A 72,089-nucleotide genomic window follows, 5' to 3' on the forward strand; every position below is an offset into this window, starting at 1 on the left:
AATCACGCTACTCTGTACATTAGCTAGTCCTTTTAGAGCAAAGGCTCTACTCCTGGGGGTTCAACTTCCGATTTCGATGTGGATGAGACAATTAACTTCAATCCCTTGCAAGGTCAAACCGAACTGAACTGCGTGGTGGTATGGCCCAAGCTATGGTAGTATGAACACGTGATAATATGACGATAACCATTGGGTAACTCACCTTGACCTCTGACCTTAACCTTGGCGTTTTATTTGAGACAGTGGATTAACAGAGCTTTCGTTCGTATAACTAGATTCATGGCACGCTGGACCCCAGCCATTTTTTCTCCAGGAGGAGCCTAGTCGGAGAATTCGTAACGGTGACTTCTGTACTCATCCCTACCTGGCCTTCGGTATGGTATCCTGGTGTTTATTTGCATTTGCCTTGACTTACGACGGCCACCGCCTGATCTTCCTGGCTTGAATAAAACGTGGCAAGCTACTCCACCTAATCAACGAGTGGATCCTCGTGCCCTACCTTGTGCACTACTTGGGAACACGAATTGCAAACGCAGCAACCGTCGTGCTCCATTTGCCGGAATTCTGCGATGTCATGTAGAAGATGAAATCCATCGAATCAATGCTCGGTCCACCGATGCAGCACCGGTTGCCGGCTAAGCTTATCGTCTCGCAGAACGTCGTGTTTTGGGTCATGGAACTCTTTTTGAAATGCAACATCTCTGAGATCCACGGCTGCATGAAAACGCCCTACGCGGAATTTCTTCATGGTGCATTCAGTCTTGTATTTATCGAGCTGGTCTGCTTAATATCTTTCAGATTTATTATGTATTTTAGCAAAACCCTTCACTCTATTGTGCAATTCATCAATTAAGACATCGAAAGTTTGGTAGTCAGGCAGCCGCTGCCTCGTTTTTTTTTTTTTAATTCCGACCCCGCATCATTGGTTTTGTGAAGCACGCTTCCACGCAGCGCAACAAAATGTTCAGGTTTTCCTCTTATGGGTTTCCCATTCATTGTTCACATCGTGTGTGTCAAGGAACCATCTGTCTGCTCTCTCTGCTATAGCATGTAGTTGTGACATTGTAACGAAATTTACTGGAATCACATGTAACCAACTCTGCCGCATATCTACATTCCGCTCGCAACTTGAAGCTTTCATGTTAAAAATACGCTTCCAAGATGCTTTAATTCTTCTTGACGTCATTCTAGTAGAACAAGCCGACAACTGAGGGGCGCGCTCCTTGCAATGGCCGGTCTTGACACGTCAGCAGCTTTGAGCTGTAGCCACTCTTTTGCTTTAACCTAGAATGTCGAACTTCATCAAGGTCGGAACCCCGCCTACGTTTCCACTCGTCTTCAAGAACTGCGCTGCTTTAGTGTACTTTCTCTCATGATTTCAGGAAACTTGGCTAGCAAAGCTTGCAACTTATCTCAACAGATCTCCTATTTTAGAATTTATGGTTATTCATGTAAACCATCGCTCGATTCCTGAAAAGTAGCTATGATGTGTCATTAGACAAAATTTTTCAGACTTCAGGCCTTTTTTGCACCGAACCTCTACAATACAGGCTCGTTCGGTTTCTATTCTCGTTCCTCTGTGTAGCACTCCAACGCTATCAGTCTACTTTTACTGGGTATTGCGCATTACAGCCAAGTTTTGTAAGGTCGGAATGTTTCTTTTTTTGCTCTTCGCCTAGAGTTTCACTGCGCAATCAATATTTACATCTCACGGCAAGTATGTATTCAAGAATCCTTAATGTCAAGGTCAGCGCTTGAGCCAAGCTCAGGGAATGAGTAATGCGGGAAATAAAATGTCTTACATTTATTTAGTTTTAGTTTGACTAGCTCTTCATTATTACCGGTTATTAACTGCGTCTAGTGAAATACTTAGTAAAGTATCGAGCAGGAACATTCATGTCCCCAGAAACAAGGCATTTCCTTGTTGCCGCTCTTCTGTTCGCACTGTCAGAAAAGGGGCTTACTATGGTGTTCCTCTCTAGGTAAATCCCGTTCCTTCAAAATAAGCATCTCGATCTGGGTTCTAATCTATACATATGCTTTCGACAGCGCCCTTGTATATACTGCTCTACGCAATATAATAAAACAAAAAGAATGCACCAAAGAATTATCAACCTGCTAAAAGCGCAGTTTTTTGATACCTAAGCCGCGCTTACACTGCAGCCTATGTTCAATGTTACCAAGCATGAATATTTTCAAACGGCTCCAATATCAATTACTTCGCTAACGCGCCAAATACAAGGTGCAGTGTCTAGGGTTTGTAGCTGTTTTTGAACAACGTTAGCAGTTATCACACCACAAGGTCGTAAAACTAATGATTAGAGAAAGGCAAAAATCACCAAAATCTCTCTGCAGAGGCGTTCCGCAGTGAGAGCGGGGTCTGCCGCTGGCTGGACAGATCTGTCCAGACATGTGGAAACCGTTTGATGACTTGCATGCGGATCTTGATACGCACTGTGGGAACTGAGCAAGAACTCTTTCGAGGTGAAAACTTTGGATGAAAACAATTATTTGGTAAATTAACTTTTGCGGAGGTGTAATAACGACTTTCCAGACATAAATACCGAAAGTAATCTTAACCTTACACTCATTTCATGCAGTGATGCTGAGATCAACGCCTAACATGGAAGAGGGTCATTATCTCGCCGGCAATCGTTCGCATGCGAATACGAAAATAAAGTCTGAAACCACTGAATAGATGAGCCACCGTGCTAACGGCTTCGCCACATGGCCGGAAACGAGGTTCCTGCGCACAGCGGATATGGGGCAGAGTGGCGCCGCACCGCAATCATCGATTACATTGTATTAATTTGAGGAAAGCATGCGATGCCTAATAAACAAAGTCTGAGTATGATGGCAACGCTTGTTTTCCTGGAATTCTTGATTACAGAAATGTCGATCAGAATATACTTCGCCGCACTTACCCGGCCCTGAGAATGTAGACATCACTCAACATAACTGTTTTGCTGTCTCGGACAAGTATCTTCTTCTTGCTTGCTTCAACTCCTTTCGCGTAATCAACACTTGTCATCTCGGCTCGGGCCGTCTGCGCAAGTTAAGCCGAACACAGCTTCGTTCGAAAACTTCGATGACCTTGAAGCGTGCATGCTGCGGCTAGCAGGGTTGTTTTACAACTAATGTAAAGACTTCAAGAAGTTGAACGATTCTGAATAAAAAAAAAATTATGGGAACGCTTGAGTCGTCGTAAGAAGAGAAAGCGACAGCAATTGAAGCCACGTCGCTCCAACATGTTTGTGTGTCTGTGTCAGTTCTTTCACCGCATACACAATGTTGTCTCTGTCATCGCATCTTTCTGTACTAATCTTCTTGTCTTACCCATTCCCGCTTGCGCTCCCCATGTGTTTTTTTTTTCAGTTTTAAACATTCGCGCCGTGTTCAGGTAACCTTGTGACGTCGTCGCCTTCCCAATAATAATAATAATTGGTTTTCTGTGGAAAGGAAATGGCGCAGTATCTGTCTCATATATCGTTGGACACCTGAACCGCGCCGTAAGGGAAGGGATGAGGGAGGGAGTGAAGGAAGAAAGAGAAATAGGTGCCGTAGTGGAGGGCTCCGGCATAATTTCGACCACCTGGGGATCTTTAACGTGCACTGACATCGCACAGCACACGGGCGACTTAGCGTTTTTCCTCCACAAAAACGCAGCCGCCGCGGTCGGGTTCGAACCCGGGAACTCCGGATCAGTAGTCGAGCGCCCTAACCACTGAGCCACCGCGGCGGGTTCGCCTTCCCAACCAGTAAGCGAATTTTGTTAATAACGCAGGACGCGAAATCGCACGACGTGAAATGGCCCGGGGGGGGGGGGGGGGGGGGGGGGGGGGGGGGGGGGGGGGGGGGGGGGGTGGGGGGGGGGGGGGGGGGCAGGTGGCATCTGAGTTGATTTTATTGGCACCTGCTATGATGGGCAAGTTTTAATGACGGCACAAGGTCACATGACCGTGTGCCGTCATCGCGCCCCTACCAGGAAATTTTGTGACAGACGGCGCCATATGTTTCCGCTGATGCGATCTCTAATGCAATCGCATTTAAAGCAAAAAACGGGGTCAGACTTCCCAGTTCGACCTAGACGCTACACATACAGGTCTTCAGCCTCTGCGCCATAACCGTATGTGCTCAATTGTTTGCCCGTTCAGCCGACTGCTTCAGTGAGCTTGAGCATCGGCTTGTGGCTTCAATGATTCTGATGACGCGCACATGCCAATCGTGGTTTTCAATATTGCTTTAACTCGACGCCTTTTCTCCATGATGTGACCACTATTTTTGTTTACTAACCACATGAAGGACATGGGGGTTAGGGACATTTTCATTGGTGTGGTTGGCCGCTTCCGCGGTGAAGACGCGTGTGTGATCTCTTCCACTTGGCTGATGTTTTGTGGAAAGGCTCTGAACATTTACTCACTGAGACAGAAGACTTTATTCATGGTCTAATTCAGGCCTAGATCTTCGGAGCAATGGGAGGCTCTGCCGTCCAGCGACTGCTGTGAAGATCAACAAGGTCTGGTACAGCGAGCTCAACGGGCGGCAGTGGCCAGCGGAGCCCTGGACTGAGGGCAACCGACCATGATTAAAAGTGGATGAGCGCCACAGAGAAGACTCCTGGGAATACAACCAAGGAGAGAACATATATGAAGATGCCCCAAAACCGCAGAGTAGAACAAAGTTTTCTCCTCCTCCTCCATGCCATTCACTCAGAGCCAATGAACAGCCAGATGCAAAGAATCCAAGCAGCTATCTGAGCGGAATCGTGGCAGTCTTGAGAATGGTCATAGTGAGAGTTCAGCAGTTTGCATCTAGCATGAATGGGCGCATAATGATAAACTACGGTTTGAAAAGTAACCAGAACTCTTGTCCTGACCTTTGGAGACCTTTATGTTTTTTATGGCTGCCGTAAGGGCTGCACTATATGACTGAGCAGCAAACCCCATTCCCTGGTTGCTTCTCGCACAGCTGTACGTCACTAGCATCTGAACAATATCTTCATGGCAAAAAGTTCTGTTCGCCTCTTCTGAAATCATACTGCGGGAACCGTACAACCTTCGTTGAAATGACACACCCACGCTGTAGACTGTTCAGGGTTCTAGGATGAGCGCCAAAGAAAAACTATTGCGGAGAGTAAATGATAAAGAGAGACTCTAAGCATATAAGAACAAGATTAAATTAAAAGGTTTAAGGTTTACGGAGGTTTCCCGTCCCAAAGCAACTCAGGCTATGAGGGACGCCGTTGTGAAGGGCTCCGGAAGTTGCAACCACCTGGGATTCTTTAACCTGCACTGACATCGCACAGTACACGGGCCTGTAGAATTTCTCCTTCACCGAAATTCGACTGTAGCAGCCATGATCAAACCCGCGTCTTTCGGCTCAGCAGCCGAGCGCCACAACCACTGGGCTACTGCGGCGGCCCTGAAAATAAAAAGAATAAAAATAGCTGAAGACGAAAACAATCTAAAAAATTGCGGAGAAGATTCGAGGAAGACTTAATGCTTAGAGAGCACTTCTTCCTCCTCAGAAGTGTAGATGAAATTTACCAGTTATTCTGCATGTCCTGGATTTCTTTGTTCTTCAGATTCTGAGCTTAATGTATTTTATAGACGCTGCGAAAATTGTCGTCAGGCTATAGTCCCCAACAATAACTCTCAGTCTTTTTACCACGCGAAATATCTAATAACCACGTCTCTGGTTCTTAGATATACCTAACAATGTCCTGATCACGCGCCACTTTGACATTCCAAGAAGAAGAAAATCAGCCATGGCAGCCAACCTGCAACGCCTCGCAGCTCCCGACGCATCCCAGGAATCTGCAGCACATCCCGTCGCACCCAGAAAAGTGCTGCATTCGCTACCCAACATCCAGCTTCAACACCTTTTGGCCACCACGTCAAGGAAGACCGCGTCAGATCCTGTCAACAGCCTGCAACCACCTGCCGCACCTGTAAGTCTGGCCTCGCTGGTCCGACTGAAGGCCCAGGCGTCTCCCATCACTGCACAAAACGCCGCGCTCTCAAGCGCTATCCCTGCCCAAATTCCCCCGGCCTCCTTCCAAGTGCGCCGCCCTTCTCTGCCAGCGGCGAAGTCGTCGTGGTGGAAGGCACCTTGGAAGCGACCACTACTGCCACCATCGTTACGGCGGTTCGCAGCAGCACCGTTCAAAGCGGCTGCAGGAGAAGCGACCACCTGGTCCCGAGCAAGCATCTCCGGGACTGCCGGCAGCTCACCAGGAGCGACTTCTCGAACGCTCAGTTCGACTAACTTTGACAGCGAGCGACTGACACAGGAAAAATTAGACACAGACCGAGACGCAAGTAGGCGTTCAGAAGCGTGTTCAACCAAGTCGATTCGCCGATTTCAAGCAGGCGGAGAGTATCTTGCCGGACTGCAGCAGAAACGTGGTGACTCACTTGTGCAGCGCATTTTGCGGTTGATCCACGGCGTGCTTCGATCGGGACGTTCGGCGGCTTTCCAGCGATCGTCCCAGCTCCGTGATTCGGACACGGAGGCCGGAACGTCTTCGTACCTCGTGTCACAAGGCTGCGGTACGTCGATCCAGGAGGCTGAAGTCACCTCCAAGCAGGAGCGGAAGTCGTTCCTTGTGAAGGCCCTCTTCCTCAGCCTCTTCGCGTTCGCGGCGGCAGTCCTGTGTACGACGGCTTTTCTTACATTCAGCGATGCCGTCCATGCTGACAACGGAGTCCTTGTAGAGGCTGGTCTTGAAACAGTGGTGCCCCCTGAAGGACTCGTAGACAGCGCCTCCCCGCCTGGACCGGCACCTTCAGCCACTGAGGAGTACCTTCGTCTCCCCGCAAGCGGTGCAAGGGTCACAGGTAGTTACGTGACTTTGACCGCGGCTCCAGCCATGGACGTTGGGGGTGACGCTACAGCGGAGGTGGACTAATCCAGTTTGTAAGAGGAGGAGTCAGTTGAAAATTGTTTCTCGTTATGAAACCCGCCAGCGAATAAAGTTCCTAACATTCATCGAAAATTGAGCAACCATCTTATTAAGCCACCTGAAGCATCGTGTGAAACGTAAGAAGCGCACTTTGTTTCTCTGCCTGCTGGAGAGGAAAGCCAAAGGCATGGAGTGCCTAGATGAGACCTTATTGAACGAAATAATTGATAATGCTTTTTCGGGTGCACGTAATGAAAGTTGTTACAAATAGTTTCGACTAATGACGATAGGATAGTTAGTGGCACAATTCTGAAGTGCGAATTCAAATAAGTCGCGAAGAAAAGAAATAATCACGCATGACGCACTGTTAAATCGTTTAAACAATGTGTGTTCGCTAAAACCTCGCCTTCAACTATTAACGTGTTTGAGCAAAGGGCCTATTAAACAACACTTTGCCACCTCATAACTTGTGTGTAATGGGGTGGGAGGGGGAGGGATGTATATTGTGGTTAAAAGAACGAAGGGGGCAGTTAAACAGGGGTGCTGAAAGTTGTAGCTGGTCACAGCAGCAGCGCAATTTGTCCGAACAAATATCCAGAATTTCGAGCCCGCAATGAAAGGTTTCCTGCAAGAAGATTACTCGTGACATTTCACTCGTCTTGTTTTTAGCCGCCAATCAGTTAACCTTCGCCTGGCTATTTCTACCCGCTTAGAATCTATTTTTCCTTCACTGCCCTCAAACCCCATTGGTTCGAATAAATCAGCCCCGCTGCTTTCAACTGGAGAGTGCAGCCCTTTACAGAAAAGTATGAAGTGCTCAGCCGGCAACTAGGGCCACCTGTTGGCCCTTAGTAGCGAGCAATGCGTAACTCAGTAAGAATATTTTAAACTTATAATTTTGTGAAAACATGAAAATCTCAAGAAATTGCGATCGATTATCACATCCGACTCTTCCTACTATCTGCAAAACGTGATCTGTAAATTCCTTCGTACGCTCACCTTAACTCTGCCGGCTACAGAAAATCAACGGCGTCTGCCGAAAATTTCAAATTAACCCAGTGATTGAGTGTTCTGCGCCAAGCGGCACGCGATGGCAGCCATGTAAATTAGAAAGCGTTAGTCCAGATTTCCTGGGCTTCCTTCATCTTGAGGTCAATGAAAAACAGTTTTCTTAAAAACACAGCGTCATGCAGTAAAAAAAAAAGCGTATTTTCTCTGCCACTGCAGTGGTTACATCCTTCTGACATACCTCGGAGGGCTGATAACCTGAATGAAAACCAAGTTTGCCCCTGGTCGCTTAACAGGACGTTGGCCTCTTCGGAACGCTAAAATGTTAACCCCCGCAGACCGGCATCGACGCGTGCACTTGCCTTTTCATGTTTCCTTCTTTTTGTTTTTTTCTGCCCAATATAGACTCTTTAGGACCTGGGGCGACACAGATGTAGAGCAGGCGACCCGCCTACTTTCCCCGTCGCTGATGTCCAAGAACGTTTTCTTACTTTACCTTGTAGCGACGTGCGCGCCCCCTGGTGACGTGGACTGGTGCAGGCCTCGTAGTTCAGCAGCGTGCCTTGCGGGACTTTCAGGCCGCGCATGCATTTAAAAGCTTCTTACCTGCCAAGAAGAAAAGAACTTTTTTTTTCTACGTGCGCTGATCAAGAGTAAACATATATACACCCACACTTTCCACCAAATCATGGAATGAGCCAATGAAGGAAAACAAACAGATTAGAAGAATGTGGATGAAGCAAATGTGCATGAATTTAGATGAAAATGTAAAAATGTCCAAACCCGATACATATGACAAACACGCAGCTAATTATTGCGCTACATCCTGCAGTGTGAAATGTCATACCGATCTGCGTTAAAGGATCCAGCTCACTGCGCCTTTTTAAAATATTGTGCGCTCTCTTCTTCAATAACTTTATTAATAAACAGGTATTTTGTGGTGCATGTCTATTTGTATACATTTTATGCAAAATAATTCAAGAAAACTCTTCACTTTCCGTGATTCTTTAGCTGCTCTCTGGGCTGTTCTATTTTGTTTATTTGTATTTTCAATCTTTTTAGTACTTACAAGAAGTTCCTTCATAAGACTTTGAATACTGGATCTTTTTATGAATTTTCAGTGGGCGTTGCACTGGCTTTATCAAAATGAAAGCTTTCAGCATTTGAAAAAAAAATTAGATCGATATCTAGATTCCTAGGGCCCTACCTCCTCTGTGTATAACAAGCGACAAAGCATCTGCACGATTGATTGATTGATTGATTGATTGATTGATTGATTGATTGATTGATTGATTGATTGATTGATTGATTGATTGATTGATTTATTTATTTATTTATTTATTTATTGATTGATTGATTGATTGCAAAACGTTCCCCCGGTAAAGCAATTTTGCCGCGGCGACTATCCTGATAAAGAAATTGGCAGAGAGTGAGTGAGTTTCCTTACTCACATGCCAAATAAACACCATGGGCCACACACAGCCCATGAGGTACGCCAGGTGGCTGCGAAACGTCTTGACGTCCCAGATAACACCACAAAAAAAACACTTGCCTAATCTCCTAACTCGGGCAAGGTGACTTCACTTTTACTCCGTTCCACGCAATTGTAGAATTACGTCGATTTCATCATTCCGGCCTCCACACTCTTAAAAAGAGCGTAGCAACGTCTAAGAACCAGCTGGCACTTGGGCCTGGCTCCGCACACAATGGACTAACCGCCTACCCCCAAAGCCACTATCACCGCCACTGCTAACTACCCTCGTCAACCACACGGAAAAGGCGACGCGAGAAACAAGCACCACGCCACCTCCACCAGCGGTTTCGGCAACGTAGCCCTCTTCGTCGGCCAAGGAGAGAAAGTGCGCCAGACTGTCCCGTCACGCTCTGTTAATCCCGTAGATCGCCGTTCACCTTTCACACCGCGCCGTTCCGAAACAGCGGCGGCTGGTTTTGGAACGCGTATAATGCGCCCTCTAAGTGTATAACGGCAACAGTGCGCGCCGACAGGAAGTGTATATATATGTATGACAAAAGAAACGTAACTTCGAAGCCAGAAGAAAAGACAGCGCACAACCAACTTCGGCTTGGCTGGGCCTGTGTGTACATTCTCAGAACCTCCTGGCTGCGGGACCTCTCGGAGCGTGTGCAGCCAGCCACGCTGGGTTACTGTTGTTTTTGTCGTTCTTTATCTGCACGCTATTGTTGTTGTTTTTTCTTTTATCTACACAGCCCCGCTTCCGCCAGTAGAGCAGTGTGGTCCGCGTTCAACGCCTAACGAGATAACGTCGGCCGGCGCCGAGAATGTCGTAAAAAGAACGACGGCGCCATAAGTTCCGCCGTCCATAGCAGAGCGGAAAGCGGAACTAAATAGGGGCACCAAAATGCTTCGGGCGGAACAGATTCCTCAGGAAACGAGGAACCTCCGAACACAGACCCGTCCATGCTCTCAGCACGCGACGCGCACTAACGTTGTCTTCTTTCCTTTCCTTCCTTCATTTCTCTTCCTCCTTTTTTTCTAGATGCTGCTTTCTCTCTATGGAGAGGAACGACAGACAAGGAAGCTGATAGATGAGTAGTGTCTGGTATTGGTCGACAAGAATACGCCTCGTTCATGGCGTTCGTGCCGGAGCCAGCTGCTGTCTCGATAGTCATCTATTTCTGGCTTGTCTGATTTGATGTTACGGCACAGCACTTTCTGAATCGCTCTTGCCAGCAACTGTTATTGAGCGCCGATATCCCGGCCTCATAGTCGTGTTTCGACATTTGAAGCATGGAAAACGGTCACGAAAGACGTGCCTGATTTCGGCGTGAATAACTGCCAGTTATGACTCTACCACGCTCCCTCTGAATGCCTCCTCCATGAGAAACCCTCTTCCCCCAACGGCCCACATCGGCCATGTTTACCTTGGCCATGTGAATTAGTCACTCTACATTAATGATGCGCAAGGTTCGCTCACGACAGTGGCTCATACACCGTCCCCCTGGGTTGCGTTCTCAGTGGACAGCAGTAATGCACAGTAGTTGTGGATTTCAACGAGCTGCGCACCAGGCGAATAAGTTTGACCCAAGGAAGACATCTTATATTTCTCTAACTCTGAATAAAGAGTATGCATGGATAAACATATCAGAGTACTATTACTAGGTGCCTCGCTAGCGAAAAAGCCGTTATGTGTTTTCGTGGACCCTGGAGGTGTTCTGGTAAATTAGAAAAATCGGCTTCGCTACAGCTGCAGCCATGCGGAAAGACGAGTGGTAGTAGTAGTAGTTGTTGTTGTAGTAGTAGTTGTACTAGCAGTAGTTTCAGTAATAGCAGAAATTTGATTTACCATGAAGCAAATTCAACTCGCCAAACTTTCCACCTTAGTAGTAGTAGTAGTGCTAGTAGTAGTAGTAGTAGTAGTAAACATTATTATAGAAAGGACAAAACCCACGCGCGCCAGCTGCATCCAAGTGGAATGGAGGGTAGCGTGCCTCCTGCTGTTTAGCGGAAGGGAGGAAAACCGGTTTCGCGGCAGGTGCAGCCATATTCGAAGTGCCCCCTTCATATTGTGCTAGCGCACCAACGTCGCATTTAGTTTAACGAAGTAAATCGGGGGTTAATCTTTTTTTTACGTATCCTTCAGAGGTCAGCCACAGAGAACGCCGATTGGGTACCAACGTGTGGTCTGATATTGCCAGCTACCGATGAACCTCCGGAGCCTCGACATTATCATCGGAGGTGTTTAATTTACAGCTTAACTAAATTACTTCCTCTAGGACGTGCCTACGAATACGTCAAAGCACGCTTTTTGATGCACATAAAATTCCTTAGCAAAAGCCGTTATTCCGTTTATACTTGTCTAAGAGCATTGCATTTGCTCTGGAACCAAGAATATTCGATAAGTAATGAGTCACACGCCATCATGCAATGCTTACTTTCTTTACCAAAACTACGGAGTGTCCTTGTGAACTGAAATCAAAAATTTAGGCTTTTGGTCACTTATTTCAGTTTCCTTTCACTATCGGAGAGAATGTTGCAATGTTTCTTTGACTGCAATTGAGTTTCCAAGAGGTTCAGTTGAATTTAGAGCAACTTTCTGCAAGAGATGTTCCTATCTGCTTCAATTTTATTGCTACGTATTTCTTTTTGCAAAAAAAAGGGATCCTCATAAGCTCTGACTTTGCTGTCACAGAGCTTGCTTTGATTTTGAAGAACACAGAAATTATCCACCAGCTGCGATTCCTTTCGACGATATTATATATCCTATCTGACATACAATACGATCCAGTATTGTGTAGAGAAAATAGAAAGTTATTCAGCAAATAATTTTTTCTTTACCAAGAAATTTTCCCCAAATAAGCGCATGCATTAAAATGCACTTCGCAAGCGATGCCGGGTGTAAGTATATTACAGAATCTCCCTAAGAAAACTCCAATCTGCGTCGTTTACTTCGGTTGCTTTGTATTTCACTTCGTTTATAAATATTTATGCGAATAACAGAAATGGTAGCTTGCTATGCATAAATAAGTTAACTGGATGTGTAATTACCACATAATAATATCTGCAGTTAGAAGCACTTGCAATTATTGAAAGCATACACTTACACTTTTCTTCAAAAGTTAATCGAACGAATATTATCGAAAAACACAATTTTATCGCCGTCTACATCCACTTGCTAAAGATAAGCGCAGCCTAATTCTTATTACTTAATTCCGAAGTGCATCAATATATCTAAGCACTGCGCCTTGAATGTACATTAATTATATTTCTTCCACAAAGTCGCGCCATATAAACTTATGATGGAGGGTTTATAAAAGACGGTCCCTATTATTCAGTACGCAAAGATTAGGAATGGCAAATGATTTCCTTGATATTATATGATATCTATTGTCAGCCCTTTCTTCTACAAACATCAGAAGTATTAGTCAATACAACTCACAGCGTGCACGACTTCAGAGCTTTTGTTACATCTCTCTTTTTTGTAATTTTTGCTGTTTCGTTTTCAGTTCTCTTGAGAAACCCTGTGAGGCCTCTCTAGTGCTCTTGAAACCTGAGGGTACCTAAATAAGCAAATAAGCGCTTTTCGAGAAAAGCCACCAAAACAGGAATTGTTGAGTTTTTCTCTCAGTCCTAACTGACCAGGAGATTGTTATCTATTTATGTATAAGTCTTCATCCCTCGAACTTCTTAGTGCTTAACTAGGCCTAGATCCTGAACGGTTTTTGTGTTTCTCTGCAAGCATAAAACGAAACCTAAAACGTACCACGTCCTATAGCAAAAAGGCACAAAGTAGCAATTATCGACGTGTTTGTACCGCAAAACAGCGTTACGCCAACGCCGCACACCAACCATTCTTACGCAAAGGATGCAGCGCACTACTTATACGTCAACAAAGAGGAAACGATAAAAAGTCCGAGGAAAGAAAGCCAGGAATGATGGATTGCCGCCCGATTCCCTATGCAAATCATGGCTGGCCTGCGTCTCCGCCCTGAACCGAAGGCGCTGAAAGCCGCATGAGGAATAATGACCAACGACTGCGCCCAAAACGCAGTGGACCGTCGGACAGGACGCACTAGCCGGCACAACGCGCCTAAAAATGGACCTTCCACTATACGCTGCTACTACTCCGCACTTTGTCTTCTTCCTTCAACGCCACAGAGGCAGGAACTCATAGGCGGTAGAAGAAAATACAGAAAAAGACAAAAGAAGAGTTCGAGAAGATAAAAAGAAAGGTTACGCCCTCCATAGGCACCACAGTCGAGTGACCAGAGGTGCCGAAAGAGCAGTCAAGAAAACGGGGAACAGAAAGAAGTAACAACGGCCGAAAGCTTGCAAACAGAGTTAACGGCTGACTTGTGAAGGAACTACCTTCTTATCCTCGGCTTCCTCGTGAACTCCAATTAGCGCAGTGAGGGAAATGCCCCGACCGCACTGAACCGATGACAAAGCTCCGACTGTGAAGGAACGCTCTTTGCGTCGGTTCAAAAAGTAGAGACGCGAACGCCGCCCTGGTGGTAGTGGAGGAGATTGGTTGTGTGCTTCCTTTTCGCGGCGTTGTTGCTTCGTCCCTATGACTATGTTTGTTTGTGGGGGCCTGGAAGAAAAGCTTTGGAGGGGCCGGGCCAGCCGCCGGCGTGGCCCGCTTAACGCAACACCAGTTCGACAGCTTTCGGCTTTCTTCGCTGACCGGTTTGAGCGCGCCAACTCGCTCGCTACGCTGCTCGGTTTGGCCCTTGCATTCTTCTCTCTACTTATAAGCTATGAACGCTGCTTGTGTGTTTGTTATCATGCGTAGCACTCTCCCGCCATTCTTCCAATATGTGTGTTAATCATATTGCAGTACATAGCCGAGTGAGCGAGGGCTCGAAAACCTGGTACGCGACTCTGCCATCCGAATGTAATAAGCTGTAGCGAGTCTCTGTATACGTATACGCGCCGTGGGGTGTACTTCGGAAGAAGGAAGATACCCTTTCCTTTTATAGAGGGCAAACGCCACTCCGGCTGCCGCCGCTACGACCGCCGTCGGACCGAGGTAAAGAGAGAGGATTCAAGCTCCCTTCCCCTCTGTTTTGCCGTTAGCGCGAACTCGCCGACTCGGCCAAATTCAGCTGCCCGCGATCCAGGGACCTCCAGTCGCCGGAGAAGAGTAGACCAGTCGGTCGGTGGGTTTGCCGGAGGACATCATCGCTCCTGGTTTCGAAGATCGACGTCGTCCCGCTGCCTGCGTTCGCGATCTCTCCCATCGTGCGAGCCGCCGTGCGCAGGTGCTTAGACTATCGCTCTCCGAAGGCCGAAACGTCACCCTCGGCTTCACCTACTGAGTTAGGACCACGCACAAGTCGAGCGAGTTTGCTGAGTCTGAGGCATTAGTGCGGAGTCATGCGGGAGTGCGGGTTTCACGCGGTTCTTCTGGTCACTGTCGCAGCTTGGCTGGGCTCGGCTCGAGCTGGGCCGATTGAGAAGAAGCCGGGGAGCGAGAAAATCGACAAGCAATCGGTGAGTACAATATCTCGGAACTATAAGGTGTTATATCTACATGCTGTTGTTTACTGCAGCCCTCTCCTGTTAGTAAAAAAGTTGGGCTAATTGGTGCTGATAAATTAGTAAGGTCTCTGGTGCAATATCTTTGATATGTTGGATGTATTTCCTCCAATGCATCTGATGCTGTACTTCTGAGGATTTCTAGGCATTAAGATAAAGGGCTACTCTTATAGAGGTGTGGCCCGCTGTCCGCAACTTTGCTCTATAAGCTTCGACGTTAGCAGCGCTGATAGCACCGTAGCATGCTGTTAATGAGAAAAAAGTTACACTTATCTCTGGTAACACCCATGCAAGATTATTACTTGCGGTAAACACGGAGGGCCCACAATTCCATCCAGCCCGACAGGTGTATTCGTTGCGACATGCCTATTTCTTTGTCGAGTGTTTGCGGCATATTCTCAGATATGGGCAGATGACAGATTTTGAATACATTTTCTATTTCGAAAGGACTCGCGTTTTACTACGTTTTCGCGTTTTCACGACACCCTGGGGAAAAATAGAGGGCGGGGCTCTTCCTACTCGTTTTCTCGGGCCGACCAGAAATTACCAACGCCAGGACACGAGGCGTTTCCAAACAACTTACCCAATTTCATGTAGGTTTCCTCGAGACAAACAAAAGAAAATGGCGAAAGGCAAACTTGACACGGCAGAAAGATTTCTCGGATGCGAAGGAAAAATAGCCAAGCACGAGCCTTTTGCGTGCGAACACCGTTCATTGATGTGTACCCAACGCGTTCAAGTTGAGTTGAGTTCAGTTGAGTGGTTGTACACTACCGGTGGGATTAGCCTTGCAGTTGCTGCCGGCAATTGCTCCACCATAGCGACACTTAAATAGAAATCACAGAAACACTGTCCGCAAAAACCCAAATAGACACTCCTGAGGTCACCATGTGGAGGCCAAATCCGTGTCCTGCAGGTAAAGTAGAAGAAGGCGAGAAGCATCCCTTCTACTCGACTGGCTCCCGCGCGGGAAAACAATGTTCTGAAGAGTGCGAAACACTACCATTCAACTCAATAACGAGCCACTATGTAGGCTGGAAATTCCATCTCCAGTAAACGAATAATGAAATGGCACCACGCAAAAGCATTGTCAACGTGGACGTTCATGTAAAAGTATGCTCGCAAATAATTAAGCTAAACGCAAGCAGTTAGTTTCCAAATTTCTTCTTTGAACTTCTACCATTGATGGCTACTGTTTCCGACGTCACGGCTGGTGGCTGCGGTATCTTATTGGCGGTGCTGATTATGACAAAAATGTAAGAAAGGAATTAGTAAATAGTATAACAATGTAAGATGGGACCCTGCTGCTCTATGAAATAATCGCTTTGTGATATAAAATTGACATTAGAAAAAACTCCACTGCATGTATCCGTAAGTGGCAGCGTTAAAATAAATTTTCATGGCAACAGGGCAGCTTTATTTGGGCACAAGCGAGAGGAACCGCTGAAAAACTCCGCCTCTGACCGAGAGCATGGCTTAACGAAATAGAAGCGAAAAAGAAAAACACAGGGAAGACGATAGGCGGCGACAGGAATGACAGCGACAGCGCAATCACAAATTTGCGCAGCATTCTAAAGCAGGACATTCTGTGCGCCTTTTACAAGCATATAGGGCACGGAGTGGAATTTGCAGAAATCGAAGTTGTTGTAAGTTATTTAGCTACTCCATAGCTCACACGCAGTAATTGCTCTTTTTTCGAGCAAAGTGAACACAACTCGATCCAATTGTTGTTCCGAATAAAATTTGGTTATCCGGATCTTTTTGGTTATAGTGACGTTTGTCTGGCAGGAAAAGACGCCTTTGTCACCGAGAAAAGTAGATTTAAAAATTTTCACGCCAGTAGATACAAACTCTTGACGTTCTTACCAAAAAGGACGGGTTTCCGCCTTCTTGAAGTGCATAGCGGTGTAGCCTAGGCTCCGAGATCCGCACAAAAATCGATAGGGACGCACGCCTTTCATTGCAAAATTGGTCGGTGATGGCGACACCTGTTATGCGTGTTCTGGACTATCCTAGCTCATTAAACCCCAGTCTTCGGGGAGAAAAATGGTCTCTTTTTTATTATAACGTGGCGCGATACACGCCCGCTTCCATTCGTTCTCGGCGTCTGCTTAACTTAAGCAAATTACTCCAAGAGACGTTGGTCTCAGTTCTTCATACAGCACGGCCGCTGACGTCAATACTGCGTGATTGATTTACTTGGAAAACCTTAAGTCAACGTTTAATAATTACTACACTACTGAATGTTAAGCATGGTGATCGAGGGATATCAATGACAACAAGAAAAAGCACCTAACTCAAAATGAACATTAACCGTCATTTCTTCAGCGAAGCTTCTTTAGAGTTTACGAAATCAAGCAAGTAATAATTAGGACGCTGTGGTTATTAACCGCGATTAAGTATATACGGTTAGCAAGCCTTGCAATGAAAGATGTTTTACGAGTCAATATTAATCAGTTCCCATGATACAGTAGTTCTTATTAAAGGTATAAACACAGAGCTTAGCTCCTTCTTGAGGAACCTGTATCCAATCAGCCTGCAGGTTTCCAAATGACAGCAACTCTCCTTCAACCACTGACAATGAATCCCAATAGGCGTGGTAGTAATGGTCACGTACTTCTTATAAGTAACGGCCGCTGCCTGCCGGCAACGAAGTGCAACACATTTACTCTCAAAATCTTAGCACCAGCATAATGCGAACACCCTCCGATTTCATTCAAACGCAGTAGTTCTGCAGAGGACAACCAAAGAGCAACACAAACGAAAGGAGTGAGCGGTAAGCAGGCATAAAATGGCCCGCTGTACTAGAAGTAAAGCCCAGTAGCGCTGAATGATTCATGGTATATTGGGGTCTAACGTCCCAAAGCGACCGAGGTTATGGGAGACGTCGTAGTGGAGGGCTCCGGAAATTTCGACCACATAGAGTTTTTAACATTAACTGACATCGCACAGTACACGGGCCTCCTCTCGAACTTCGCCTCCACCGAAATTCGACCGCCGCGGCCGGGATCGAACCCGCATCTTTCGGGTCAGCAGCCGGGCGCCATAACCACTGAGCCACCGCGGAGTCCAGTAGCATTGATTGATGCTATTTTTAGTACGTCCTCTTGAAAGCCTATTCTTAAAGTTCTTCAGTTTTTATTGCTCTGTCGGGGTCTTGTGTGGCTGCACAGTGTTGCCCGGATCGGCTCTATTCGTAGGGCGCTTCGCTTTACTGGCACCAACACGGGCTGAACTGGAGAGCAGACAAAAACAAAACGCTCCAATGCCTTCTATTCCTGAGACAGGATATTTTTATAAGGTATTTGAAAGCCTCTCCAATTCTGCATCCTGAACGAAGACTTAAGCAACCCTTTGTTCGTAAACTTTCCCCGTTCACGCAGCGAGACACAAAACCTCACTCCCAAAAGCCGTCATAATCTATGGACGATTTGGAACTCGTCGCTGGGTTCCAAGTGCTTCACACATAAAAAAGAAGCTCGACTTAAGACTCGGTGAAGAAAAGAACGAACGCAAAGAAACTGGGGGGGGGGGGGGGGGGGGGATTTCGAACATAACCCTTTAAACACTAGCTTTTCGGCACCTGAGCCGCCGCGGTGGCCCAGTGGTTATGGCGCTCGGCTGCTGACCCGAATGACGCGGGTTCTATCCCGGCTATGGCAGTCGAATTTCTATGGAGGCGAAATGCTAGAGGCCCGTGTACAGTGCGATGTCAGAGCGCGCTAAAGAACCCCAGGTGGTGGAAATTTCCGGAGCCCTTCACTGCGGCGTCTCTCATATAGCCTGAGTCGCTTTGGGACGTTAAATCCCCATAAACCATAAACCATAAACTTTTCTGCACCAACAAGTTAGACATGCCGTTTAGCGATGGGAGCATTTCCAGAAACAGCGTATTGAATTCAGAAAGAGAAAGCACACACGGGAGGCTGTCAACGAATTTCGATTTTCTAGGAAATGAAAGGTGCAACATAAATATATTTCGCGCAGTTGTAACCTCGCCACATTTACCTTTTACGGAATTCTGAAAACAATGCACCAGTTTCGTGCCTGAAGTGCTGTTAGAAAGCAGAAGAGCTCAAGAATAGGAGAGCTCTAAGCAGCAGCCATCCAAGTTGTTTCATTTGCCCGGACCATATTTCTGGACCCAGCAGCCAAACGGCTCTTACGTCTCTCATGCTTTTCCTGGAGATTCTTGGTATTTTGATTTTAATATTCATTCTCTCGTTCTTGTATTTCATGTGTTGATGTTTTTCATGTATTCTGTCATTGATAGATTACCAACTAGCCCAAACCCACAACTTATTAAAGTTAAGTCGTTTAGAGTATGCAAGTCAACACCGCTGCATGACCAAAAATTAATATCTCTTAACACATTGCCAATGACACTTTCAGCCTCTTTTTTTTAATGCTCCTTTTCTTTTGAGAACCTGGCGGAATGTATTTAACGGCTGTCATAATACCTCAAACCATAAATTACACAAGCCTCGCCGGCTAGAACACGATGCACTTCACTCTGTTCAGCAGCCAGGAAGCCAAGCACTGTCTACTCTTGAGGCATAATAGAGACGCCTTGCGGCTGACGAAGCGTTCAGCGAACCCAGCCTGTCAAGAAGTGAACAAAACAAGCCGTAGGCGCCGCGCAGACACGGTGCAAGCAGACAAAGGACGGAGCGAGCCGCCGACAATCTGGCGCTGAATGTGACCCAGGAGCTCCTCGCGCGTATTCCAGATCTTCCTGCCGACGGCACTCAAACAAGGAAACGAACGATGTAGGTGCTCCGCGCTCCTGATGGCCCGGCAGAGATGGAGGCGCGCGCTCTATATGGTTGGCCGGAGAGCGTTTCCTCTTGCGTACGGAGCTCTCATCGCTTCATGGCCCGCTGATCCTTGAATGTTCTCCTCCCTTGGTTGCTCTCGGCACGTGACAGAAGTTGGTCTCCAATGTTCTGCGGTATGATCGTACTGTCACGGACCGTCGCTTCAAGGTCGTGGCTTAGACAATGGCCGGCTTCGGTGGGCGGGTTTTAGTAGATGGAGAGTAGGCACAGGGTAATTCCAGAGAGTGCCTGTAGGACACGTTTTTTTTCTTTTAATAATCTGCAAGTTACAGGCGCGTGTCAGTACGTGCTGTCAGCAACAAATGAAACGCGAACAAGGTACAATCGGGGGGACTAAAAAATTGGCAGTGACTTAGCTCAGCTATGCCACGATATACGTACGTAGCAAGAGCTGCTGTTCCCGCCTTGTTGCGCATGTTGTCGAGTTGGTTTTTCCGGATCCGGTGGGTGCAAGTTTCACCTTGAATGCAGCAAGAGACAACGGTGGCTACTGATCCGGAGTTCCCGGGTTCGAACCCGACCGCGGCGGCTGCGTTTTTATGGAGGAAAAACGCTAAGGCGCCCGTGTACTGTGCGATGTCAGTGCACGTTAAAGATCCCCAGGTGGTCGAAATTATTCCGGAGCCCTCCACTACGGCACCTTCTTCCTTATTTCACTCCCTCCCTTGTCCCTGCCCTTACGGCGCGGTTCAGGTGTCCAACGATATATGAGACAGATACTGCGCCATTTCCTTTCCCCCAAAACCAATTATTATTATTATTAACGGTGGCATCGCATGTGCAGGTCATGAAAGTGGGTTCTGCCGTGGTGGGTCAGTGGTTACGGCGCTCGGCTACTGATCCGGAGTTCCCGGATTTGAACCCCACCGTGGCGGCTGCGTTTCGATGGAGGCGAAAAGCTGAGGCGCCCGTGTGCTGTGCGATGTCAGTGGACGTTAAAGATCCCCAGGTGGTCGAAATTATTCCGCGGCCCTCCACTACAGCATCTCTTTCTTCCTTTCTCCTTTTACTCTTTCCTTTATCCCTTCCCTTACGGCGCGGTTCAGGTGTCCGCCGATATGTGAGATAGATACTGCACCATTTCCTTTCCCCCAAAAGCAATCTTTCATACTTCTCCCCCTGTCCTCTATTCCTGTACCCTCACCTCTTTCATTTCATTTCTCCATTCTGCCTGCTGTCCTTTATTTCCGCTGCCCCAGCTCAGGTGCTTCAGTATCGATGGCAGATGCCGGGGCTAGCAAAAATCTTTTCCTTCCTTTTTACTATTATTTTTAATAAAACCACTACCACCACCACCACCATCATAAAAAACCGGTGCACATTGATGCAGAACGGTCTTGTGGGCTAGTTGGTTCATTGCAGAAAAAAAGTTAGTACTGCGCGAATGAGACATGACACGAGAGCAGTGTGTTGTAGTTATTGTTCCTGTTCTCGTGTCGTGTCTCATTCGCGCAGTACTAACCTTTTTTCCACTTTGATTCGTTCAGCGAAACGGTAGGTGTGATCCATGATATATGTGGCAGATACTGCGCCATTTACTTTCCCCCAAAACCAATTTTCATTTTCATTTCCATGCGACGCCTGCCGTGGAGACCGACACGTGAACCGCGGCCGTAAGGGAAGGAAAATGAAATAGAAATTGGTTTTAAGGAAAGGAAATTACACATGTGTCGCCTGTCTCACTTATCTTGGTGGACACCCGAACCGCGCCGAATGAAAAGGAAACTGAAATGAAAGTTAGTTTTAAGGAAAAGAAATTTGCCTGTCACATATTTCGGTGGGGACACGAATCGCGCCGTAAATGAAAAGTTTCAAGAAAATGAAACGACGCCTGTCTCCGACGTCATGCGCCGCGCACGTGCTGCTCCTCACTGGTTTCGCGCATGCGCATTAGCTCACGGCGAAATGCTCGACTGGGTAGCGTAGTGTAGCACTCGCTACAAATGCCTTTGGACCGCGTGATCCGAAATCAAAGACAACAGGTATATTGTTAACCGCCGGCTGCAGTCCACACTTGTGCAGATAAAACAAGGGGATTTTGACTTTCACATTCACAAGTCTGGTTTCCGACCGGCGGCTAATAGCTGAACTATCGGCTTCATTTGTGGATCGCACGGTCCAGAAATTTATGTCCCCGACTGTACAATTCAAATAAGAACACTGGAAAAATCTTAGCAGATGGAATCTCAGTACAAGCGTAAATTGATTTCACTTAAATAGCGAGTACTGCCCTTCGAAGAGTTAATTAGCCTGATTTTATTACCTCTATATAAGCTGCCATGTTTGTGTTTCTATGTTGGCATTTCAGTTGTCTTGTTCGCGCTTCATTTGTTGCTGACAGTACATACAACTGAAGTCGAATACAAATCAAAAATTAAGGAGAGCAAAATGATAAAAGTAATGCTAACGGACAGCAAGAGTAGGAGACAAATGTGTATAGTGCATACGGAGATAAGCGGAGATAACCTACGGTCTCTAAAATTAACAGAGTGGATTTAAAAGGGTAGAAAAATGGAGCCTAGGACAGCAGGTGGTCAGGTGGCCGATGTGAGCTCAGAACAATGGTAACGGAAATGGTGGGAAGAGGCCTCTTATCCTGCAGTGAACCCAGCCTGGGCTGGTGGTGATGACAACGATGATATAAGAAATCAAATCCATCCGCCTGTCGCCAACAAAAACTATGACAACGGTCATAGCTTTAAAGGTAGAAGGGAGAGACAGAAAGTTTATGTCAGGACAGACGGAGAGGTTGGCTGGAGTCAGATTTTTCTGGTGGTGGTGGTGGTGGGGGTAACTTTATTCAGTTAAGAGCTTTGCGCTCCCTGAACTGGGAGGCGCATCTAGGCTTGAGCTGGACATCACGGCCTCCCACTGCTACGGTTGTGGCTTTGGGATTTTCGGGGCGGCCTGTATGCTCTGGCAAGCCCATGTAGTGTGATAAAGTGTGCGGTGTTCCCTGCATAGCGGGTATGTGTTTACCTATAACATGGGGTGTATGCAGTATAAGAGGCCGGTGTCTTCATAGTTCACACGAGAAGAGAAGGGGAGGTGCAGAAAAGGAGACACATTAAGCATCGAATCTGACGATGGCTTAATACGGTGAATGCGCTATGAATTTCGAATACGAAATACAACCATACACACCCACTTATCATCATGTATACGGCCTTCATGCCTGACGTAAGAGCAGCGTCTTTCGGCCGATCTCATAGGTGATTGACTGTGTGAAAGCCTCCTGTCTGCGTCCGCAGTAAAAGAAAATTATTCAGCAGTGTCTTCTTCTGCTATAACCAGGTGATTGACTGTGTGAAAGCCTCCTGTCTGCGTCCGCAGTAAAAGAAAATTATTCAGCAGTGTCTTCTTCTGCTATAACCTCGGCACACCTACACTTCAAATGACAGTTGAGTCACCGCGGTGGCTCAGTGGTTATGGCGCTCGGCTGCTGAACAGAAAAACGCGGGTTCGATCCCGGCCGCGGCGGTCGAATTTCGATGGAGGCGAAATTCTACAGGCCCGTTTACTGTGTGATGTCAGTGCACGTTAAAGAACCCCAGGTGTTCCAAATTTCCAGAGCCCTTCACTACGGCGTCCCTCATAGCCTGAGTCGCTTTGGGACGTTAAACGCCCATAAACCAAAGCAAATGATAGTTGCACTGATTCAGTTCAATGTCAGTTTACACAGTACATGCAACTGACTCGGCGTAAATCTTTTTCCTTTTTGGTGAATTCAAATCTAGCCCTCGTCGCATTCACGCGCACGATTGAATAACCCTGTCTCGTCGGCGTGTTGCATGTCGACCCAGTTCAGGCGGGGGTTCGAGTTTTAGCTTCACAATTGTCAACTACCGGACTTCACGAATCGGTGTCGTGCAGTTACACCCGACACCCTTCGGAACGTGCACCACGTTTTCGAACATGGCACACGCCAGCTATCTCGGCGGTATACTTTTCATTACTTACTGAATTAATAGAGCAAGAAAAAACGATTTTCAAATGTACAAAATGACCTGGTCACGATTTCACGGGAGGAAACCTGCTTCTGCTGGCCGCTCCAGAAATGTCAATCTGTGCGACCTCCTGGGTTTGTTTTCGTGGCATGTAGTTACATTGCGCTGACCGTCGCCTCATTTTCGTATTCGCCGCAGAAGTCGCCGCAACGTATAAATACGGAAAGCTTACTGTTCGATAAGCAACATACAGGGGAGTCTTAAACACGAAGCACCGACACGAAGCTCAAGTCACGAAAAGAGAAGCTACGCAACACTAACCCTTCTGCGGCGGAGATAAAAACGCTAAGGCGCCCGTGTGCTGTGCGATGTCAGTGCACGTTAAAGATCCCCAGGTGGTCGAAATTATTCCGGAGCCCTCCACTACGGCACCTCTTTCTTCCTTTCTTCTTTCACTCCCTCCTGTATCACTTCGCTTACGGCGCGGTCCAGGTGTCCAACGATATATGCGACAGATACTGCGCCATTTAATTTCCCCAAAAACCAATTATTATTATTATCAACACTAACCTTTTCCTTCGGGCGTTGTTACATTTTTTATTATTATTTTGATAAAATAAACGAGTACCAACCAGGCCAATGTATGTCACTTATTAGGCAGGCAAGGTGTTTCCATCTAAGGTAGGTGTAATAATAAAATGACTGCTGCATTACTTTTTTAGGCAAATTCTGTGAAAACACTTTTAAGTCTTAGTACTCTTCAGTTACTTTGCAGTGTCTGCATTGAATAGAACCGTGGCCATGTTAATTTCATTTAATCAATCAACCGCATTTATTTCTACTGAGAGGAGGTAGAAATAACAAATCGCGGGAAGTGAGGGGCTTTCTATGACACATACATTAATTAAGGCAGCCAACAGACATCGTAAAGATGAAAGATAATAGGGAATTTTTTTTACTCTAAATTGTGGCGCTCATTAGCGGTATATTTCGTGTGTAATCACTTTATGGCTCTAAATTAATTGATAGCGAACAAGAAAAAAAGACTACGAAATACCGCCAGTGAGGTCCGAACCCACAACCTCCGTATATCGCGTACGGTGTTCTATTAGCTGAGCTACGGCGGTGGCTGTCGGGGTCATTTATGTTGTTAACCTAAACTTTAGAGTGATCACAAGCGACACCCTCGTCGCACGCTGCCGCAATGAAGGTGTTCAGTAACGCCCAAAATAAACGCGCACATTAAAAACATACACTGTATACAACGCTTACGGCGCAAAATTACACCACGCATAAGCTTAGCGGTCAAACAAGCCCAACCGTCGTCTCTAGCTGGTCCATAATAATAATAATAATAATAATAATAATAATAATAATAATAATAATAATTAGTTTTAGGGGAAAGGAAATGGCGCAGTATCTGTCTCATATATCGTTGGACACCTGAACTGCACCGGAAGGGAAGGGATAAGGGAGGGAGTGAAAGAAGAAAGGAAGAAAGAGGTGCCGTAGTGGAGGGCTCCGGAATAATTTCTACCACCTGGGGACCTTTAACGTGCACTGACATCACACAGTACACAGGCGCCTTAGCGTTTTTCCTCCATAAAAATGCAGCCGCCGCGGTCGGGTTCGAACCCGGGAACTCCGGACCAGTAGCCAAGCGCGCTAACCTTTGAGCCACCGCGGCGGGTCGTCAAAGATCCCCAGGTGGTCGAAATTATTTCGGAGCCCTCTACTACGGCACCTCTTTCTTTCTTCCTTTCTGGTCCACTGGACCAGAATTCAGTGTAAATTTCACGAAAAGCACTAACCTCTCTTATAAAATTGGTCTATGAACAGCCTATAGACATCTTATAGACTCTGTCGCCTTCCTATAGAATTTCTTTTTGTCTACTCATTGTCTACAGACAGTCCTAGACGAAATTCTACTAAACGTGTACGGCCATAAGTCTTTAGATTGTCTAGAGACTGTATATAGGATATCTATTGCCTATAGACTATTCTCTAAGATTTGTCTATAGACTGTCTATATACTTTATAGACAGAAGTCGATGGACAGTCTATAGACTGTCTAAATATATTTTGTAAGGACTGAGTTCTCTACTGAACAGCGAAGCTTACTTCAAAAACAGCGATAAAGCCACAGGACGCGCCCTCTATTTTGGAATTCGCCTTCTATGTAGGAAAAAAAGAAAACGCTAACATATCACCCATCAAGACAGCGCGGGACACCAGAGGAATTTAGCCAGCCCCACGAAAATAAACACACTAGCCTTACGATCGCACGTGTGAATTGCATTTCCCATCGACCGGTATGTGCAAGACTTCGCACAGACTTCGCGCTGACAATCCGAGCGCCCTACATAGATAGATACACATGTCAAAAGCACGTAGGCGGTCACTAAAACACGACACGCACAGAGGCAAGACGCAAAGAAAACTCAAGCTCGCTCACCAGGGGGCTTTCGGGAGTCCCACTTCGTGCGGGCGCCTCTACACAAGGAAAAAACGACGTCGCGAAGGCTGCTCTGAATCGGGTTACGCATCTTGCCTTGCAAGTGTCTTCGAATACCGTCTTCTTTCTGTTGTTTCGTTGTTGGAGGAAAGATGGCCGTAATTATCAATTGGGGCTGGGCGCATCCCGCAAGACAACGTCCTAAAAAAAAATAAAGGGAAAAGTAAGGGAAAGGAGGAAGGAAGAAATGCTGTTTATAGAACGTTGCTTTCTTTAAGTTGCTTTTTTTTTTATTTGTGCCTACAGACCGCCCTTGGCGCAGTTATGTAGGCGGGAAGTCCTCTTCGGGGGGCTTGAAAAATCGGAGGTCTAATCTTTCTGCCCGGTATACCGACTTAAGTTTACACCATGTAGCACGAATTATCAATATAGAATGTTTCTCAGTGGATTACGTTGTCCTCTTGTTCAAACATATCGGCAGCGTTTCGTATACGCAATGGCGCTTCATGTGAGCATAATATTTGGCCAAATTACACAAGAGACCTATGCTGTTGCTATCATTTATTTAAACGCCATACCGTTACGGAGCTCGCATTGAAGAAAACCGCAGCACCACTGTGCCAGGAGCGGTATGAAGACCCCCGGCCATCTACGAATGTTAAATAGGGAACGGCCAATTCCGCATGTGCGGACCAGTTATGAACCGACGCAGCGTGGTGCATAAAGGGGACCGCCGGCTGCTGAAAGGAGGCATTAACGCTACTCGTCATACCCTTAAGGCGCAGCTTAAGTATTCCCTCAACCTTTTCTCAGGGTAGAGTAGCTGCACAAAAAACTATAAGGAAAGGTAACGAAACGAAAAATCTACCGAAACCAAATACTAACGAAACCAAAACTTACTGTGTCCAGCAAATCGCAATCAGTCGAAGAGCAATTAAAGATAATTGCAGCTTCTTCACCAGTTAACACCATGTAGTAATCGAAGTACTCTTTATCACGTGAGTCACTAGAGTATAATTTAATCCGCTCCGCTAAATAGCCTGATGTGTGTGGACATTTGTCCTTTTGAATGAGTCTCAGCACTTTTATCTTTGCGAACTGAGTAATTTACTTGCTGGTTATTAGAGTTTTCGTTTTATTAAGGGAGATTCTTCGCTGTCGGCATATATGCACTTTTTTGTCTGAATTCATGCGGCGGTTCTACAGCCTAAGCTGTTACTATCTCTTACACTGGTTAACCGGCGCCGTTGTCGGCGTTGGCATCCGCATCACAACGCAAGTAACCACATTGATTCGTCAACGTGTCATCACGGCATTGCAACGAAGCCGACGTTATGCGTTGTAGTAACGTCACGTATGACGTCAGTAGAGTGACGAGGAAGAAGAAATTCTGCCTTTATTCCGCGCTAGCTGCTCCTGCAAAAGATTCTTGTTACTCAAACGTAACCGTCCTGTGCATTCTTAGGAAAGTCTGATTCAGCTCGATTGAGTTCAATCGCATGAAATTTAGATCTACTCAACTCAACACATACCCATTAAAATGCATCTAAATAGCGCTTACGTCGGAATGGTAGCATATTTCAGGCCATTAAAGGCACACCTGAAGCCAATTTTGTCCAGCGGAGCTCACTAAACCCTGCAAAATTTATTCTAAGCTTGTACAGATTTAGGGACATTAGAGACTTTACGAAAACAGGAAATTGTATTATCCTGCATTTCTGTTATCGAATATTTTATTGCCTGCTTAAGTTGGCTCTTTGTTATTGGGAAAAAAACTGTTCTCAAAGAAAAATTTTCCCAGTATCGTTAATCACTGTAATTGTTTTCGATTTCCCAGCTGCACCAGCTGGGATATATTTTCTGTTTAGCCAGACTTGACCTTATTGGTATTTGTTTGCCAAGTTCGTTCCTTGAAAGCTGCTATCTCATTTCCGTTTTCAGATCCAGGAGTTCTTCACATCGGACTGGGGAGCATGTGAGCCATTGAAGAACCCACTCGTTATACCAGAGGTAAAGACGCGTGAAGCCGTGCATGAACAGTTCTGAGATTTTTTTTTCTTTTCCTCTGCTGTCATAAATATGTTGATAAATTTTTACTTAGGGTTGTGACGAGTCGTTCTTCAGTAATGCTTACATGAAGCGTACCATGAAGCACTTTTAGTTCTTAAGGATGGTAATATCTGTTGTCGAATGCAACTCAAGAACGAAGCGGCTTTTCCTCATCAAAGGACCCCCTTCCAGCCAATAACGTCGGCCAATTCCCATGACCATGCTAGCGTGACAGTGCAGGTAGTGGCAGATGAAAATGACCAGTCCCCTCCCTCCATGATCGGGGATAGTCCACTCCCCGCATTTTCACTCCACTCCCTTGCATTGTGACGCTAGCAGATTCATGAGAACCAGCCGACGCCATTGGTTGGAACGGGGTCCCTTGACAGGGAAAAACCGCTTCCTTCTAGAGTTGCATCCAACTACACTCACAACGCACCTTCTTTATCGCTCGCATACCCTTAATCATGTTCAGTGAATAGCAAAGTGGAGGGGAGAGGTATCAAAAAACGTGCCACCTTCCCCTCTTCCCTGATTCTGCCCTGCCCTGCTTCGAATCAAATGCTACATAGGTAAAACAAAAGTGCAAAAACTTCCACGAGGCCGTAACATTTCTTGCTGCTTATCACTCGTGACATCTCTTCGAAAACTGAAATTCTGCCCCGCCGCGGTGGCTCAGTGGCTAAGGCGCTCGACTACTGATCCGGAGTTCCCGGGTTCGAACCCGACCGCGGCGGCTGCGTCTTTATGGAGGAAAAACGCTAAGGCGCCCGCGTGCTGTGCGATGTCAGTGCACGTTAAAGATCCCCAGGTGGTCGAAATTATTCCGGAGCCCCCCACTACGGCACCTCTCTCTTCCTTTCTTCTTTCACTCCCTCCTTTATCCCTTCCCTTACGGCGCGGTTCACGTGTCCAACGATATATGAGACAGATACTGCGCCATTTCCTTTCCCCCCAAAACCAATTATTATTAAAACTGAAATTCTGCTACAGCTGCAGTCACGATGCAACGAGCGCAGAAACCTAAAAAGAGAATCCGCGCGACCTTTCAGGTTTTGCGTATTTGAGAAATTGTTAGCATTCACAGAATTCCTTCTTTTTTTTGTTACTGAAATGTGGCTAGGTCGAAGCATTCAGTATTGAGGAAACTACATGAAATTGTACCTTCGCAGTTCTCCCTTCAATTCTTCGATTCAAGTCCCGAATGCGCTGCATTTGTTTATGCCTATGTTAGCCACCACCTCAATTCGTTTTAGCACGGAACACTTCACTCAGCGAAGTAGCACACAAAAAAGCCACGTTCTTAGCTGCAAGCAGAAAAGTGCTCTTACTGCTGCATGACCCCGGAAGCAACCGTGTCGTCTTGCTGTAAATAGATAAATGTCTTGATTTTTTGTAATCGCCTTCGAAAGGAGCAAGAACTTGTATGCGAATTTAAAAACATTCCTATACGTTCTTTTTGTCGATGTGCATATCGTGATTATCATGATTACGTGAATCCTTCAAAACCTAACTGCTTCAAAAGAAAGGATTAAATGCTGAGAAACTGCGCACAGCTAAAAGAGAAAGCATGCTGCATTACTTGCATCAAGGTCTCGCAGAAAGGTAATGGGAAAATCACCAGTGTTCATTAAAACATGACCTTCGTAATACAGCCAGCGGAACAGCGTGATAATTCAAAGCTCGTGCATTTGAAATATTTTCAGAGTGACTGCTAATGTTACTAGACCAAATATTATCCTTGCTCTTTCAGATGAGTGATCCTCAAACTTGGATTCGATGTCAGAAACACCTTCCAGATCATCCTAGCGATATCGAGGTAGGTGGTGTTCAAATCATACTTCGTTTAATAATGGCATTTTTCTTTTCCACAAATGTCTGTTTAGGCACATTTACCGGTTAAACGGCGTCAGTGTCCCCGTTTCAGGTCGTGATGTAGAGTTTTAATGTTTACTTACATTCCATATGAAATGTTCTTCTGGATTGCCTTAGGCATGCATAAGGCCCATGTAGGCAGACGAACGTCCAGGGTGGCCTGGGACAAAAAGGCCACGCATGCAGACGAATGTCCAGGATGACCTGTGATGTAATGGCCTTGAAGGCAGAGGGACCTCAAGGATACGGTCTGGAACATATAGGCGATGCATGCTGAAGAACGTCCAAGATTACCCGGTACTTAAGGATCATGTATGTGGAGGAATGTCCAGGATTACCTAGGGTATTAAGGACGCTGTGGAGAATTTTCCGTCTATACTCAAGTGTTTTGTAGGATAAATTGAGTGCGCAAATGGCATATTATCGTGTGGGCCTTCGTAACAATAGCCTGTTAAAGCGTCCTTGTTTATACGCCTGGAGGCCACAGGTAAGGATATTTCGGGTCATAATAGCTAGTCAATACTGTCTTCCAGGGTCATTTAGTGTTCCGTACAAATGCACAATACCGTATGACATACATTAAGTTCTGCTTGCGTCTAAGTGCTTCATCTCATTGATTCAAACTTCGCAGGAATACCTTCCCAGGCTCAGCCGCTGTATGCTGAAGAGCACAGGATGGGTAAGCACTACTCATTGTTAAACTCGTGTTGAACTTTTGTATGCCTATTTGAAGCGTGCTGTGGTATGCAACATAACCCTGTAACTTCCTCTTGTTTACCCTTGACATAACCAACGCAGGTACGAAGCAACGGAAACATGAACCTCAGTAAATACCTTCAATACCTCAGTCTCCTGGGACTTGATAATGAAGTAAGTACTGTTCCATCTTATCACAACAGCAATTCTCATAACTCTAGAGGCGTATACATTTCAATTTCTTTTCAAGAGGCAACTTGTCCATTCGAGCCGATTGGTTAAAATGCAGTTCACAGTGATCAAGGCTTGTGCTTGATGAAGGTTTCTCTCCATCTTCAATTAACAGTATTAACTATACATGTTTACAGATAATGAAAACAACCCGCGCGCATAGCAGCAAACGTGCCGGTACTGCCGGCGTCAAGTAAAATGCGGAGAAGGCGACCAAAATATCAAAAGCAAAACGAGAATATATTCGTAGAAGAAATCTTAATATCAGCTTACTTTATTTTCACTTCGATGCTGGGTGGACCGCTGGATGGAAGTGTTAGTGGACCCGACCCGAAATGTTAATGGACAAGAGGAACGCATATGAAAAACACAAACGAGCTTTACTAGAGACAAACTCATCAACTACTCGGCAGGTCGTGTCTTCTCGCTTTTTCTTCAGCTATGTTTCTTTTCGCGGTGGAAAAAGATTGAAACAGCTTGTCAAAAAAAAAAAAGACTTTTAGCGAAGTTCTCTTCGGACTGGCTGTGCAGTGGTTGCAGTCAATGTGCTGTGGTCGTTAAAGTACGCGGCAATTAATTTTTACGACGCGATACCGTGACACATACATTTTCTTGCTGTTTATTGTGGATGACTTCGCAAATCGTTTCGCCGCAGTCGTTCACGTCAAATAGCCTTTGTTTGCTTGAGTTTTATGTTCCCACAGACACTCCAAACTCTCATGGACTACCCGAGTGGTAGTACGCCAGAACAACAATCTGCTGCCGCTGATCAAAGCGCGAGCGTGTGATTGACAGAGTGAGGTGTGTCATGACGACACTTTGACTAACTGCATCAGCTTAGTAGCTCATTGCAGTGTATAACCAACCCCTGTCGCGGAATAATGAGAATGATTTCGCTTCGATCTGCCACAAGTTGAGCATGCCTTAAGTCACGCACGCCCAAAATGACAAGCGTGGCAGCTGGACCAAAATAAAACAGCTAACCGCATTTAAGAGCTCCCACTCGTCTCGTGTTGAATTTCTTCAAAAAGAAATTTTTGTGAAAAATTTCTTTGACAACACTTTTCAACAATTTCAGCGCAAGAATCCATCAGGTGCCTTTCAAATTTCCGTAACCGTGTAGCAAGCTATAAAAATGGTCCCTTTTTTTAATTAGCGGCGAAGTTTATTTCTACCTGTTTCTTTTCTATCAAAAATCTGCGTAAAAAAAACAAAAGGATTGTTTTCCTCATCCTTATTTTTAAACTTCATAAGTTGTTCTCGGTCAGCGTTTTGACTGCATCACTTCGCACGGGCGACACGCGCTTTACAATTCTGCTGCAAATACGTTAGTATCACTCCAGGGCATTGCCCCAATGTCTCGGCACACTTTTCAGAAGTGCGGGCGCGTTTGAAAGCCGTGAAAAATTGCGCTTGCTATTCAGACACGACCCAAATTGCACCCGCCGCCACCTTTAACCTCCCCTGCTTCGCAGCCTCCGACACCCCACCCACCAGTACACGTCCCGTTCATCGCAAATACATTAACTGATGCGCACAACTTCCCACAAAACGAGGCGTTCAGGCAGCGAATCCGAAGGCTGATAAACAAACGAGCGACGGTACCGCATTATCGCGTGTACAACTGACGCGCGCCGGTTGCTACTTTCAAAGTACAAACTCTTGAACTGTAGAAATCGAATGGAAAGGGGTGGAGCGGGGTGATGCAGAGGAAGCTTGTTTTTTATGCGTGCATCCTCGAACACAGTGCTTAGCAGTGCATTACTGCAGAAAAGCAGCAGGACAACAAATAGGCAAAAATGCGTGGCAGCAAGTAAGTACCCAGAATTTTTTTTTTTTCGGGATGCTCCTGAGGCAATTTTTTCTATTCGGAAATGGGGACGAGGTATAGTGCTAGTCGGTACATGCCCACTGACACCATTCCTTGGAGGACTGAAGGGAATTTGCAGTAGGATTGATTTCGCTGGAGGGAAAGAGGTTGATGGGGGTGGGGAGGAATCAGGGTTTGGAGGGCTCAGGCGTCCCCCTAGGATATATGCCAGCGTGGTAACGTGTATTGCATCCTGGTGTCACCCGACGCCTTGACGTCTTCATGCTGTAATCGAAGGGTATCTGTATTTGAAGTCAATACTTCGCTTTTTGAAGTGAACTTAAACTTGATGTGACTATACAAACTAACTGCGAGTTACTTATGCTTCAATCGTTGTCGCCGCTGAGATCTGCTTGCGTCTCAAAATACGTTGCATGAGCATTTGCCCCGCCGCGGTGGCTCAGTGGTTAGGGCGCTCGACTACTGATCCGGAGTTCCCGGGTTCGAACCCGACCGCGGCGGCTGCGTTTTTATGGAGGAAAAACGCTAAGACGCCCGTGTGCTGTGCGATGTCAGTGCACGTTAAAGATCCCCAGGTGGTCGAAATTATTCCGGAGCCCTCCACTACGGCACCTCCTTCTTCCTTTCTTCTTTCACTCCCTTCCTTATCCCTTGCCTTACGGCGCGGTTCAGGTGAGAGAGAAACAACTTTATTGCCATAGATTGGCGGGATTTAGGGCAGGTGGGCTTGGTGTGGCCCCCAGGTGGGGGCGACTTCCTGGGCCCACGAAATGAGTGCCAGTTGGATGCTCTTGTCTGGCCTTTTGAGGAGTTCGTTCCATCCATCTTCGGAGGGAGCTGGCAGTAAGGTTCGAGGGGGCGGATTTCCCGCGCAACCCCAGAGGATGTGAGCCTGGGTGGCGATTTCTCCCTGGTAACAATTTTGGTAGACGGGGTCGTATTCCCCGTCTGTGATGAGTGAAAGTCTAGAATGGCTAAGGATAGAGTGTGTCTGCAACCTGCGGAGCAAGGTGGCTTGCGCTCGGTTCAAGTCGGGGTGTGGAGGCGGGAACTGGCGTCTCATCTCTCTGTAGAGGTTGGTAATTTCGGCAAAGGTCTGGGGAGCCTCGGCAAGAGCGTCTGGGTCCGTGGGGCCGGCCGCCCGGTTGGTTAGTCCTCGGGCTAGTCGGTCGACCCCTTCGTTTCCAGAGTTTCCCGCGTGGGCGGGTACCCAGACCAGGTTGATCTTATGGTCGGGAGTGCAGCCGCGAAGGATGCGTGCAGCGGGGTGGCAGATAAAACCTGCCGAGTAATTTTGTATTGCTCTTTTGGAGTCGCTGAGGACGGTGCGCGTACGTGGGTCAGCGATGGCCAGCGCGATGGCGGTTTCTTCTGCCGCTGTCGGAAGGTGTCCAACGATATATGAGGCAGATACTGCGCCATTTCCTTTCCCCCAAAACCAATTATTATTATTCATTTGCTGCACTTCCCTTCAGAAATCCTTGATGCTTTCTTGCGAAGGACGGAACAGTTTCATTCTTTGACTTGCTCCGAAACAACCTCTCAAGACCACTCTAGTGTATGCATAAAAAATATGGAAAACCTTTATTAGTAATTATAATAATATTAATAATTGGTTTTTAGGGAAAGGAAATGGCGCAGTATCTGTCTCATATATCTTTGGACACCTGAAAGACGCCGTAAGGGAAGCGCTAAAGGACGGAGTGAAAGAAGAAAGGAAGAAAGAAGAGCCGGAGTGGAGGGCTCTGGAATAATTTTGACCCAGAAAACCTTTATTCCTCACGTATTTTTATTGTAGTTTTTTTAGGATTAGGCTTTCTGCTTTAGAATAATTATGTGCTCATTCTGTTTTGCATCCACGTTCTAGGTCTTCCCCTTTTAATTTTTTTCCGAATTTCTGAAAAATTTCCATAAACAAATTCTTGGTTGCTTGAAATCACCAGTTGCCTAAATGCGGATCGATGCGGTAGTCGGAGCTTTCATTAGGATCAACCCAGCCCGCCTTTGTACCGAAACTGACGTCCCCAGCGTGGCAGTACAGCGTTGGATATGCACAGAATGCGGCAGCAGCGTACGTACTACAGTGCGTAGACGACGTCGACGCAAGGCCTCACTCAGCCACCGCTGACCCGCTGCCTGGGGCTACCAATTATAATGACCCGCGAGTCCCGCAGACCGCCGGAGGCTCCGAGGGTTTGCACAATCGCGGTGCATTGATGCCGCGCCGAGAAGGTTATCTACTCCCTCGACGTCATAAGCTGTACGCCCCTCCGTCCATTCTTATTTCTCCTTGTCCTCTTCTTCTTCTTCGCAGACAATGACCAGCACGAGGGAGGCCCACAAAGGATGCATTTCAAAAGCGGTGAGTATTGCGCAGGGGCGCGTCTCAAGCGCCGCCTATCGGCCTGTGGTGGCCCCGTGCATGATGACTGGCGGTGTGCCTGCTTGCTTTACTGTGGTGCCAAGGATGAACTCCAGTGGGCGCTATGGAGGCTTTGAACTTGGCATCAGCTTGACGAAACTAATATCGCCGCTGTCAACGCGATTTCGGTGGCCGTTTGGGAAAGCCGACTTGGGCGTTGTTACTTGTTGAATGTCTTCGAACGGATGAAGACTGTGGGCAGAGAATACCAGCTGCGAAACTGTAAGCGCGAAGTCGGGAGTTCCGACCTCACGTGAAAAGTTTGCTCACTACGAGACTGCTAATGCTTCCGAATGACGCCAATGGCTGACGTAAGATGTGTGCCTTAGCGCATCCTAGTTCAACTGAGACCGTCGATACGCATTCGAAGCGACGGGCACTAGACAGCAGGGGATGATAAGGACTGAGAATATAACCAAGCATTCAGTTAAAAAGAAGAGGGCTGGTACGTGACACAGGAGCCCCTCTACTGTCTCTATAAAAATAACAGAGCAAGCTGCAGTGCAAGCTGCAATTTCTGCAGTGCGATTAGAGTCAGCACACAAAGCGAAGATGAAAAGCAGGTGTGCACCCAAACCTATGTTCATTAGAGTATAACAAAACTGACACACACACACACACACACACACACACACACACACACACACACACACACACACACACACACACACACACACACACATATATATATATATATATTAGATTACAACGAGACAGATGGTTACATAGGCAACGTACACGAAATAGAACACGGCCTAAGCAGGGGCCTTCAACGACCTATTCATGAACAAAACAGACAAAAAATACCGAATAGTATATGATGAGAGCTGAAGTACCCAAATCAAAGAACTGCGTTCAAAATTCATTAGCGTGGCTGAAATTTTGGAAGTTCTGGATTTAGGACACTGTGAATTGGTCTGATTTGCGCCGTTAGTTCCAGCTGCGGGGAAGATCAACTTGAAGGCCGACATTCGCACTTAAAATTGTGCTAGCAGCCATTTTTGCTTTAAAGATTATAGACAGTATAATTTTGCTTGTATGTTCTCCCCTTTCAAATGATGCGTCCGGCATTAGTATACATGGATCAACCAGTGGTGTTTATTTACGACCGCTAAATGATGAATAATTGAATTTCCTCTTGGTGCTGTTACGGTTTCAACATCTGGACTATGGCTGTACGCGTAAGAAGTCACGTTAGGCATGAAAGAAACTGCAACTCTGGCTACTTCGACACTTCGACACTAGGGTAGCCAACCGGACATGCACGTGGCTAACCTCCCTGACCTCTCTTTCTTTCTCCTGTCTCTCTCTCTCTTTTCTAAGCTGCTTGTCGACCGCCAAGCGTCCGTGAAAACACAGGCAGTTTTCTCTTTTTCATTCTTCTCCGAGTTATTCCTGTGATTTTTACCTACTTTGATTTTTTTTTCTATTTCAGTACAAGGAAAAAGACTACAAAACTCAGGTTCGTATTCCTACTCTATTGGTTTGACCCATTCGACAAAGTGACATTTCTTCCGTTGACCACATACTGGCTCGAAAACATCCTCATCGTTCCATTTCCATCTGTTTACTTTCATTTTGAACAGGACAAAGTCTACGTAGAATGCATTTTCAAGCATTTCACCAAGGTAAAATAGTCTAACGAATACCATTTCGCGGCTTCTTGCGCACACATACACAACTAACGTTATATTTTTTTTATCGGCAGGTCTGCGGTGCTAACTTCCAAGGTGCTGTGAAAGAAGGTGAGTGTATTTCACTTGCTATAAATACTATGATTTAACACAAGTCGATTGCAGCGAATCGTTATTATAACGAAATACATGCCATCATGTTCATAATAAAACACCACTTTCATGATTTCCAAGTCCGGTTATCCTCGCTAAGCGAGCGAAAGGTTTCAAACGTACACTTGACAATTCTTCAGATAGGCTTGCAGTTTCGCCTTACATATATCACTGATACCACTCAATCATATGATATTGTTTACTCTACTGCATGCTCGCAATAAATGCGCGCTTTTACTTCCCCGAAGTACGCCCTATTGCCTTGTATACATCTTCTTAATTTTGACATGTATCTCAATGCGCAGAGTCTGTCCACATTTGTAATTGCTTTACAAAGTTCGGCAGAATATTGTGCGCTTCCTTTTTCTGTTCTTTTTAGTGTTAGGTTGCGACTACAGTGTTATTTTTTACTGTCCCCCCCCCCCCCCTCCCAGCCTTTTTATGTGCAGTTCAGATTATAGCATGTGCAATCATCATCCCGAGGTTTGGGAGATGGTATCGTTTGAAACATATGTAAATTCTTTTAATGCGATGGCATTAGTATGCCAAAAGGCCAATACTGTCCGGCGTTGTCAGTGGCGGCAGCGGCATGCAGCGTTTGTGTCAAGCCGCCACCTGCCATTCATGGCAGGTGATGTTTAGGCTATTTTACTCTCTTCTCTTGCACCTGCCAACCATCTCCTTTTCCTCTCATCTCTTCACTTGCAGGAGAGAGGAGTGAGAGGCCCTACTAGAAAGAATTCAGCAAAATTGACTAAAAGGAGCGATTACGAACAGAAATAGAGCCATAGAATGAGAATGAAAATAGAATCATAATTGCAATAGAACCCGCATTTAGATAGATTGGTGAATGACTGACAATGAAATCAGAATTGGAAGGGAATCAGGATCGGGATAGATTCAGAAATGAAATAGACTGTTGAGTGAGAGAGAAAAATGCTGTCGCATCTTCTCCGCTTCAATCCAACTGATCACCGCTATTTTTTTATTTTTACAGTTTCCCTCTTTCACATTCTTTTCTTTTTTTGCTGCCAGGTGACAGGAATGGCGCGAATGAAGCATCGTTTCCTTCAATGAATGTGTATCTATCGAATTTGATTTAATTGTGAAGGATTTCATTTTTTTCTTTTTAGGCCTAACTAGGCCTAAATAATACCCATGTTATTTATTAACTCATTGCATGCCATGTCCGTGTGTAGTTAAACTGTTGTGCGCATGGTTAAAAAACACCAATGGCGGGAATGTCCTCAAAAGTGATATTTCATTCTAAATTGTTTTTTCCCTGTAACCTTGTAACCGCAATTGCCACTCTTTCATCGGGATTTTTTTAGTTGGGGGCGGGGAACGAACTCTTCGTTGTCGTTACTACAATTTCACCTGAATTTCACTGCAAGTATAAGTACAGAACAATTTTTAATTTACTGAACACGCCGGAAAACCAGTTCGCAAGAAAGCTGCTCGCACCCCGCCTCCGTGGCGCAATCGGCTAGCGCGTTCGGCTGTTAACCGAAAGGTTGGAGGTTCGAGCCCTCCCGGGGGCGCATACTTTTTATCACATTGGTTTGACAATTTTATTTTCTATTTCGTGGAAACACCTACATGACAGTTCATTCACCGCTTATAAGGACATTGTAACTATAGTCGGATACAACTGTAGAACGAAGGGGCAAATGCCGCTCAAAGAAGGCCCCCAGCCATAGGTGTCGACCGACTCTGATGAAGTGCTTAATTCCCTTGCACCTGCTAGCCCGGCATCACGGTGGCTTTAGGGTGCTCAGTCACGACAACCAGTCGACGCCATTGGCTGGAGGGTCTTCCTTGAGGGGCATTCGCTGCTTCGTCCTTGAGTTGTGTCCGACAATAGGCTCCTCCGGTTAGACACTTTCACGTGAAGGCTGCAGCCCTCTTTGTATAACCAGGGAGTTTTAGCAACATCAGCGTTTTGATACTCTCGGTAATGAAGTGTTCTCGAATATGAATAACACGCCTCGCGATAGTTGGTTTTCCATTAAGAAGCAAAACAGCGCAAACTTCACAAAGGACATAGAAAGGGAAAGCGTTAGAACGCGCCAGCGCCTCGTCTTCTCTTTCGGTGGCCATTCTGAAGTTCGCGCTGCTTTATTTCCAGGTGTTCTCACTGTGTTTGTGAGCATTTTCAGTGAGCTGTATAAAGTGTAATTCGAGCAGCTATATCTATGTATGTAGGTATCTGTTTACGCACCAAGGCAAATCACGCCACATTTCTCCCTGAGCATTGCTTTCAGTTCTTCACTGCCACTCAGTGTAGTACTGATATTCCCATCAACATAAATTCTTGCATTCAAACAAAACGCAGTTTGCGCGCAGGAATTTGTTTTGCGTTTCTTTTTGCTCACAGCCATTCCCCTCCCCTTACAAAAATTTATTTAAACAGTCAATAGACTGTCCATAGACTTATGTCTATAAAGTCTATAGATTCTCTATAGACAAACCCTAGAGAGCAGTCTGTAGGCAATACAAATCCTATAGACAGTCTGTAGACAATCTATAGATGTATGGCCAAACACCTTTAATAGACTTCTGTCCATAGACAGTGTATAGACCATGAATAGACTAAAATAAATATCTATAGGAAGGCAATAGAGCCTATAACGAGTCTATAGACTGTCTATACACCATTTTTATAAGGGTCCAAATTACCTGGAGGCCCTGAAGGCATGGTAAACAACATATATGCGCATACCCTTTAGGGTTGGATACCAAAACCAAAGATCTACCTCAAGTATGCAATATCTGCATCTTCTCTTTGTGAAATAGCGATGACACCTCGTGGTAACAGTGTGAATGCAAATCTCGTATATATTTTGATTGTTTTAATAGCGTCCATAACTGCAATGCCAGCCACGAGTGCTTCCATCTCGTCTTACTTCTGCTTCCTCGGTACACTTTGCGACAGTTCCCAGAAGGGATGCTTTAGACTGCACCTCCCCACACATGCACTTGTTCAATTGTAAAGATACTCTTTTCTCTTGTGCTTCCGCTCAGGTTACATCGTCGGCATCACGCAACTTAGCTTCATGCCAAGGATGGGCCCTCTGGAGGTCGTCGATGATGTGGACACTGACGACGTCGTGGAAGCGCCGCCGGAAGGACCCCTGCCTGTTCCTGTCAACGGCACGTCTGCGATTGAGCCATAATCAAGAATAAGCTTTCGCAGCATCGCGGTTACCGCGTGTAGAATAGACGCGTAGAACTTAGTTGAACGAGAAATGACACAAGCGTGCCGCTCGTTGAAACAATAAGGATTGGCAAGTGTAAGAAGTAATCTGTTTCAGTTCAGAAAACAGAAATTAGCGCTCCGGAGTCTTACGACCAGCTAACAACATTGGAAAAATAATGCAACCCTGCTGTTCTCATGCAGCACCATGAAACTTCCCAGAGAAAGACCTTGACCTGATTCCCTTAAACCAGTGGATTAGGAAATTCGTTCGCACGATATCAAACGACTATTTTTTTTCGTCATATGATCATCCTGCATTGTTCCTTCATATTTTACTCGCTAGACAGTATTACATGGCACCTGTGAGAATGTTTTACCCCGGTTTTAAGGTTGTCAGTTATACCGAGCTTATTTCTGGATGTGACCTTATCTGTTTATCTCACGATTCGATCAGACAAGGAAAAATAAGATTTTCGTCCTTGTTATCAACTTAAACGTGTTTCGATAATTCCAATACGCAGCTTTTGACATTCTACACCCTTCCATTCTAAAGCAGGCTACATTGAACGCTTCGAATAAACGCTTTGAAACGTCCATGTTCTTCATAATATGCACGCACAATCTTCTATTGTGCGGATATTTGGCCTAGCACGCTGTCATTGTCCAGATTTTGTTTTAAAGTGCGGAGGGGCTTATAGCACCATACCTGGACATTTTACACAAGGTTGGACCTAAATGCTTTAGTATACGATGCAGTAAGCGCCAGCAAATGGATTCCTATTTACACAGCCCCCAAGTTAAGTAATGTGAGATTCAAAATGCCACATAATGAACAGCGAAGCACCATTCTTCAGAATTTCCAAAGCCATCAATTTCTCAATGCATATCGCACGCAACACACATAGAAGTAACGGCAGCGTACGTCACCAAGTCATCTTGTCATAACTTTGAAATACAGATCTATTCCTGTAAGCATGCCAAGCTGCCGTGTCAGAGAAAAATCGACAATTCACCCACCAAGAAAACATTGACTACATAAATCTCCATAGCCTTATGTAGTTTCAATACTTCTGTTGTATAAAGATCCTTTACAGAGAAGATGACACCATTTTTCACGAAGAATTATGTTGCGAAGCTCGTGACAAAAACATTACGATGGGACCTTTCTTTAGAGTCTTCAGTAAAACTAGCATGCTCTCCTTTGCGTTACGAAGCTGCCTTGTCACGCGTGCTGTTAAATGTTGACTTCAAACTTTGATTTAAAGCGAAATGAACAATTTCAAATAAACAGATTTAAAACAGCCCCACTCCTTTCACTTCTTTGTTTTTTGTACTTTTTCCCATGGAAGTTGGTTTGCACGTAGGTATATACAAAGCGGCATAGTGAGAGTCCATAGCGCCGGCTCGAATATTTACTTAAAGTACCTGCTTGCATCGGACCTTCATGACGAAATCGCATCAATACTTTACCACTACCTTCGACAGTTTCGTCTGTTGTCTTTGCAGTACAGCTGGAACTAAATAACAAAGGTGAGTTGATCATTAAAATGCGCCAAAAGGAGTGCAACTAACAATGTCGAACCCCAATCGGGTGCAAGCTGTGTACAACATTGCTGAACCGAAATGTTAATATACCCCGTTGTGACCACCTACACCGATGGATAGCAAATCCGACTTGTAACCTTAATGAGTGGAACACGTGCTTAGGGTATTCCAGGAAGGCAGGAAAGGAGAACGGACATATGAGCGTCTCGGAGTAGCAATAGGGCTCCACATTTCCTGTGCTTTTTGAATGCTTCAAAAATGAACCATCTCAGTCAATCTCAAACGCTGCTGAAGGCACACTCAGGACAGATTGAAATTGGTTTATGTCGACGGACTACGGCTATCTAGACAAACAAGGCCTGCTCACTGGTGCGGTCACGTAAGCAGTGGCCGGGAAATCGAGCAGTGCCTTTTTTTTTTCAACGCCGTATAAAGCGCTGTCCTCCAAAACTGTGCTTGTTGTCATCGAAGACTTAGTATCGAGTGCATCTTTAGGGGTCACCTGTTTGGAAATTTTGGGGCACACTTACAGCAAGCGACGAGGTGATAAGGCTTTAGGCCTACTTCGCACCGAGTGAAGGCAGCGGTGTGCTATGTGCCAGTGAATGGTTATGACAGCGAAGAAACCGAGTGGAATATGCTCCCTAGTGCATTATAGTGCTTCTCTGATAAGGACACAAGCACTTCATCTTCCAGGCGAGAAATGTATACTTGCGGTATACGAAATTGATAGGGAAGGAAGCATTCTGCCCTCGCCGGCGTCTGCTCACCGGTCTGGGTGGCTACCACGTTACTGGCCACCACCAATCCGCAAGACGCTGAAAAATCCGCCATAGTCCTGGCAGTTACCGCGGGCAAAGACTATGTAATCGTCCTCTCTCACTCCCATTCCGCCTCACGACGCAACGTGAAGGCAAGGTTACTCCCCGTGCACTCAGGATGCTCATCAGCCTCGGTAACCCTACTACCACAAGCCCAGCTTGTCTGTGATTTTGCCCATGAGTCTGCCTCTGCAGATCGGCAAGCATATGCCGTAGCCCAAGCCTACGTGCTGAGGATGCCACATAAAAGCGGAAAAACCGGTGTCCCGGACCACAAAACATCCCGAATCAATACTATGAAATCCTCGCCCATCATTGAAAAAAGAGGTGCCGTCTACACTCCCCCCCCCCCCATACGCAAACACCCAATGACCATGATCTGACCCGGAAGGAGGCCATGACTTGCGCCAACTTCAGTCCCACATATACACAGGCCTCACATTAATACACCATTTCTCCCCTCCTCAATACCCGGACAAACGTCCACACGGGTCGGAGTTTCCCTCCCTAAATATCGCAAACATCACCCAAACCTTCCACCTTTCCACCTTTCCCTTCACCGGAGATCATATGGAAGCTGCATTTCATAGCTCGCAACTCTGTAACCAAAGTCCCTTATAGTCGAACGAGGCTGGTTAGCAGCCTTCAGCGCTGAAGCCCTGGACTAAGGGTCCCACTAGTCTTGGCCATTTGTTCTCTCTCTGTGTCAATAAATTTTTCACCACCGGCGTCGGCTGGCGTCGGCCGAGTAACTCATCAGGAATGTTGTAAACAGAGTTTCTTGACGAATTATCGATGGGTGAATGGGTCGTTTTAGAATAGGGAGCCCCAAGTCTTGAGGGCCCCTAGGAACTATAGCGGCGACAAGCGATACTGACACGTGCAGCGCGGACAATTAGCGCCGCGAGGCTTGGGCTCGTTCACAACAGCACTATTACGGCGAGTAAGAACAATTGAAAAAATATTTAAATAAAGAAATGAAATTGTTTCTTTTTTATCTATCTGGTCACTCTTCTGCAGCCCTAAACTCGCAAAAATAACCGAAACAAACGCAATACAAAATAATGCATTGGATCTTGCTTCGGATTGTTTGCCACGTGCAGAGCCATCTCGGGCAGAATTCGCCATGCTAACTCACACAAATGTATATATTTTCAGTTATTTTTACATCCACACGAATAAAGATTACTGCACAAATAACAAAATACACTGTCAACTGAATGTAAATTTTTGTGACCCCTTTCTATGCAACAATCGGGAGCCTATTTGAACCTTCCGCAGTTTCTGACGCCAATGAACACTTACTCTCTAAGCATAGCCCCTCTTTAGACAGGGAATAGATCTGAAAATTCGGCACATTTTATCGCTAATTTTTTTTTTATGTTGCGGGCATGTACACACAAAGCGAAAGCATCGTGTACCTTTCGTTAACATGGACTCGAAGAAAAATACGGACAGAATCCAATCAGCTAGCCCAGCCACGTACAGTGCCGCGTGAATGTTCAACCAGTGACAAAATAAAGCCGGCCACGCCATCTAGCGTTCAACTTCTGAATTTGAGACCTTCGTGCGCGCTTTCGCGGGGGGTCGCTGGCTTTAAGCATTCCTGTTAACTCCCGCTCTCGGCGCTCTACTGGTCTCCTTGGCCCGAGAACAGAGGGAGGACACGGAGCTGAACCCTAACGAACTTAGACGAAACTGCGCAAAAAAAAAATGCGTAAACAAGAGCGCCTTCCTAGTCACAAGGTTTTCGAAGCCAGCACACGGCGTGAATGAGCCTACACAGTAAAAAAAAAGTGCAACCTTCAAGGTGTCTTGATGAGATGACTGCGCAGGTTCCTTAGGTCGTCGAGATGCGAGCTGGACAGCACCTTCTCTCACTGCTCATGTGTCTGGTTTGGTACTTCCGGTATTGCTTGCCTTCTTTTTGCATGCCCAAACTGTGTGATGTAGGCTTGCGTGTTGTCCGCAGAATAGCATGCGTTCTGTTATACCGTTGGAGGTATATATCTTGCAGCCTTCGATGGAGTCTGCGACGCAGGACACCATTCACGCTCCGTCAACTAAAATATTTGTACAAATAAAATTACGTCCATCACTATCACCTAAGAGGTGTAACACTAATGAAGGCACCTTTCCACACGCTTATTTTTCTTTCTTTTTTTAAAGGAGTCGCTGAGCACGCAATAACGTTAATGCACCCATGCACCCTTTAAAAGTGCACGGTTGCAAGCGTGTTGCAGCTCCTTCGGGCTCAGAGGTCTACGGGCGCTCTTCGACTCTTTGAACAACTTTCGAATGGGGTTTCGCTCACGTGGCGCATATAAACGTGGAGAAGGTATGTGCGCCATATACAGGTAAATATTGCACGCAGCCATGGTGTCTTCCATGATGAACTCTGTCGCCTCAGTACCTTTGGGTGACTCACTCTAGTGATGGTTATACCTAATCGTGTTACTATTGCGCAGATACTTGGCATATGTTTTTACTGTGATGAAGGGTTTGCAAAAGGTTGGCCCCCTTGAGTACGTTTTTTTTTTTCGAACATTATTCCAAGAATTCATGCCGCGAACATGATGCAGACATTATAAATGTGACTCCACTGCAAACAAGTGCTGGCATGCAGTGAAAGCCACACTTGGGTATCATAATTCTAGATGAGATGGCAATAATTATAGTGCAAAGTTAGCCATGTCGTCGGCAGCTTTCGTAGGGACCGTTCAGGTTCCGTCCAAAAGTGAACGCAAAAAGAAATTTAGGCCGGCGTCTTTTAAAGCATTCCAGACGTATGAAACTGCAAAGCAGTTGGAAAAAGGTGCAACTGTGATTATCACATTCAACTGCACGGATGTGATAGGCATACTTCGTACCCTTTTGGGAAGGTGCAAGTGTGCCAGTTATAGGCACGGAAGCTCACTCTTAAAGGTGCTTTTTTTTTTTACACTGTAAGCTATTCCCTGCAGCCCGAACGGCCCACGCAGTCCTCCTGACATGTTGACAAAGCGAGAGCGCCGTACGCGTTGCGAAATCCGCGCGCCCGCGGTCAACTGGTGTCCTGCGTAGCCGAGGCGCCATCCTTCGGCGCGGCGCGGAACCATTTGTAAGCAGTGAGGATGGCGGAAGGTAGTCTTGGAAGTTGCACTCTGCCGCCAGTGCGCCGCTGCGGACGGATAGTTGTGCTTGGCCGGGAAGAAACCTTGCACAGAGGTTAAAACACCACAGAGTGTGCTACGGCGGTGCTGCAAAGCATTTAAACCTCGCGTCTACTCTCGACCGCGAGAGAAGAGACAGTGCAATCGACAAGCCTTCCCAAGCCTAACCCATTGTGAAACCACCATTCGTCTTGAAGGACTGCGCTGCGTATAGCTATTCTCTTCCTCTCCTACACTTCGTGCAAACTGCAGTGCGCTATATTCAGTACGCGATGTCTTATAGCATGTTGAGGAACAGCAGAGACACTTCTTTATTTCAATATTGCTTCAAAACACCAGGACTATGAGTGAGCTGAGGCTATATTATAGGGTTTTCCTGTTACAGAGAGCTAAGCACAAACGGCGCACAATAACCCTGTTTCACGACCGGCTGGGACATCCCTTGAAACTCCTTGACCTAAAGGATTAAAAAGAAGTTTGGCCTCAAAGGAGCTGGCGCCGCGTCAGCGGCCTGTTGCGGTCTTCTCAGGGAATCCGACCGGGGCCCATTACGCGCTGTTCATTCAGCACAAACATATGTTAAACGAACAACAATGAAAGCAACTGAAATATTTCTGATACCTGTTTTCTTTTTCTCAAAAAGATATTGTCTTATTAATAAAGAAAGCATTTTGGCAAAAAACGACAAGCGTGTTCCCAGCACGGTGCTTTTGTGCGCTCTGCTGGACACCACGTGCCACGTTTGTACAATGCCTGTGCAATGCATAGGGATTCTAGGAATTATTCACTCTGACGCTTCGCTTGCGGAAGCTGTGCGAATGCGTGGTCCATCATAGCGCTACAGGGCATGGAATAGTGCTATGCGGCTGCATGCGCGAGGTAATAGCATGCGTGTCACAGATCAAAACAGAGGGAACAGTCGCAGTAAAAGCAAGTTGTCAGGCGCCTATTATGACGGTAGAACGCAATCGCTAGAATTACACATAAGAAACAAGCTGGAATTGATGAAAACTAATATAATTACTGGTAAAGATAAAGTTATTAAAGAAAAACGTTGGTTATTTACTTGGAAGTAAAGCTCACTGGAAACGAGAGTACTCCGTTTACCCTTCAAAGAAGATGGTCGATCTCGTTTCGCCAGGACCTTCATGTGACATTGCGTGCATTTTCCTCGAGATAAAGATAAAGGGGTAAAATCTTCAAACTAATATAGTCTGTGTTTGTTGCGAAGGTTCTGTTGGGGGCAAATTCCTGCGCATTTTTAAACTTCGGGCCCGCACACCGTCCTTTCGATCGCATATATCTATTGCTCGCGGCGAAACTCTCCGACATAGTTTCCCATAGGAGCGGCGCTTGCTAAAATTTCCGTTCGGCGTTTCAAACATCTGTTGCTATAAATTCTTTATAAGCAGAGACAAGCTATAACAACACCGAAAGTTCGGTTTCTTTCCAAGTTTAGCCTGTGTGTTATTTTTAAATACGCTCAGCAAAACCTAACTAACCTAACCCAGTAACCTTTCGCTTGTTTATGGCCGGAGGCGCGGCTTCCCTCTGGAAGATCTGCAGGGAAGATATGGCTTCCCTCTGGGTTCTGAGAACCCGAGGGGAGGGGAGCAAGAGTGGGGTGAGGGGGGTAACGGCAGAACAAGAGGGGAGCCCTGAAGAAGAGCACGCGTTTTCGAGCTCTTGCTGCCTCCTAACAAACAGCTAGACCATTTCTAGTCTCTTGTAATATACGAAGGTACGTAAAACGACAGCACTCTACTCATCGAAGCATTTAGCGCATAACGAAGAAAAAACTAAATCACTTACAACAGTACCATGAATGAATGAATGAACTTTATTTCCATCATCATGGGGCCTCACGGTGGGGGCGTGCCACTCGTGCGAGAACTTGAGCAATACGAATACAGCGCCAAATTTCGCTACCGAAGCTTTCCCGTTTCGTCCACAGATGGCGCGGGGGGGCCGGAGCTTTTTTTCTCTAGTTCGCTATTCGCAGCTTGACGCGCACTGCCCACAACACGCGGAGAGGATAGAAAGAAAGTGGCGTATTTTCTTCTTGGAAGAGGAAGAAACGAAAGAGGTAGGGGGTGAAAAGCGTGGAAAGAAATATGCTCCGCGGTGGCAGGGCGAGCAAAACGCACGTTCGGAATGCGCGGGGCAACCCCCGTCAGAGGTGCTGCCCTTGCCCCCTGCTCCACTGCTCGGGACTGCCGCTCCTTTCTCCTCACCCTCTGCTTTGTGCTGCGCGCACCGAGGTAAAAGAAAGAGAGAGAGAGAGAATACGGCAGAAAGGAGAAGAAAGGAGGAGGCTCTGCTTGCGCTACCGGTTTGGCAGCTCGAGCGAGTCTCGAAGCGGCCGCTCGCTCGGCGCACATAACACGTTCGCCTTCAGTCCCGAGTGGAACTCGGCGACGTCGCATGGTTCTCACTCCCTTGTGCTGCTCGCGCCACAAACGCTGCAGGCGCTGCCAACGGAACGAGCGATGGCCTTACGATCGGTGCCTTCGCGTCGCGGGGCTGGATGACAGGGCCTCCTCGCCGAAGATACGGTATTGGAGCAGCGGCGAAGACGTGCTCCAGATCGGGACCTCCGATGACGGCCTGACTCGACGGCGGCGGGCCCCGTTTTGTGCGTTTTTTTAGTTCAAAACGCGCTTAGTTATTCGGTGCGTTTCAGTTTCGTCAGCAAGGAGGAAAACAACGAGAGGGAAAAGAAGTTGTGTCGCGAAACAGCGATTCCGCAGACAACGAGATCTTCAGCACCGGAGACAGTGTGGACGGCATACCTCTTGCGGCGTTTGGCGAAACTGTGTCATCTTGAATAGGGAGACAACCGTCCTGGCTTCTGCTGCTTAGTAGGACGTGGTTTTAGGTTCTTCGACAACGGATTGGCCCTCGACGTGTTATCTTGTTTCTAGTTCCGCTACGAGTTGTTTGCTTCGCCAGTGTCTGCAGGATCAACGACACCACTTTCTCGAAGTCCGGCCAACGGGAAAAGAGCGTAGGATTATTGGTGACTCTGAAAGACTCATTCAAGCCTTGATCGCCGTAGTGAGTAGCGTGTTACTATATTGCTGCGTCCAGATTAGGAAGAACGCATTGGTCTCTTAATCTGGTTACGCGAATTAGCTCGTCGAGCAGTGTTTGCCGTGGCATGGTGTCTTTGACAGTGCATACGCGCCGACGTTTCGGCTCGCCGCGTCTACCCTTCGCCTCCGGATTCCTCTAGCATGCGGTGGCGGCTCGTCCAGCCACGTCGGACGACGCCCGCTGGAAGTGACAACCGCCGGACACAAACTGACGCCGCTCTGAAGCATCGGCGATGACGCGACACGTGTTTACGGTCGCGATGGCATTCCCGTCGACGGCGGCGCTCCTCGGATTACTGCTGCTGGGTGCTTCGCCGGGTCAGGTGAGTTTTGTCTACCTGATCACGCGGAGGTCGCCACGGGGCACGGGATAGACGATGCAAGACAACAACAAATTAAATGATGACGCAGTGAATTGATAAAAAAAATAATAAAATGCCAAAGCGCTAATAAGCAACGTGATTGCCGGGACAACTGGATGAATTGCTCTTTGTAGTTTTCTCTAATATCGCTTGCAACATTGGTTCGTCGATTGGTTAGCACGCTGAACGCGGCATAGAGCGCGATATTGGATCGTATAAAATTCTGCTGCAGATATTGAACGAATAAATCTTTTGATAGCAAGTGAAAATACAACGTGACTGCCGGGTTTATCAAATATCTTCACTATTGCTTAACTGTCTCTGACTGCGTTTGGAACTGCGGATGGTCTATTAGTGACTGCACTGAGCATAACACACTGCTCAAGATTTAATAAAGTTCTGATTTAGGTGACCTGAGCGAAAGCATGTGTTGACACTGCGCGAACATGCAGCGCGACTGCACATGTTTGATATATCCGCGATGACGACCCTCCTGGTCGACACACCGCTGTGCAGCAGGATTGCTTCTAAGTTATCCTACTACAAGCATGGCGTCACGAACTCTAGTCGGTGTTTTAGGTACCAGTCGGCGAACTTAAGTTATCCTGAACTTAAGTTCGCCGACTGGTACCTAAAACACCGACTAGAGTTCGTGACGCCATGCTTGTAGTACTGTTCAAAATCTTCCTTCATTTCCTCCTTCAACTCAACGACGAAAAAGAGCGCTCTCGTACGCAAACCTTCCTTCATTCTCATCACTGCTTCTTCATTCAGTTAGTGAAATTTTAATTTGGCATTAATTACACCAGCCCGCCGCGGTGGCTCAGTGGTTAGCGCGCTTGGCTACTGATCCGGAGTTGCCGGGTTCGAACACGACCGCGGCGGCTGCGTCTCAATGGAGGCAAAACGCTAAGGCGCCCGTGTGCTGTGCGATGTCAGTGCACGTTAAAGATCCCCAGGTGGCCGAAACTATTCCGGAGCCCTCCACTACAGGCACCGAACTCTTTATTCCTTTCTTCTTTCACTCCCTCGTTTATCCCTTCCCTTACGGCGCGGTTTATGTGTCCAACAATATATGAGCCAGATACTGCGCCATTTCCTTTCCCCCAAAACCAATTATTATTATTACACCAAAACTTTGTGGAAGCCAGGAATGGTCCTGGAGACACTCCCTTACACTGGACTATGTAAGTGGATCTCGCACACATATAAATGGCGGTGACAAAACCGCGCCACCATTAAATAGATTGGAAAGATTAGAATAGAGAGCATGTGCAGTGCTGTTTTGAATGCATAGGAAACACTCACTACTCAAGGCGCCGTTGCCAGCAGCACTTGCTTCATGTGATGGACATGCACTGTTTCTGCAGAATCTCGCCGCCTGTTTTCCAGGCAGATGTACCCTCACAACGTCTGCAATGGGGATTTATGAAGTAAATGATTCATTTAACCGCCAAGACTACGAAAACAGCGATAGTAGCAAAGGGACTGGCAGTCTGACAAAGTTCTTTCGGCGCCGACTACTGTCCGGGAGGGCAGATCCATTTTACACATGTTAGGAAGTAGTACTATTCTGGCGGAGTTGCAAACTTGCTATCGTGTGCACTTGGAAGGATAAGAATTGAGCTGAAGAGAGGGAGCTCCAACTGTCAATTATGGCCCAGAAATACTGCTTACCACAATAGCTCAGCAGCTCATATCAACAACGGCTAATGTGTGTTTCTGTAGCTGTGTTTCGCCGGCTGTTGCACACAAAAACCGATATTTGCGCTCCGTCAGAGCTGGTAATTCTCCACACGCTCAAGCACTTCGCGTTAGTGCTCGCTCAATATTTTCATTATGACGGGCAAACGTATCTTCGCGTAGCCGCACGAAATTACAACTCCTTGCCCCCTTAAGTTTTGGTGCCAAGACAACACGTGGATCTCCAGACCTCGACTTCGTAATGCAAGGAGGCTGATTGACTTGAACAACCCGGGAACGTCTTTTTGAACATAAGCCAAGATTGCTGTCCAAGGACGTTTTTCGCCTTTCGTCTCTGCAAGAAATTCAGGCCACTGTAGCTGCCATTAGGATGTACGACTTCCTTTTGAGAATCCATTTCAGGCACATCTTGGCCATGTAAGCAATCCAACGTCCTTGGAACGCAAAACGCGCCAAGATGCGGTAACCCGTGCCAAATTTTTTTGGGGAGTTCAAAGATTAAATCTTCGTCTGTTGACATATATGTTTCAGAGACATATATGCTTGAAAGCATGGGCCTTTTTTACTTGGCTCAGCTAAACATGCGACTGCTGACGTATGCTGTATAATTTTGTTTTTCGGGCTTATTGATTCTATTCCTCGGGTAATTAGATCGGGTGCGAAGTCTGGACGTTGTCAGGGCGTCTCTTTCTTTTCCTCCAGATTTTCTTTGCAATGTTATGGATAAATACAACAACGCTCTCATTCCCGCCAATGCCGAAAAGCTGAAATCGACCCTGTAATAAGTTCCAGACGCGAATCTATGCCGGTCTGGCAAGTTCAGCGAATTGAGCCCAACATGGGGGCGTACCACTATAAGCAGAAAGGAGTAGAAAGGGCCCCCTTTTTACTCCTGTATAGGCGTATTTATGTTTAGGGTACGGCAACTTTCCTGAACTACTCGCTGTACGAGCTTTGTGTGGATACAGTATGAGTCAAACAAGAGCGTTACGGCAATGTTGCAAAAAGCGAAATTCCCGCTGATATGAACAACGTGCCATTTGGTTATGTATTCAAAGTTTACGGAATGTAGAGTATTTCTGCCCGTGCCATAAACTACAACTCCTACAGTATAAAAAGATGTTCACAGCTAGTGCTGCATGAGGGAATTTAATTCCAAACACGGTGCCTTTAGTGTTTAAAAGAAAAAAATTATAAGTAAACGGAGGTTCGTTCACTAAGCATGACGTTTGTTGGTGTCCAGCTTATGTGACCCGCTAACCACTTCAGTCCGATCCTCCATGAATTGGATCAGTGACGGCAAGAACCTTCACGGAAGTTATTTAACGTGACTATCCAGCTCTCACTTATTGTCGAGTGATACATTAATTTAAAAGCTTCGATATGGTGTACGGTGATGCTTTTAACTACCGAAGCCCAAAGCAGTTTTTCCGCATAATTAATGGCCCGTTCGCTCTGACTGAAAGACCTTCGCGGGTAAGCGAGCCGCTGCGTGACGTCATACAGACAGCTGCACAACTTCGTGACGCCTAGCGCCTGTGCTCACGTGTTGTCTTTCGTGTTGTCGCGTTCTTTGGCACAGAGCTTCCTCGACCGGACTGCACCACACAGGTCCCGCATTTTCCTTTTCCGTTTTCTCTAAGTGCGCCGGAAAGCTTCACAAGCCACCCATTACGTCATGACGAGTCACTCGTTGACGTCAAGCTTAGTTGTTCTGCACCCACGACGGTGAGCGGGCTGTTAATGGTTCTGTCGATTGTCCAGGACGTAAAGAAAATAAAAAATATTTGGTTTTATTAAATGCACGCCATCTCGATAAAATTAACAACCCTGTTGATCTACTAATGAAGTTGTGCACTTCGTCTTAAGGATTTTGTCCGTTATCTTGAAACGCCGTATACAAAATTTAATTAAACTCAAAATATCCATGACATGTTGAGGGCAGTCATTCGTTTGGAAAACGTAGAGAAAGTCATTCATTTGGAAATTTCTGTATCTGGTTATATCTGTCTCAAAATGTCGAGCTGTGAGTGTTGTCGCTTGAAAATGAAAGAATTTTAAAAGATTTTAACACTTTGGCTGTTTGAGCCCAAAGCCTTTGTTCTGAAGTCGAGCAGTTACTTTTGTCCCGGATATTACATTAATTCGCACGCTGCAATCGTTCAGAAGTCTTCGAAGAGAAATTGTTCGCAGTGTGTACATTACTGCTTTTAGAAAAGAACACTAAGCTGGGAGACCCAGTTGCGCGTCCTTCCGATGTGCTATCGGTTTACATCGCATCCTCTGTGTCATCCAGACTGCGGGTGAATAATGGTGGCGAGGCCCGAGTCGGCCATTTATGAATATCAGGTGTCTTCCCGCTCCGTACGCGTTCGGAGTCCTGGAAATAAGAAGCAGATAAGTCAGCAGTAATGCATGAGATTGCGCACGGGCGTTCTACGAACGCCGTGAGCATAGTAGCCATACAGTCGTTGCTCCATAACCATTCCCAACGAAGCCAGCTCACTTACTAGATGTTCAGCGTTAGTTCTTGCAAACTGAACTATTAGAAAAGTAGTGGTATTTATGGTCAGAAAAGAAACCCTAAAACTATCTTTTTTTAACGACTGGTTTACAGCACGTCACCATTTCTCCTAAATTTGCTATGCCAGGACGCTGTTTTTGGGTCAGGTAGTTGTCTTAGACCGTTAATTAGTGGATCTGCAAAATAATTATGTGTGAGCGCAGCGAAGTCTATTGGCAGCGGCCAGATTGTTGTTTCTATATCTTTAATATGGAAATGTCTCTTTTATTTGGGCCCCGCCGCGGTGGCTCGGTGGTTACGGCGCTCGGCTACTGAACCGGAGTTCCCGGGTTCGAACCCGACCGCGGCGGCTGCGTTTTTATGGAGGAAAAACGCTAAGGCGCCCGTGTGCTGTACGATGTCAGTGCACGTTAAAGATCCCCAGGTGGTCGAAATTATTCCGGAGCCCTCCACTGCGGCACCTCTTCCTTTCTCCTTTCACTCCCTCCTTTATCCCTTCCCCTACGGCGCGTTTCAGGTCTCCAACGATATATGAGACAGATACTGCGCCATTTCCTTTCCCCAAAAACCAAATTATTATTATTATTGTGGCTGAACTTTTCGTATACGTTGAAATTCAATGGCTTCTTCAAAAATGGGTCTACAGCGTACTCCTTAGATCAGCATCTTTGACAGCCAAGGAAGGTATTATTCGGATTATTTTACGTGCACGAATAGGTTAGGAGGTGTTCCAAACGCAGCCCATGGAGCCTTTACAATAGAGCAATACAAACGGACCAACCGATATGGGCGCTAAACTCCGTAGCACCCGTAGATACAACGTACATGATCAACCAGTTTTATCAACTTCTCTTTCGTCTAAAAGGTACTTTTTCCTTTGTAATTGGTTGCTTGGATGATAGTTGACCACAGTATTTTCTTCTCTGACTGCGCAGTTTTCTTTACAATTAGTCCTAGGGTAATGACACAACTCACGTCATGAAGAAAAAGGAGGGTGTACACAAAGCACGAAGATTAACGGGGCTAGAGCGAAACGCATGAAATTGACAAGGCAACTAATTGACCATTGTTCGCGTTGCAAGCGGTTACGCAGTTACGTTGCGCGCCTCGTTGCAACGAACTGTTACAAATCGGTCTGTCTACGCGCGGCAAGATTATAGAGCGCGAAACTGGAGCACCATTCGCTGCTTCCCCTTCTACTGACCCCAGTACTATGCAGTACCGAGGAGGCCGTTGCCAGTATGCAAAAAGCCAACTATAGTCGGATACAACTCAAGACAAGCGGATATTCCCCGTCAAGGGACCCCCTTTCAGCCAATGGCGTCGGCCGAATGTCATGGCCGTGCTAGCCTGACAGTGCAGGGGGTAGCATATGAAAGGGGACTGTTCCTTCCCTGCATTGTCGCGCCGCTGCCTGCATTGTCACCCTAGCAGGGTCATGAGAATCAGCCGACGCCATTGGCTGGAAAGGGGGTCCCTTGACGGGGAAAAGCCGCTTCTGTCTTGAGTTGTATCCGACCGTAGCCTAGTCCCTCGCGGGCTTTTAATTACGCGCCAACAAACAACATTCACTCACGCCTTGCGCGATACCCCGCCATGCCTGCTTCTCTTCGCTCCACAGATCGGCTAGGAAAAAAGAGAAAACGCGCCGCGTTCTACTATCAGTCGGTGTGACCTTCTTTTCCACGCGCGACAGGCCTCAGGCCATTCGCCAAACGGGTTGGGTTTCTCGGGTCCTGTCTCTCGCCCGATAGCATCTCAGTTGCGGCGCTCCCTTCCGCACGTGCTAACGAGAACCTCCTTGCTTTCACTCATGCTGCCCCCCCCCCCTCTCTCTCTCTCTCGACGCAATGTTGATGTACAGGCGCGGGCAGCATAAAAGGGAACACCCAGCTGGTTGCACTTCAGAAATGAATTTGCGACAATGCAGCGGGGAGTTTTATCTCCAGGGAATTTTTAAAAAGTGGTAAAGCGATTGATTGCTTGGAGGAAAAGATCGACACTCAGTAATTGCAACTGGTAGAGGACGAAGCCATCTTTTAATGATCTCCAATTAATCCCGCCCTGCGTCAGTTTCAGCCACTGCATTCCCGCAATCTTCCTTGCAATTAACTTTGCTGTTAGGCAGCCTTTCAAAAGGGGGACTTTCTGATTTACCAGTGCGCAAGTGTTATTTATGCCTATCGCTGTAAAAGAAAAACATAAGCTTCTCACAGATCCTTGAGGAGTTTTCACTGGTTTCATGAAAGTATGGGGCTTTTTTCATATTATTTGGACCTCGTACTGCCTTGGTCAGAGTCTACTGCACACAGGGCTTGCCTTGAAGCCCTTCAAAGCCCTTCAAAGCAATGCAATAACTAGCCCCAACAAGAAGTTCTTCTAAACTACCTTGAAGCCATGTAAGTGAGGAACTCAACTGCGCCCCTAAAGACGGAAGAGTATGGAAAGACGAGGACTAGGTTTCTCCTAACTATGCTCAAATATGGAGCTTGAGTAGTGCCGTGCGTGCCCCACGTGCAGTATACTGCACCGCGTCCGTGCATGTGTCGTCCCCTGAGCAGTCGCTTTCAGAACATTCGTGGCGTTGCGCCACGCTCAGCCCTCGTGCTGCGAAGTGTATGTTGAACGAGTCGTCGTGTTGATGAAATGCCTTCGAATGAGGAGGGCTTGAGTAACTGGCACGTTTATATAGGGTGGGGTCGGCATCGCGATCTACATCTTGCTGCTGGTTAATGGTGGCAAGGGGGAGAGCGGTGGTCTCTTGCAAATCTTGGCGTCGCACCAGGTCGAGGCGCGGCCTGCTGACTTCATTTGCTAAGACGCGGTGATAAACCGTCGCCGGCCCCTTGCAACCCTCCACCCTACAAGCACACTTTCTGTTGTCCTCAGCCCCCCCCCCCCTTCCCCCCTCGTTTTTTGCCTACTTTGCCAAGCGTCCAAATGTGCAGCTGGCCTAACCGAGCTTAACTGCGAACCACTAGGGAAATATGTTCGGGGCAGGCAAGACTTTTACGCTATTAAACTGAGTGCACTTGCTAAATGCACCTATTCTGTCACTCCAAATTCGTAGGGATGCCTGCGATGTCTGGATGCTTTAGGCTGCTGAAGTAATTTATTGAGGCGTACCGCACTGTAGTCGGATGCAAGCCAAGAAAGAAGCAGCAGATGACCCTAAAAAAAAAACACTCCAGCCAATGGCGTCGACTGATTTTCATGACGCCGCGGTTAAGCCATGGTAAGCTGGCCGCGGTAGGTACAGGAACGGGTTAATTAGAGATATATGCGAGAGTCCTTTGCCCTGTAGTGGGATGATGGCGGTTATGTGGTATCTCCTTTCATATTAAACCCGTCGATTGAAAAAAAATTTGGAGACAATTTGAAAGAAAAAGTACGTAGAAGATAGCAAAGCAGAGTGCATAAACTCTAATCACTAGCAAATACTAGCTTACAACATAAACGTTACAAGTCGTGTCACATTGTTACCGTCTACCTGAACGCAGCCAGTCTGAGATAAAGAGCCGTGTTGTGCACAGTTCCACACCTTTTGTCAGTACTAACAATAATGCTAACTAGCAAAGTAAAGAGAGGGTTTTAAGTTTACTGCGATTTTCAGTCAATGTACGACAATATACCCGGCGAAAACCGCGAAAATTGATCTTTTTATTTTTTTTGGTATTGAGTGAAAGGAAATGGCGCAGTACCTGTCTTATATATCGTTGGACACCTGAACCGCGCCGTAAGGGAAGGGATAAAGGAGGGAGTGAAAGAAAAAAGGAAGAAGAGGTGCCGTAGTGGAGGGCTCCGGAATAATTTCGACCACCTGGGGATCTTTAACGTGCACTGACATCGCACGAGGTGATTGCCCTCATGTCCACTAAATCTGCCACTAAATATCTGCTGTTCTTTTCGACAGACAGTGGCGCTCGTAGGCTACTAACAATGCATCGACGACCTTTAGAGACGGTGCGCCTTCTTTCCAAGCAAAAAAAAAAAGGCATTCTGTTTACCGACGAATTGTCGCTTTCTTCACATACCCCTCAGAAGTAAAACGGGTAACTGGCAGCAATGCATGTTGGCGCAGACACACGTTTAAAAGGTTTGCTGATTCAACTGAAAACGACACAGACCCTCATTAAGCATCAATCGTGCAGCGTATGCGTTCATTCCCGTGTTCGTGTTTATACCGCTGCTTCTACGTTCGATTGCTCGTCGGTAGCAAACAATACAACGCTGTACAAACAACAATACAATACCACAATACAAACAATACAACAATAAAATACAATACTGCAGCTCTCAACAAAGTTGCAGCACTTCCTTTTTGCCGCGTTAATCTTGAGTGTAAGGTATGCATTGAGTCGCCTACACAAAGGAATAGCTTAAGAAAAGAAAAGAAAAATAAAGCAGAAAGCTTCAGAGATCGCTTCCCGGAAATAAAGAGCACGCTTCTCCGTAGGAAACTTTTGTGCAGCGTACTCTGTTCGGATACGAACTCAAGACCAGATAGCCTACTGCTGCAGTCGAACCGTTACTTTCTGCTGTGCATTAATCAGTCCGATACGCACCAGGGCCTTGATGAAAATCTGGCGCTAGGTCCTATCATCGAATCCGTGTCATCGGCATTTCCGCTCTCTCTTTTTCTTCCAGTTCTGTATTACAAAGTTCAGGGGAAAAAAAATGGAGATAAAAATATAACTTATCAGCTAAGAGTGGTCGCCGAGCACATAAGGCTATGCCTGCAGGGGTCGCCCTTTTTGCGAAACAGCGAGATAAGGAATACTAATACAAAAAATAATCAAAGCAAGCAGATCAAGAAGAGTGTTGATTCAGGTGGAGGCAACCTGCGCCTGACACGAGTGGTGTCTGCTTTTTCGTTCCATCTTGAAATGTTTTTTTTTTGCTTTGTGGAAGAAAGATGAATTCTATTTTTTGTGTACATCTTACGGCCAGGCGACAACGATATTCCTGATCTTTAATCTTTGAACGATCTTCTTTTTGCCAAGAAAAAGGCAGAAATCAATAATTTGATACAAAATAACAAGGGAGGTAATGGGAATGGATAAAGGAAGAAAAAAGAAAGATGGAGAAAGCGAACGAACAGATAAACTGTGCGAAAACATTCCCCGGTATTTCTCCTATGAGGTCTAGCTACACTCGAAGGCTAAACGCGGCTAAACCAACCGATCACATCAACGGTTATAGAGAGGCAGCAACGAAAAGTCGCCAAGCTCTGCGCTTTCACAGACCAACACCACAGACACGCCGAGGCCCGAAAGAATTCCATGCAACTCAATCAGATCCCGATCGCTTGGCCTCGCCAGAAAAGGCGCGAAGAAATGCCTCGAAGCTATAGTGCCGCTAGGCACCAAGCGATGGAAAGGCGACCAGGAGGGCAGACAAATGCACTCGGGAGCTATATCGCATCGAGCAGAACGCAGGGATGGAGCTTCTTAAAAACAAGGAAAAAAAGGCGGGAAAGCCCGCAGGCAACGTGAAGAAGAAAAAAGCCACGAAAAAAAAGAGTATATAAAATATAATCAAATGCGGCAACAGAGAGACCTGGAATTCCAACACTGTGGAGGAAGTTGCTGGCCGAGATTCCCGCGATTCCTCTCGCTCCAGCTCCTCCTCTCCTTTTTGTGCTTGCTTTTGGTGAGTTCTTCTGCCAAGCCGCGGCTTTTGTTTGCTTCGAGGTGTTGTTGTTTTTCTTTAAATTTGATTCCCTATTTTTTATTGCGCTGTTACCTTCCGGATGCACCTTTCCAGGTGTGTGCTGTCTTTCGCGCTGCTCCTAAAAAAAAAAATCCTGCGGCTTCTTTCTCACCCCGCATTTCGCACTTAGTTCTAAGCACTCGCGCATGCGCAGTAGAATGAGCGTGACGCCTCGAGCAACGTAGCTCCACAGTCACGTTTGCAAGCTTGCCGCGCTGACTTCTCAGTGGAGCACGAACAGAGGCATAGGGATTCTCCTGCTGCGGCGGTTACGACACGGCACACTTTGTTTTAGTTGCTTCTTGCTTCAAATCTGTAATCCGTCTGCAGAAAAAGTGCCCCAAGGTGGGAGAGGGTGACTGACCAGGAAGTCGCGGGTGTTGCAATTAGAAGCCAAGCCTGGGTGAGTCCCGTGGCCGCCGTACTAGTGGCAGGTGACGCGAATGCGCACTACGGTCCGACGCGGGCTCGAGATTGGTCGCGCTTCGCCAACTTCCTCGTGTCATGCGTGTGTTGGTTGCCGACTCTTCACGCAAGAGGTCGCGACAGGCGTCTGTATGCGGGTGTTCGCTTCAAGCGACCGACGAGAGAGGCTTGAAGCTCGAGGTGACATACATTATACGCGGGACGAATTCGTCCGTGTGCAGAATGGATGAGTGAACTGCCTAATCTGATACCCGCAGCGGTGTCTCAGTGGTTACGGTGTTCGGTGGTTACGGTGTTCGGCGAGTGCGCACCAGGTCGCTCGAGCGAATAACGCGGGCGGCGACGGGGTATCGATGGAGGCGAGGTGCATAAGATACGAGTGTGCTGTGCGATGTCAGAGCACGTTAGAGAACCCCAGGTGGTCTGAGCTATTCCACCGCCCACCATTACGGCGCCTGTTTCTCTCAAGACCTCCTTTCACACCCGCCTTTATACCTTTCCGTCTTGGTGAAGTTTGGGTGCTCACTTGTATAAAGTAATTAATTGCTAGCCGTTTCGTTTGGTGATACTAACTTAATGATAACTTAATGGTATCTCATTCAGGAGAATAATTAAGTTTACCAATGTTAACTGACAGGTATACCGTAGCAGAGACCTCCCGATTATGGGTGCACGACCCCGTGGTGTTCTTTATTGTGCTGCGGAAAGCTTTAATAAGCTGAAATATTTTTTTCTCATTTCGCTTACATCAAAATGCTAGAGCCACGTTAAAGGATCGAAACCGCCGCCTTCTGAGTAACAGCGGAACCATCACGGCGTACGTAATAGAGCATCAGTGCAACTTCGATCTGTCTTTATCAATCCTGGAACACATTTAATTTGCGCTTGGAGTTGCTGAACTGCTTCATTTTTGTTTTGTTTCATGCAACTGCAGCAATTTAACGAACCCGGCTTTCTCACTGTTCCCCTCTTTGCTTCGGGACTGAGCAAAATATTTATTCCCATGCAGTTTTTTTTTGTTCCACATTTGGAACCTGCTTCTATCAAACGTGTCTGATTTCGGGAGGCGGCACATAGTCCCAATCTTTTTTATCTCGCTAAGAGGCCTACTTTATCGGCTTATTGCATGTTCTGCTCCTGAGCTTAGATATACACCGCGAGTAGTCCAGAATTGCACAAACGCTCCTCTCGCGGTCAGCAGGCTTATTTGGTGTGAGACACGACGTAAACTTTAAGGCCTGAAAACACTTGCGGCGCCAAACAAACGAGCACATAAACAGCGAAAGTGCGGGGATCATACGTGCGCTGACTGTACTAATTGCTTAATTGAATAGCATGACACTTCAAGTCAGACGAGCTTAAGAGCTTCAGCCGCTGCCCTTAAACTAAATATTGGCTGGTCAGCGTTCGTATGCGTCCTTTAAGACAGAATTGTGCCTGCCATAAAAAAAAAAAAAGCACGTGGGCATTTTATTCTGTTCTGTGCTTACAGTGCGGTAGCGTTCGAAGGTGTTGGTGCCTTTGCCGCAAGTGGTTTACGAGGCTTAGTGAGACCCAGGTTACCCTTCCTGAGGTCTTCCCCTACAGCGACTGTTACGGTTTGCATTGGAGGCTGACGTTTGGTCACGTCGCTGGTCACGTCAGGGCCCGCCAGCCAATCAGCTGTTTTCTGGACAACGCCGGACTTAAAACAAAAACGGACGTTTACAGGAAGGCAGCTACGCTAACCACTATACAATAGCTGCCTTCCTATAGTAGCTCGGCTACTGATCCGGAGCTCCCGGGTTCGAACCCGACCGCGGCGGCTGCGTTTTTATGCAGGCAAAACGCTAAGGCACCCGTGTGCTGTGCGATCTCAGTGCACGTTAAAGATCCCCAGGGGGTCGAAATTATTCCGGAGCCCTCCACTACGGCACCTCTTTCTTCCTTTCTTCTTTCACTCCCTCGTTTATCCCTTCCCTTACGGCGCGGTTCAGGTGTCCAATGATATACGAGATAGATACTGGGCCATTTCCTTCCCCGAAAACCAATTATTATTATTATTATTATTATTATTATTATTATTATTATTATTATTATTATTATTATTATTATTATTATTATTATTATTATTATTATTATTATTATTATAGTTTGCACGAAAGGACAACTAGCACAAGGATGAAATAACTCTCCGATGACAACTGTTCAGCATAGTTTTCAGTTGTGTCCAAAATTTCAAACCATCGCGCCCAGACGTCAGTCTTATGCGTTTCGCGTGTTTCCTTGGTCTTTCTTCATTTTGCCATGAAAAAAATTCCAAGCTTCACAGCGGACTAACTAACCCGTCAGCAAGTCCATTTGCGATATTGCTGTCAGCCGATCTACGCAAGGACTATCGTCAAAACGTCGCGTTTTTCTTCTTTATTTTGCGCCCGAGTAGCGTAATTTCGGTGTACGGTGTATATAATTTAATTTATGGGGGTTCAACGTCCCAAAGCGACTCTGGCTATGAGAGACGCCGTAGCGAAGGGCTCCGGAAATTTCGACCACCCGGGGTTCTTTAACGCGCACTGACATCGCCCAGTACACGGACCTCTAGAATTTCGCCTCAATCGAAATTCGACCGCCGCGGCCGGGATCGAACCCGCGTCTTTCGGGCCAGCAGCCGAGCGCCATAACCACTCAGCCACCGCGACGGCTATGTGTACGGTGTATTCTCAAATACGGTGTATACTGCGTATACACTGTACGGTGAATAGGGTGTATTCTCAACGGCGCTTCCAAAACTCCCGATTTCCCACCGAAATTGGAGCTCAGACGCCTCGGGATTTCTTCACAACACTGGGCTGAACCAGAGTCTCCGGCCTGCTCCACGCGCAGTCTATTGATCAGCTCATCTCGTATGCCGCCAGGCCGCCTCGTCTGGAGCGGAAGAAACTCGCTGTAACCCAACTACACTGGCCCGGTTTGTGTGGGCGTCCCGCCTCAGGGAGTCATCTTTTCTTTGTCTTTCTCTCCGTCTGTGTCTGCGCATTCCAGGCTCCCTGAAGAACCTTTGGAGAAGTTTTGCAACGACGTGTTGCCAAAGTGGCAGATAAAACATGTCTAGCTGCCTCATCATGCTGTGCAGTTAAACCGGACTCAGTGCAGGCACTTTCCGCGGCGTCAGCTATAGTACGCGGAACATCAGCACTCTTATTCACTACTCCTCGAAGTAATGACAGCACACTGGTTATGTATTTTTTCATTAGACGTACTTCAGGGCCAGCAATAAATTCAGGCTTGCTGATGCCTGTTCAGCGCTCGCTCGTAACACCGAAACGAAAAACGTATACGGCATAAATATTGCATGATGTTTATACAAATTAAACTGAGAGCTAGGGGCAGGCTTTATGGGACAACGAACTGATCAACAAATTGCAGCCAGTTCCTTTCCGCCCTTGCTCGCTCCTGGACAAAATTCACTCGGCGAATTTTTTGTGTTGTTTCCTCCTTAATACAAGGGAAGCTCCTAAACCATTTCTAGTATTATAAAAAACCTTTGAACTCCTCACCAAGCAGACGTATTTAGCCTTGCGCTTGGCGCATGATGGCCTTAGTGCCGATAAGCTGCATCTAGACGTCTTATTTCCTTGTGTAGAGGCTACAGCACACAAAATGTCAAAGCAGTAGGCCGGTTACTTCAGTGACAGAGGTCACCAGGACCATGCCGTGAGACCAGGAATGAAGGGTGTTAGGAAAAGCAACGAGGGGGGGGGGGGGGGGCGGAGGAAACAAGTTCCAATCCAAAGTAGCTCCTTCACATCTTTCCACAGGACAGTACAAAACTACATGGAGTATACTTAATGCTGTAGCTTTTCTTTTAGCTCCATGTGTTGTAAATGTGCTTTTGACAAGGTGGATCGCTCGAAGCGCTTTTTCTATTAAAGCTTTATTATTCGTTTTTTTCTTCTTTACCATTTTTTTCGACCCACATACTGTGCCGGTAAAGCCGATAGTGAGGCAGAGAATTCAGGCAGATTCGCGGCGTTTTCCCGCGATATTCGCTTGTAGGCCTGCGAAGCGAACACGCACATATATGGGCGAGCACCCACGCGGAGAGCACCATAGGCGGCTCGGAGTGCGCACGCCGTGAAGGCGCCTCGAATTCTGGGCTGCGAGCCTACAGCAACAACAACACCGGCAGAGCTCCACAGCGACCAGCTTTTCCGAAGGATGAACGAATGAAAAAGAATTCCCGGCGCCGAGTCTCAAGGCACAAGAAGAATAACAAACACCGCCCCGTTCCCTTCTAAACCTCCGGCTTCCTCGTCGCGGCCCGGGATTCAAAAGGCATCTCGCCAACTACGGGTTTCGTGGAAAAAAAAATGGGAAGGACAGTGGAGGGCTAGGAGTGGCCGCTGCGGTGGGGATAATCCCCTAAGTGGGCCCCGTGTAATCCGATGCCCGCCCTGTCGACTTAACCTTCGTTTGGTGCCTGCGGAGGCAATGTTGGTTGAAAAACAAACTGAGATTCGCTTGGCGGGTAAAGGGGACAACGTACTCTGCAAATAGAACTGCTGTCCAGCAGATCCCCGTGCTTCTCGAGCCCGCATATCTGAAGAGTCCGGTTCAAGGGAAAAATGCACCTTTGAGTAGACAAAGCCAAACGGCTTAGTGGCCAGTGAATGGCTCGTTATTGCATTGTAAGGGCTTTTTGGAAAAAGCAGATGGCCGATTGGGTCCGACTGCAGAAGAACGTGGCTTCGTCAGGGCCAGTGCTTGAGTGACGGCTCTTGAAGAAAGATTTACACCGTTCAAGGCTTCACTCTGTTTTCGATTCCCAGAAGTCTCCATGCTCCCTGAGCTATAGTCTTTGACTCCTAGCACTAGTAGCGGCGCCCCCTGCCGAGAGGAAACAATTGACCATTTGCGGAGAAGTTTCTGCGCATGCGTGGTGAAGGCGCAGGCAGCGCCCTCTCTGGGCGGTTTGGTTTTTGGTTGGAAAACATGAGCCAGCCGTGCATTCCTGCGCTGTAGTGCGACGCCTGATGTGAGCTGTAACTTCCACGTAACTGACATGTAACTTCAACCCGATTTATCTAAGCTAACCACATGTTTTGCAACAGCGAGACTTGTCGCGACGACAGGTCGCGACGACATACAAGGCGCAAAAGACGAACCCGTTGATGGGGCCAGTAATGCGCAATTCCAGCACGTTTCGAAACGGGCGTTGCTGCTTTATTTCGCGCTTACTGCCGAGTACACACTGCTCGGTCGTTCTAGAAGAGTTTCGCCACCGACGCAGGAAAACCGAATGATATATGCTAGTATGAACATTCACCATTAATGCTACAATGTGCTTCCTGAACAGCGGGAGCACGGCCGAGCGCAGCCTCGCGGATATCCGCGCATTCTAACGCTCCCGCGGCCCGTTAGCACGCAAAGCAACGCTCTGCCGTATCAGCACGAGCCGGGATTGAGATAGTACAACGGGTCCTTTAATAATCAGCTAAGTGTGCCCTGAGGCAAAAGGTGCTGTGTTAAGTTAGCAGAAACTCCGGCCCTATCAAGGAAGCGCAAACGTAAACGTCTGTGTGCATTAGGAAAGTGCATCATATTATACTGTCACACTCGCCCGCGCATAGGCGCACATTCACGCACATTTTCACTTGGCCATTCGGCGCTCCGTTGAGGTAGCAAAGTGCAGGTATTGCCACACATGGTCGTTTTTCAGGCTACAACGCGAAAATAATCCGCTACACCCTGTTTCTAAAAACGGAAATGGGATGTTCTCCTCTTCCATCATACTCTTTCGTTAGCTGACACACGTTTCCGGCCAATAAACAACACTAAAACAACAAAACAAGCGCACGTGAGCTGCTGAACGCTGCCTTGCGCATGCTTGCTCGAGAGCAACTTTCCAACCAAAGGTACCGGCGGAGCTTCTCTGTTTGCACGACAGGCGGCGCTCGCTTTTCCGCAAATGGTCAATTGTGGTTGATGACAATGGCGATGATGACGGACTTTAATCGCTCAATGGCTTTTAGGGCCAAACACATAGCAAGTGATCGTAATGTGAAAAACAAACCCAACTGCAAAAAAAAATGAAATGATTAAAAAGAGGAAATAGTGGCGCAGACGGGAAGGCCAATGTATCGAAAATATTTTATACAGCAATCCGCACTCAACGGTACGCGCCTCATTCTGCTTGTAAGTAAATAATACCTTAGACTCGGGGTTCCAGATTTGGGAAAAGCCGCTTGTCATTTATTCATAGCATACCGCGCAGCCCAGGTCTATAGCTGGAGGAAATAAAAAGCAAAAGTGAGGGAAAGATATAAAAAATTATTAAGATATTGTAGTATTTAATTCTATGTGCTTATAAAAAGTTTTCATCTTGAATTGCGCTTGGAAGGAAAATACCTTTACCAACATTGGTCGGTTTGTTCGGAGAGGCTCATGAAATTTGAGGACGCTGTCAACTGTGTATCGTTTGTTGGTGGAGCTGTTGCCACACACGCTGGCAGCGATAAAGACATTTTTATTCCATTGAAGATGAAACAAGATGCAACTGGTGACTACACAGCTTAGCCTGAGCCGTTTGCTCGTATTTTTGGCATACATCTTTATGAAGTATGATGCATATTTTTTCAGGCACCTCATTATCGAGCACGGCCAACCTAGTGACGAAATTCGCCCAGAAACGTTGCAATAAGGCATGCTGGCTCGAAATTAGTGACAAATGGTTCACTTCACCTACCGGAAAAACAAAAACAAAAAATAAATACGCAGTTATGGTTCTCTTTGCAGTCTGTGTCATTGCGCCAGCATAGCCCTTTAAATACAAATCCTAAATTGTGGGGTTTAACGTCCCGCAGCGCGCGTGGGCTAGAAAATACTCCGTAGTGGAGGGCTCTGGGTTAATTTACACCACCTGGGGTTCTTTAACGTGCGCTGAAATCGCGCAGCACACGGGCGCCTTGTGCATCTCGCCTAGATATTAATGCCGTCTCCGCGTACGGGAATCGATCCGGCGACCTTGGAATCAGCAGCTAACCGCAAAAGCCACCGTCCCGCTGCGTGGAGTCAGAGCCCTTTTATTTACTTTCGCATTAAATACAGCCGAGAGAATATCTTCGTAACATGTACAAAGTGATTACAGATTTCAACTGACTTGAATATAGCTTATGAATACGGCACATGAATGCAGTAAGCACTCAAACGCCTTTCGTACATGCGGCTCTGGCTCGTACATGGAGCGTACAGGTTTTATATACTATACAGTTCAACCTCGTCGTAACAAAGTTGAAGGGGCCCGGCGATTACTTCGTTATAGCCGTAACTTCGTTATAGTCCGTGTTGACCGAGCTCCCGAAGGGAATCGTCATTACTTCGTAATATCCGATATTTCGTAGGAACCGTTTCGTTATAACGAGGTTCGATTTTATAACAACGCATCCGAGCGGACGATAGCTGTAATTACACATGCTAATGTACAAACGACCGGTGAGTATAGCCTGCTAGCGACCAACATGGTTACGACATAATGGAACAATGGACATAGTGGAAAACATAATGGACATATTGGAAAAGAATAGCCAAGGCCGCTGCAGAAGACTGGAGCAGAAGCTTTCCGTAACTTGTCCATAGCAACCTGTGCAGGTGCACGGTCACAACTCAGAACACTCAATCCGTACGGCGCGGCTAACACACTTGTTGACACGGCGCCTGCAGACTCACGCGCGTCAGGATGTACTGGAATGTACGTAGGTTTGTATCGGACGTCATCACCTTGCCACAATTCTGCTGTCGTATTTCAGCTCCACCTTATACTGGAGTGTACTGTGATAGCTTCTTCCAGCGGTAGCGGAATGCAGTAAACGTTTCCTTAACGGCTGTACCGAGGTCGTTATTTCTTTTCCCCGCTTTCAATCTGCCCGTTAGTTGAGGTGAACTACACCTAAATAGCACCTCTGTGTATTGTCATGTGGCAGCTAACTCTCATAGACGTCCAGAAATCGCGCCCCAGAGAAATAAAAAGAAGAAAGGAATGCCTCCTTTAATGAAGATATTTTTTAGCACAGGAAAAAGACAGAAACATCAGAATGACGGCCCAAACCCGCTGAACTGTTGCCTTAGCGCTTCAGAGCACCGTCGGTCGTAAAATAATTTTTGTTTATTACTTGCCGCTTGCGGTAAACATTACCTTCACATCGGAGGCTTCAAACAGTTTTGCGGTCGACCTCCATAAATTGCGGTGTTTTCCAGCCGTCGGCGCCTCGACAGCTGCTGATCGCACAAGAGCACCTGACGTGGAAAAAAGAGTGCCTTTTCTTGTAGGAGACTGCCGTTAGTCTCACTTAGGAGCCTGGACGTAGTGGGTGTCTGATGTGGTTACTGTTGAGGTCTTGAAGGACAACTTCAAGGAAGATCTATCTTTTTTCTTTATTGAATTTGCGTTCACTTGCCATCTTATTTTCTGCTTAGGTATATATACGCCTGGAAGCCAGTTACCCCGACTGCATGCGGTACTTAGTTTTCTTATCTAAAGTTTGTTGCAGCTGACTCTGCAGGCTCTGTGGTAAGCTGCAGTATAAGCTTCCGCGCTATATCGATACTAAAGGCTCAGCAGAGGTAAAGAAGGGTACATTATAACTGGCGAGTTTCTCGTAGGATGTATTTGACGCAGCTATAGTGTAACGCGTTAAATAAATTGAATTAAAATTCGCTGCTGCCAAGTCTGTGCTCTCTATACATCATAGCGAGATAGAATGCGGCACTACATATCTTAGAATGGGCAAGAAAAAGAGAGAAAAACAAACAGTCGGATACAACTCAAGTCTGCAGGGAAGCCCCGCCCACATTCGCGAACACCGAACACAGTTACTCCGTGACGAAAAGTAAACTACTGCTTCAGCTTTTCTTGTTACGTAAACGCGAAGCTATTCAGGAGACCAAATTAAAAGCTCAATAATTTTGATGCATTAGGCTGGTTTGGTACAGTCAAACATTGAAAAAATTTTTGAAGCGAAAAGCTTCACTACGCTAGTCAACACCGCGCTTCGCGCGAGCCGGCGTATGTCGGAGCACGAGTGACGTCACGCGCGGCGCAGGTGGCCGCCGCCGACTCCATCGCCTGTTTCTCTCTCTCTCGCTACCTAGTCACTAGTGCTCATGCGCCACAAGTAGCACCGAGCCACATGTGTTCCGCCACTGCGCAGCGCCGCACGCCTTTCCTCAAAATGCAACTTTCAATTTTCAGTTTTCTCTTTCTTCTTTCCCTCCCTCCTTTATCCCTTCCTTTACGGCGCGGTTCGGGTGTCCACCGAGATATGTGAGATGGTTACTGTGTCATTTCCTTTCCTCAAAAACCAAACAAAACAAGTGAGCCGACGGCGCTCATAGAGTTCATTGCCGTTGACAATTTTGCAAAGACCGTTCATTTTCACGAAAGGAAAGACGCACAACCGGCTCCGTGGGTCAGTGGAGACCTCAATCTCGATTTCGCTTTGTATATCCTGAATTAGATGGGCTAATCCACATTAATTTTTTGTTCACTGTTGTGATTGGACATAACGGACAGTGTTCCATGGTTATCCCCCCCCCCCCTTATTTTTTTCAGAAGTTGTATCCTACTATAGCATTTACATTAAACGCTTGTTTTAACTGTGCAGGTTGCCGTTACTAGGCAGTTGTTGCGGGATCTTCGTTAAGACGGAGCCCCTCGGTAACGCGTTCTTCGCAAGGGGAACGCCCAGTCTCCTGCAGTTTCTGATGCGTGTGCTGATCACGTGATACTGCAGACTGCGCGGCGGCGTTGAAAGTGGCCTTGTTTTTTCCTTGTGGCTCCTTTCCATTCTCTGCTCGCTTGCTTCGAGGAGGAGGCAAAGTAGATCACGCGTTCGCCAACCTTCGGGGCGCGCCGGAGCGCGCTGCTTGCCCCGACGGAGCGGTTTCTGAGCGCCGCGCGTTGGCGCATGCGCTGTACGCCGCAAGACACTGTTCGCGCGTGAACCCGTACGAGGTACGGAGAGCGAGACGTCGTAATTGTAGGCGTCGACGGGAAATTAACCGAGTCGCTCGAGGAAAGAGCCTGCTGCGCTGCAACGCGTAAGGGCTGACACGCATAGGTATTGCAGGAACGCTCTTGCAAAACAAATAATAAAAACAAAAAGAGACCGTTGCGCTCTAGAGCGAGGTTTAGAACTGCATTTGGCTCGCAGGGTAATAATGTTGGTCTTGCCTCAGCGTAAAGGTTCGAGTTGTTTTTGGGTTGAGACGGATAGAAAACAGTTCGGTCTTTCTTGGCTTGCGAAAGTGTTTGAAATCTCATGGGTATAAAATTACGTAATCCAGCTAAGCGGTTTCCTTCGCTTGAAGTTGGTCTTCATTAGTCACGGGTGATCAATGCGAATGATGCGGTGCAGAATGCGTTTGCATATGTGGGCTCCGATTTCGTGAGTGACCTGTGTTGATGAACTGAATTCATTCACAGCAGTGACAATTTAGATTTCGCTTCGAGCAATTATCTCTTTCCGTATATTCCGAATCTTTACTGCAATTGATTTTTTTTCTAGCTCCAAGTGTATTTTTAAAACGAGACACCCAATTTTAATGCCAATTCAAATTCAAAATACAGTTGTTTCCGTTACAATTACAATTTTTAAGTTCCAGTTCCAGTGTTCTTTGACGGCTCCCTCCCCCTTCAACCGCGGCGCAAACGTACGCTCTGCGCTTTCTCCTCCGTGAGGTTTCGAAATTCCATCCTCGTCTCCGTTACACTGCACATGGACAGACGGACGGCGGGTTTTCGTTCGCATGGCCGTCTTAATCCTCATCCTGATTACGCCCACTGCAGGGCAAAGACACCCCCCCCCCCCATATCTCTCCTATTAATCCTGTCCTTTGCCAGCTGCGCCCACCGTATCCCCGCAAACTTCTTAATCTCATTCGCCCACCTAACTTTCTGGCACCTCCTGCTACCCTTCCCTTCCCTTAGAATCCAGTTCTTATGCTCACGTATTAATTTTCCTCGGGCGTTTCAATAAAAGTCTAAATTCGTAAGAGTCAGCAAACGGAGTGTCATTTGAGGAGTTCGTGTGATATATTCCCCACGTCTTGTCTTAGCTTGCGGTCATGGAAAGCTTGCAGTAACATACGTGTTCAAAGACACCCATCTTTAGAGGCGCCTGCTAACCGGTTTATCATTTCCTCTGACACCTTACGCTTTTATTTGTTAAAAGAAAGCGCAAATGAAAGAATAGCAGTTCGAAAACAACTCGCACAAGTCGTCTCATTTTTTTTTTTTTGGTTATGCAGCCAAAGTGTTCCGAGGACGTAGAATAAAAAACTTTTTTTCCACGTGGATCTCACTATGTAAAGCTAATTTTTTTTTTTTTGCACTCAACTTTCCAAGACACGTTAAGAATGGAGCATTAATAGGACTGCTATTGCAGTTTTCGCCCTGTCTATATAAACGCGCGCAAATAAGTATTCCTGAGCACTCTGTCGAAGCCTTCTCCAACTGACCCCCCCCCCCCCCCCTTTCTCTCTTTAAGAGAGCAATACAGAAACGCTGGGGGGCCCGGTTTAATAATTGGGTTTGGGGGGAAAGGAAATGGCGCAGTATCTGTCTCATATATCGTTGGACACCTGAACCGCGCCGTAAGGGAAGGGATAAATGAGGGAGTGAAAGAAGAAAGGAAGAGGTGCCGTAGTGGAGGGCTTCGGAATAATTTCGAAGACCACCTGGGGATCTTTAACGTGCACTGACATCGCACAGCACGCGGGCGCCTTAGCGTTTTGCCTCCATAAAAACGCAGCCGCCGCGGTCGGGTTCGAACCCGGGAACTCCGGATCAGTAGTCGAGCGCCCTAACCACTGAGCCACCGCGGCGGGACCCGTTTCGAAACATGGGTTTTTGCGAAAGTTTAGACGATTGGATCTATGTTTAAACCCACTGTACTCGCCATTCCGCCAGAACTTCAAACGTCAGTTTATCATTCGCTTTCAGAATGGAAGCGTCCAGCGTTCTGAACACGTAATATGCCTGTGTGTCGCGTAGAAAGGAGCAGTTCATCCTTTATGAACATTCCAGTTTAGTGCGCCTTTTGGACTCCGCCTCCTCTCTCGATCGCCGGTTGATGACCGTACGGCCAATCACGTAAGGAGGCGTGGAGCGTTTTTAGTTTTTTCTTCAGTGCAGGATTTATTATTTGTGTTGCTGCTGTTATGTGGACAAAATGGTCGAGTCTGCGCTTTTTTGTGTGTGCCACAAGCTTCGGGAAACAAATGAGAACGGATACCAACAGTTTAATGACGTTTCCCTTGCTGAGACAATATCCCTTCTTGATCCCATACGCCTTTAAACCAGCGCGTTGCACTTTCGTACGTCGAACATCTTCGCCATATTCGAAATTTCACGTCATATGGCGTGACGAGAGCCGATCTAATGTAGTCGCATGTGACAGAGGGTCATCGATCATCGCCTTAGATAACTCACGTCTCAGCATCGGTTTTCC

General features: G+C 46.7%; 2 protein-coding genes and 1 non-coding gene across 6 annotated transcripts in view; all 3 read left to right on the forward strand.

The window, feature by feature from the left end:
* Positions 1–14,227: 14,227 nt before the first annotated feature.
* Positions 14,228–41,550, forward strand: LOC144105443 (uncharacterized). The gene is made up of 10 exons (XM_077638564.1): positions 14,228–14,888; positions 28,115–28,183; positions 29,976–30,041; positions 30,729–30,776; positions 30,896–30,967; positions 35,170–35,217; positions 36,713–36,739; positions 36,864–36,905; positions 36,986–37,022; positions 40,089–41,550. The coding sequence occupies exons 1-10, from the start codon at positions 14,772–14,774 to the stop codon at positions 40,238–40,240; spliced, it is 678 nt and encodes a 225-aa protein (XP_077494690.1). The 5' UTR covers positions 14,228–14,771; the 3' UTR covers positions 40,241–41,550.
* TRNAN-GUU (transfer RNA asparagine (anticodon GUU)) lies at positions 38,532–38,605 on the forward strand. The gene has a single exon. It is a non-coding gene; the product is annotated as a tRNA-Asn (tRNA).
* A 6,610-nt stretch (positions 41,551–48,160) lies between the features above and the next one.
* Ptp10D (Protein tyrosine phosphatase 10D) overlaps positions 48,161–72,089 on the forward strand; it is a 121,566-nt gene continuing 97,637 nt past the window's right edge. For 2 of the 4 annotated variants that reach the window (XM_077637125.1, XM_077637124.1), the window contains exon 1: positions 48,161–49,199. In XM_077637125.1, the coding sequence (XP_077493251.1) occupies positions 49,110–49,199 (90 nt within the window). In that variant the 5' untranslated portion in view covers positions 48,161–49,109. The remainder of the gene's footprint in view (positions 49,200–72,089) is intronic. The other 2 variants (XM_077637123.1, XM_077637122.1) reach the window with 1 other exon arrangement.

Source organism: Amblyomma americanum, chromosome 9, assembly GCF_052857255.1.
Source record: "Amblyomma americanum isolate KBUSLIRL-KWMA chromosome 9, ASM5285725v1, whole genome shotgun sequence".
NCBI lineage: Eukaryota > Metazoa > Arthropoda > Arachnida > Ixodida > Ixodidae > Amblyomma > Amblyomma americanum.

Coding starts and splice junctions, on each gene's coding strand:
- LOC144105443 (XM_077638564.1), top strand. CDS start 14,772: ATGCGGGAGTGCGGGTTTCACGCGGTTCTTCTGGTCACTGTCGCAGCT. Junction 14,889..28,114: donor AGAAAATCGACAAGCAATCG/GTGAGTACAATA, acceptor TTCCGTTTTCAG/ATCCAGGAGTTCTTCACATC. Junction 37,023..40,088: donor CCAAGGTGCTGTGAAAGAAG/GTGAGTGTATTT, acceptor GCTTCCGCTCAG/GTTACATCGTCGGCATCACG.